We start from the raw sequence: 63,514 nt of genomic DNA on the forward strand, positions 1-63,514 counted from the left end.
TGGACAAAGCTGTGGCCAATCATGGCTCTCGGTGGAGAGAGACCAGACGGGCAGGAACTCTCAGGAATCCTGAGCGCCATGGGTGTAAAACATTTGGAAAGCTGTCCATTGATGAGTGAAGTAGTTGGTTAATGATGGGCCCTGTTGGGCCTTCACAGTGTTCCCGGGACGGTGACTGAGGACCGTATACGCTGTGACTTCAACACAGGCTCTAGTTGCGAGTTTGCAGGGTTCAGAGAGGACACTCGGCTTGCACAAGGTCCCCAGGCAAGAAGCCGAGCAGCCAGCCCAGAAAGATTGCCTCTGTACAGCCCCGCCTCACCCATCTTGACCTAGTTTTAGGAACCCTAGAGAGAAAAAGAGGCCCACCCCAGACTGCTGTTCCTCCAAGCTACCTAGGCATGGGGCGTGGTCTCCTGCAAAGCTCTCTTTGTGAAATTGCTTTCCGTTTGTAAGGAGAAAACAGTACAGTGAGACCGTGAACCCTTCCGGAAAAGCCAGCACTGTGCCCTGCACGGTGCTGAGCCCACCCTGGTCCAGGGTGATTTTCCTAAAGCTGTGTCCTCTCTGGTCATTTCTCTGTCACAATGGAGCAGCATGAGAGATGGGGCATGAGTTTGATCAGAGTGGGTAGTTTTGACCCCTTAGCCATGTCGCTGCGTCGTCACATCGGTCCCCCATGTAGCCTCATTTCTGAGAGCTTAAAATCCAAAGCCGCAGACCCCAGGGAGTCCTGCCTCACTGGCAGTCCGGGCCAAACAGTGTAACTTTTCTCTACCTGTTTCCACAATGATAAAAAGGGTGATCAGTGCCTGTTACTGTGAAGTAGAACCCAGCACTGGGAAGCCCCGAACCCCGGGCAGGTACCGCCCCTGTTCCAGCAAGTGGTGGCTGTGGCTTTATGGAAACCTTACACTTGGCTTTATTCCCTCTGCAGCTTTTGAAATATTTGAAGAAACTCTCCACCTTGCCAATTACAGTAGACATCCTTGCGGTAAGAGCTGCGTATCTTTAAATATTATATAACTATCCCATCCCCTTCCCACTGGAGAGAGTGTAGGGGACCTTCGAGAGCCAAGCCCGCACACACTGCATGATTGTTAGTGTGGAACTTCCAGGGCAGCATGCAGACAGCAGGGTCACGCTTGCCAAGGGCTGCGGGCATTGGGAAGGACAGGGTTACCTGGGGTGGGGAGGGTGGGGAAATGTTCTAGAATTAGATGGCGGCAGTGGCTGCACAGGATTGTGGGTGTCCTGGAATCCACTGAGTTACACATTTTAACGTGGGGAATTTTGCGTTGGATGACTATTCTTCCAAAATTTAAATGAATTAAAGGAAAATTGGCCTTGAGTAATCCTGTATCGAAATCCGAGTTCTGTGCCTTCAGGTTGTTCTTCGGTGAAGTGGGTCAATACCTTGCCTCCCGGTCGCTGTGGACTGGGTCCTGCCCTGCTCACTGACCCTGTCGCTCAAGGCTCTGCCCCTGCCGTGGTCACTGCTGGTGGCACAGTGGAAGCTTGGTGTGCTGTGTGCTCCTGAGAGTCCTTAGAGAGCTGGAGATACAGGCCCCCAGGGGCATGCTGTGGGACAGAAGTACCGGCGGGTGGGCTGCTGAGGGCAGAAGGCCTAAATGCTGCAGGACACTGGGAGTGCGGTTCTGTGACCCTCTGGCCACTCCTCTCACGTGTCAGGAGACCGGGGTCGGGAAGACGGTGAACAGCTTGCGGAAGCACGAGCAGGTCGGAGGCTTCGCCAGGGACCTCGTGGCCCAGTGGAAGAAGCTGGTTCCTGTGGAACGGTGAGCCCCTGTTTGTTCAGCTTTGTGCTTTTCCGTGTTATTCCTCCTCTTTATTGAAAACAGCTCTTTGAGGGGACAGTGTGTGATACAGTGGCTCCAGCATCCTGGAGGGTCTGAGTTCGAGTCCCAGCTTCGCTTCTGATCCAGCTTCCTACTGATCCTCAGTCTGGGAGGCAGCAGGTAACAGCAGATGCACTGGGGTCCCTGTCACCCGAGAGATTGGAACTGAGTTCCACGTGCCTAGTTTCAACTTGACTCGGCCCTCACTGTCGTGGGCACTAGTGGGTGAACCATTAGGTGAAAGAGTGCTGTCTCTCTGCTTTTCAAATAGGGAAAAGAATTAAAAAAAAAAAAAAAAGAACTACTAAAAATTTGGGGCTGGTGTGGTAGCATAGCAAGCTAATGCTCCGCCTGTAGTGCCAACATCCCTTATGGGCACTGGTTCAAATCCTTGCTGCTCTATTTCCAGTCTAGCTCTGTGCTAGCTCCTGGAAAGCAGTGGAGGATGACCCAAATGCTTGGGCCCCTGTACTCATGTGCAAGACCCAAAAGACCTCAACTATGGTCATTTGGGGAATGAGCCAGCAGATGGAAGATCCTCTCTCTGTCTCTCCTATCTGTAAATCTGACTCCAACAGAAATAAATAAATCTTAAGCTTTTTTTTTTTTTTTGCTTCAATTATGAAAGCAATCTGTGATCATGGATTGTGGTATACTTTAAAAATGGAATGAATCACTATTTCTTATAAATGCATTTAAGGATTTATTTGAAAGAGTTGCAGAAAGTAAAGGAGAGACAGATCTAGCTGCTGGCTCACTCCCCAAATGGCTGCAAAGACCAGGGCTGAGTCAGGTTGAAGCCACGAGCCAGAAGCTTCCTCCAGGTCTCCCATATGGGTATGAGGGTCCAAACACTTGGCCCATTCTCTGCTGCTTTCCCAGGCACATCAGCAGGGAGCTGGGTCAGAAGTGGAACGCCTGCAACACGTACAGCACCCCTGTGGGATGCTGGCACCGCAGGTGGTGCTGAATTGACAAGTGGCCCTAGGTTCAAAGGCGTCTTCAAGTGTTGCATTGTGCACAGGATACTGACCCTGCCTTTCCACCCATGACTTTCATGCACCCATGACTTTCCACCTGTTGAAGATATGTTCTCTCCCAGTCTTCCTACTTGATTATGTGTCTTCAGGCAGACCCACTAGTCTTGTGGTGACCCCGCTGTTGCTGTCATCTTCATCAGGGTCTGTGACGTGCGCATGATGAGGCTTACCAGTGCTTCTGCTTTTGTTCTAGAAACAATGAGCCCGAGGACCAGGACTATGAGAAGAGTAGCTCACGGAAGCGCCCCCGGGATGCTGTCCAGGAGGACGAGGATGGGGAACAGGAGGGAGATGAGCAGGAGCCCTGGCGGGCCTCTGGGAGCCAGGCCTACAGCCCCGACCACAGACAGAAGAAGCACCGGAAGCTGGCGGAGCCTGAGAGGCCTCAGCGGGCAGCCCCCAGCCACGAGAGGAGGGACGAGAGGAAGCGCTGCCATCGGGCATCACCCGCCTACTCCTCCGACCATGAGTCCTCCGATTACGGCCACGTCCAGTCCCCACCGCCGTCCGCCAGCCCGCAGCAGGTGTACCTGGACCACTACAGGTCCCCAGATGAGGACCCCGAGCCCATCATCCCACCCCAGAAGTCTGGCAGAGCTCACAGCAACGCCTTTCAGAACAGACTGGGAGTGATCCCAGAGCGGCAGCCAGCTGAGCCCCCAGCGAGAGAGGCTGGCAGCCACCGCAAGGAGCACAAGTCTTCCCACAGGGAGAAGCGTCCCGGGGAGGCCAGAGGAGACTCGGGGAGCAGAGAGAAATCCCACAGCCGGAGGCCGCCCTCGGGGGACAGCACGCGGGAGAAGCCACCCGCGGGTGGACTCCATAAGGAGAAGGAGCGAGACGGGGGCAGCCTCAAAAAGAAGGTTTTGCCCGCCTCGGAGGTGGCTTCGGACAACCACCTTAAAAAGCCAAAGCACAAAGACTCGCACAAAACCAAATCAGACAAAAAGCCGAGTGTAGACGGCGCTGGCGCGGGCAAGGGCCACACCGAGCCCCCGGCCAAGGCCAAAGGGAAGGCGTCTGACGGCCTCAAGACGCAGGAAGGCAAAGGGAAGGCCGGCAGGTCGGAGCGGAGGCCCAAAGCCGAGGAGGCAGACACGGAGGACGGCTTTGAGGAGCCCACCATGTCATTTGAGTCATACCTCAGCTACGACCAGCCCAAGAAGAAAAAGAAAAAGACTGTGAAAACTTCAGCCGCAGCACTTGGAGAGAAGGGACTGAAAAAAAGTGACTCAAAAAGCACTAGTAAAAGCTTCAACTCGGGGCAGAAGCTGCCCAAGGCGAACGGAAGCAAGGTGGAGAAGCTGCAGCCGGCCGCAGCCGACTCAGCCAGGCCCAAAAAGGTAACCCTGCCCCCCAGGCCCAGCCTGCGATCTTGCCTGGCTCCTGAGGGCCCTGCAGCTGCTGTTCGCAGTAACTTCCTCCCTGCGGGGTGGATGGTGCCTGGATCGAGAGCCTTCCGAGGGGTCCCAGTGTGGTGGGCCTGTCTGCGTTTGTTCCCTGACTTGGTGACGTCAGTTGGGACTGCGGCTGGCCAGAGGGCACCTGTGCGGTGCGCTCTGCCAGGGCACCAGGCAGGAAGGGAAGCTGTGCTTGTCACCAAGGGCTGTCCATTCACGGGTCTCGTCTCTGCAGGTCCCCACGGACCCGCTGCCGGCGTTGCCAGAGCTCCCCCTGCCCATGATCCAGAGCAATTACCGTCCACTTCCTTCCCTCGAATTGATCTCTTCCTTCCAGCCAAAGCGAAAAGGTAGGTTTTTATGTCATTCTTAGTTTTTTTTAATTTTTTTTTATATTTTTGAAGATTTATTTATTTTATTGGAAAGTCGGATATAGAGGAGGAGAGATAGAGAGGAAGATCTTCTGTCCATTAGTTCACTCCCCAAGTGGCCACAAAGGCCAGAGCTGTGCCAATCCAAAGCCAGAAGCCAGGAGCCTCTTCCGGGTCTCCCACGTGGATGCAGGGTCCCCAGGCCACAAGCAGGGAGCTGGATGGGAAGCAGGACCGCCAGGACATGAGCTGGCATCCATATGGGATCCAATTATGTGCAAGGCTAGGACTTTAGCCACTAGGCTACTGTGCCAGGCCCTCTTTGTTTGTTTGTTTTTAATTGCATCTCATTTCATCATTCCATAGGCCAGGCCCTCTTATTTTTTAAAGGTTTGTTTGAGAGGCAGAGTGATGCGGGTGGGTGGTGGCAGAATCAATCTGTTGGTTCATTCCGCAAAGGCCTACAGCAGCCAGGGCTGGGCCCAGGCTAACGCCAGGAGCTGGGAACTCCGATGTCTCCCATGTGGGTGGCAGGACCCGGCACTACGGCCATCGCTTGCTGCCTTCCAAGATACACCCTAGCAGGAGGCTGGTTTGAAAGCAGAGCAGCTGGCACGGAGATGGGATGTGGTTCCCGCCCCCAGTGGCAGTTTGAAGCCTGTCGGCATACACACTGTAGCCTTGTAAACATATAAATAATAATGAGAGGGCCTGGCGCTGTGACCTACTAGGTAAAAAGGCATCCCATGTGGGCACTTTTTTCTTTCGGGGGAAAAATAAAGATTTTTATTTGAAAGGCAGAATTATAGAGAAAAGGAGATCTTCCGTCCACTGGTCTATTCTCTAAAAAGTGACCAAGGCCAGAGCTGGGGCAGTGTGAAGCCAGGAGCCGAGAGCCTCTCTGGGTCTCCCCCATGAGTGCAGGGGTCCAAGCATGGAGTCAGTAGCTGCTGCTTTTCCTGGCACTTCACAGGGAGCTGGACTAGAAAGAAGAATAGTAGCTGGAAGCAGAGTGCTGCCCCTAGGGGTGCTGGTGTCACGGGGGGGGGAGGTTTGAACCCTGTGCCCACATGGAGACCCAGAAGGAGTTCCTGACTTTGGCCTGGTCCAAAGTTGTGGCGGTTTGGGTAGTGACCTGGTGATGGAAGGCCTCTCCGCCTTTCGCTCTATAGCAGTGACGTAGTAAGAGGTGTAAGAGTTCAACAGCCTGCCTTTGAGTCTCAACTTTGGTGATTTTTTTTTTTTAATTTTGAATTTTATGGTAATTCTGTGTAGTCTGGCATTCCCCTCCCCCCAGCACTCCTCCCCAACTGATTTTCCCCATATTGTCACAACAGCACATTCCTTCATAAGGAGTTACAATTCCTTGAGTCTGTTATTTAAGTGTGGCCCGACGTTGCTGCTACAGACAATATCAGACCATCATCGCATTGTCTAGATATATCCAAAACTTTCATTGGGAAGTTGTTTTTTTTTTTTTAAGATTTATTTATTTCTATTGAAAAGTCAGATATACAGAGAGGAGAGACAGAGAGAAAGATCTCCCATCCCTTGATTCACTTCCCAAGTGGCCACAATGGCCATAGCTACGCCAATCCTAAGCAAGGAGCCCAGAGCCTCCTCTAGGTCTCCATGAAGGTGCAGGGTCCAAAGGCTTTGGGCCGTCTTCAGCTGCTTTCCCAGGCCACAAGCAGGGAGCTGGATAGGATGTGGGGCTGCTGGGATACGAACTGGTGCCCATATGGGATCCTGGCGCGTTCAAGGTGAAGCTTTAACCACTATGCTATCGTGCCAGGCCCTAAGATATAGTTCAAAGGCTGAGTTAGAAGAGAGTGAGAGAAAGCCAGGAGCTTCAAGTTTCATCCAGGTCTCCCATGTGGGTGACAGGGACCCACGCACTTGGGCCATCTTGTGCTACTCTCCCAGGCACATCAACAAGGAGCTAAAAAGTGGAGCAGCCAGGACTAAATGGGCGTGCTGGCAGTGCAGGCATCGGCCTCCTCTGCTGGGCTGCCGCACCAGCCTCCCCAAGTTCTGTGACCTTGGCTAGCTGGTTGACGTTTTTGAACCATAGATTTATATTCTGTGAATGGGAAAAATACAGCCTTCGCCTCCTACTCTTATTTCGTGGGTTCAGAACTGATTTTGCCAGGAAAGCTTTTAGATCCAGGCTTTTCACTTACGAGTGCCCAGCAAATCCCGGTGGCTGCCTGGGATCTGCTTGCAGCCCTGTGTCTTATGTTATATGTCATTTTCATCTTAGTGACAATAAAAAAAAGTGGTTTTATCAGCAAAAGCCTGAGATAACTCAGCAGTGCCCAACAGCTAAGTGCTGGGGTGTTGGCCACCATCAAGACACGGGAGGTTTACGCCCTGACGCAGAGAGCTGCCGGAGAGCACGCGCCGGGAGCGTATTGCTGATCGATTGGAAAGGAAATGGGCTCCGCATGTGCTGACAGAGTCGCTGGCCTCGAGCAGGGGCAGGGAGGTGGGGGCCGTCACGGGGCTGGAAGGAGTTTTTGCTGTGTCACCTGGGGGCTCCTTGTGACATCCTCTCCAATCCTTCTGGCCCTGTAGCATTCTCGTCCCCCCAGGAAGAGGACGAAGCGGGGTTTACTGGCCGGAGAATGAATTCCAAGATGCAGGTGTATTCCGGTTCCAAATGTGCCTATCTCCCCAAGATGATGACCTTGAACCAGCAGTGCATCCGAGTTCTTAAAAACAACATCGATTGTAAGTGACTGGCTTCCTGCCAACGCTCCGCCCTGCCGGGACCTTCCTGCCTCATGGCGTGGCTGTGAGTCAACATCGACTTCTCCATTGGTCTCTCTGTAGCCATCTATGAAGTGGGAGGTGTCCCTTACTCTGTGCTCGAGCCCGTGCTGGAGAGATGCACCCCTGACCAGCTGTACCGCATAGAAGAGTATAATCACGTGAGTGTTTCCGGTGGCGCTCTGGGCAGACCCAGGTCCGACCCCTGTCCGGGCACGAGCGCTTTGCCTCCGGGCCTTTCCGCAAGCGTGCCTTTAACACCGGCTCCTGGCATCTTACATGGGCCTGCTGGGCTAGAATCAAGGTGGGAACCAACAGAGGGAGTGGGGATCACGCCTGTCACCTCCCTTGGGCTGGGGAGGGTCGTGGCAGCCCTGAACACAGCCCTTGGCACTGACACGCAGGCGTCTGCTGAGATGAAGGAGCACTGTCAGGGAGGACTCTTCAGAAGTCCTCCCATGTGGCGAGCTTTTGTGGCTGCGGCTGCTCTCATCCTGAGCAGCCTGCGACAACCTGCTGCGTGGGCTCCCCTGCCATTCGGGGTCATGCAGGGAAAGCCCCGGATTTGGTTTCGTCCAGCCCCATGCTGGCCTGGTGCCTAGAGGAGACAGGTGCTAACCTGGCTCTTGGGTTGTCACGTCTCCTAACTGCCTAGGAGCTGCTGGCGTGGTACCTCACACTTATGGTCTTTAAATTCAGTGATTGGGTGTTTTCTTAGAGTTGTGGTATTTTAATATAGTAAAGATGAAAGATTTCCTAGGAAAACCGCCTCGCTCCTAGGCGACTAAAGGGGGCAAAAAACTTTTAAAAAAAAATCTATTTTTATTTGAAAGGTAGTGTTATAGAGAGATTTTTCCATCTGCTGGTCCATGAATGGTGCAATGGCCAAGGCTGGGCTAGGATGAATCCAGAAACCAGGAGCTTCTAGGTCTCATGTGGGTGCAGGGACCCAAGCGCTTGGGCCATCCGCCACTGCTTTCCTGGAAGGAAACTGGAAGGGAGGTGGAGGAGCTGGAAGGGAGGTGGAGGAACTGGACGGGAGGTGGAGGAGCTGGAAGGGAGGTGGAGAAGCCAGGACTTGAATGGGCAACAGCTTTACCACTGCTTCATTTCATGGGGTCTTGGGAAAAGCTATTTTAAGAGTGGGCAGGGGGCTGGAGGGTGGTGACATGGTAGCCTGGTGGCTAAAGTCCTCAATCTGCATGCACTGGGATCTCATGAGTGCTGGTTTGTATCCTGGCTGTTCCACTTCTCTTGCAGCTTCTGCTTGTGGCCTGGGAAAGCAGTCGAGGACAGCGCAAAGCCTTGGGACCCTGCACCTGCATGGGAGACCCAGAATAAGCTCCAGGCTCCTGGCTTTGGATTGGCTCAGCTCCGACCATTGCAGCTACTTGGGGAGTGAACCAGTGGATAGATCTTTCTCTCTGTAAATCGTTTTTTTTTTTTTTTTTTAGATTTATTTAATTTTTATTTGAAAGTCAGATATACAGAGAGAAGGAGAGATAAAGAGGTAGCTCTTCCATTTACTCCCCAAGTAGCCACAATGGCAGGAGCTGAGCCAATCCGAAGCCAGGAGCCCAGAGCCTCCTCCAGGTCTCCCTCAAAGATGCAGGGACCCAAAGCATTGATCCGTCCTCAACTGCTTTCCTAGGCCACAAGCAGGGAGCTGAATGGAAAGCGGGGCCACCAGGATTAGCATCAGGACCCATATGGGATCCCAGCGCATGCAAGGCAAGGACTTTAGCCGCTAGGCTACTGTGCCAGACCCTTAATACATAAATCTTTAAAAAAAAAAAAAAAGCTTATAGGGCCTGGGACAATGGCTCAATTGCTAATCCTCTGCCTCCAACAGTGGGATTCCATATGGGCGCCAATTTGTGTACTGGCTTCTCCACTTCCCATCCAGCTCCCTACTCATAGCTTTGGAGAGCAGTGGAAGATGACCCAAAGCCTTGGGAGCCTGCACCTGCATAGGAAACCTGGAAGAAGCTCCTGGCTCCTGGCTTCGGATCAGCTGAGCTCCGGCCATTACAGCCATTTGGGAATTGAACCAGCAGATGGAAGATCTTTCTCTTTGTCTCCTTCTGAGCATAACTCTGCCTTTCCAATACAAATCAATTTTAGAAAGTGTTTATAGTAAATTCTGATTCTGATTTAGGTATTAATTGAAGAAACAGATCAATTATGGAAAGTTCATTGTCATCGAGACTTTAAAGAAGAAAGACCAGAAGAATACGAGTCGTGGCGGGAGATGTACCTGCGACTCCAGGAGGCCCGCGAGCAGCGGTTACGACTGCTGACGAAGAACATTCAGTCTGCCCACGCCAATAAGCCCAAAGGTAAGAACTTGCAGGAGGCAGCCGTGGTGGGCCGCAGGACCTGGGGGCGCCCTTCACGTGGAGGCAAGTCTTGGGCATTTGCAGAGGCGAGCGGTGTGGAGCTGCTGTGCTGCCTCGGGCTTCCGAGGGTTGATGAGCCTTTGGTTCTGGGGGCATGGAAGCCTGCAGGTGTTGTGAGTGTCTGCCCAGGGAGGCAGGTGGATACGCACACTCCACCTTTCTCCACAGGCAGACAAGCAAAGATGGCCTTTGTCAACTCCGTGGCCAAACCACCTCGCGATGTCCGAAGGAGACAGGAGAAGTTTGGAACTGGAGGAGCAGTTGTTGCCGACAAAATTAAGTAAGCTCTCAGTATTTGCCAGGGAGGAGCGGCCTGGGAGGTTGTCCTGAGCCCCAAGCGGAGACCGTGGGGCAGGAAGCACCTGGCCCAAGGCGGTGAGGGTGCAGGGTGGTCCTGGACGCAGCCCCTTAGCCAGCTCAAGGCCTGGCCTCCCTGAGCCCAGACCACAGCGCCGGTGGCAGGGCTCTCAGGGTTAGCCGGGACTCAGGAGCTCTAACTTACAGGAAATGTTCGCTGCACTGTTCCTCTCCCCCATTTAAATAAAATCCCTTCACCCGAGCTACAGGAGCATTTCCAAGTCTGAGCCCCAGCCAGAACTAGGGTGTGAGGCACCCCAGGCAGGACCTCCTCCAGGCAGCAGGTTTCAGGATGGCCATGCCAAGAGCTCATCCCCTGCTCATAATCCACCTGCCGGGCTCTGTTTTCCAGGATTAAGCCAGCCCCGTATCCTTCCGGAAGTAGTCACACCTCCAGTAGCAACAGCTTCCAGGCTAGCCCCGAGGAGCCAGCCTACGACGGCCCAAGCACCAGCAGTGCCCACCTGGCGCCAGCGGTCAGCACTGTTTCCTATGATCCTAGGAAGCCAGCTGTGAAGAGTGAGTAACTTGGGGCTCCTGTATGCCTCAGAACCCCTCATTTGCAGGGGTGGCTGTGTGGCATGCTGGGTATGGGGTGTAGCGTCTAAACCATGCCTGGGAGGCCGGTGCACACGACGGTCCCTTATGGTAGTTCAGTGACAGCCTGTTTCTCTGCCAAGGCCCGTTTGGATATTTATAACATCGTTAATGGGCCATGCAAAACTTATCAACTTAAAAATGAGCCTGCTATAGAAGTATTGAATTTTGAGTCCTACCTGCGGCTGCCTTAGCAAGGCCAAACTGAGCGATCTTTGGCATCCTATGGCCCACGGACCAGATGCTCCCCTGCCCCCAGCACAGATGAGTCCTGGTATGTTGCAGGGGGTTCTGACTTGTGCCTGACTGTTTTTGGCATGACCCCCGGGAGAGTGGGAGTCCAGCCAAATGTCAGCCGTACGCAGGTCACCTGGCTGTTTTCTGCCAGGCTGTGTGGCTCATCTCCGGCCTGGACCGAATGAGGAGAAGGGATGCTAGTTCCTGGTCGGTATCCCTGAGGCTGCCTTACATGACGCTGAGTCTGTAATTTGGAGTATAGCAACGATGGAATCCCAGTTCTGCCCTAATGGGACAGCTGTGGACACGTTGGCCAGTCCCTCTGAGCCCAGGCAGCCGGGTGCAGGGGTGATGGTTATGCCCACTGGTTCCCCAGTGGGTGATGACGGGGTGCCGTTGCTGCTGTAGCAGTGTTGGCAGACTTCCTGAACGCATCCGTTTGCTGGTGCACTTGGGACAGCAGCAGAGCCCGGTGCTACTGCCACAGGTCCAAGGCAACCGCCTCGCTTCTCTTTTTCCAGAAATCGCCCCAATGATGGCCAAGACGATTAAAGCCTTCAAAAACAGATTCTCCCGGCGATAGAGGAGGGCCTGCCCCCGAGCTGGAATTGGTGGGGGCAGGGGGACAAGGACAGTGGGAGTCGGGGCCTGGAACTTGGAAGGAAGCCGGCGTCTTTCGCTTTGTGGAAACTTCGGTCTCACAGTGGCGCCCGTTGGTGGGCATCACCCCAGCCCTGCCCCCACCCACCCGGAGCACACTTCAGGGTTCTAAAGGAGATGTGACACCTCAGTTTCACTGAGCATTTTAAGGTCAATTCTACTTTTGTTGTTAATTAGCATCTTTGTAAACTATAAGACATAGTTTTAATTAATAAATATTGCCCCCAGATTGTATTTATATTACCCCACAGGTTATTTTTGTTTTGGTTTTTTGAGGTTTTTTTTTTTAATTTGTTTGTTTGTTTTGGGTTTTTTTGGTCCTCTTCCACTCACTCAGCCTCCTCCCGTGGGTTCTTTATTAGAGCTGCTGAGAAAGCAGGTTCAGGTCAGCTCTGCTGGGTGGACTTGATGCACAGGCAGGGCAAGGCGCCCCTAGAGCCCATGTGGGGCTTGCTGCGTGTGGGCAAGGAGTGCCCGGACAGAGCCTGCCCTGTGGGCTGTCCCTCCCTGTCCCTCCCTCCCCCAGTGGCTGGTGCTGTAGGGAGGCAGGCGCAGAGGTCGGCATCCGCCCTCCATCCTGTATTTTGGGGTGTGTGTGTTTTGTTTTGTTTTAAGGTTTACTAGAAGGCACAGAACCTTGGGAGATGAATTTGCACAAAATCTCAATATTTTTACAATTTCCAATTTCTGATTGAAAATTTTGGGCTTTTTCTCCTCCCTACCCCCTCTTTTCCTGTCTCATTCATTCTCCCCATCAGCTTGTAAGGCAGGGGAAGGAGCCCAAACATGGCAGGGTTCCCCACAGCTCTGGAGAGCTGTAATCGCCAGCACTTTAATCTCTTCTGCCCTATGAACTGCAACAGGAAGTAAAGGATTTTAGCAGCTGGGACGCTTCGCTTTGCTCTGCCTTTTCAGAGGTAGGACCTTGTGAAGGCGCAGCATGGCAGTTTGCCACACTGGGTAGAGAAACTTGTGGTGTAGAAACTCTACACTATACTTGTTTTTTTGCATTTCTCAGCCAAGATTTGGAAGAGCGGGAAGCGTGTACACCACGATGTCGGGGTTGGGGTGTCCATATCTGGACTCGCACTTCCTGAGTGGACAGGGCAGCCAGAACCCAATGAGGAGGGTAACACTGGCTGCCTCTGTGGCTGCCCGAGAGGACAGATCTGAGTGAATGTGTGAGTCTGCTCGGGCAGAGGCCCAGCAGAGGGACAGGCTGCGAGTCAGAGGTGTGTGTCTTCTTAAGGGAACCCAGAAATCAGACTGAGCTTGTGGCCATGTGACCACCCGATGGACCCTTAGCCACTTGCAGCTGTCGCTAGACGGTTCAGCTCAGCCGACTGAGAGTCTGTGCAACAAACACTCCACGTCCTTAGTCCAGGGTGCCTGTTGCGACAGGACAGACTGCTGCATCAAAGTCACTGCTATTTTGAACTGGATGAAACATTATTTCCCTTGAAATAATGCATCACCTTTGCACCCCTCTTCTCCTAGCCTGTTTCCCCAAATCTAAGATCAGAAAACACCTCGGCCGATGCCAGATGAATGTCTGGGTTCATCAAGAGCTTGGCAGTCGCTGGGCACTGCTCCCTCAGGGCGCCAGCCACCTTGGATTTGTCCCAAGCTCTGTGCCCCAGGCTGTGTTGTTGGGAAGCAGTTTCTCCTATTTCCAGTTGTGTCAAGCCCGACCCTGAGCTGGAGAAAGGAGGGGAGGGCGCGCATGCCCTGGCCCCCCTCCCCACCACGCCCTGGCCAGGAAGGTTTGACGCAAACCCCCTGTACACAGAGCCGGATCTGCCTGTCCCCAGGACACTGTCTGCGTCCATGCCCCATGCCGGGCCCTGCAGCGGGCACAGGGCGGGCACCAGAGGCTGCTGGGTCTAAGTCTCACTCTGAGGACTTGTGCAATGTTTTGTTTCTGTGCCACACTACACAGAGCACAAGGTCCCAGACGAGCTCGCTGCGCCCCCTGGTGTCCCGGGCAGTACCCCACGGCCTTCTCTGGGAAGCGGGAGGGAAAGGAGCAAGGCACCCTCCTGCGCCTCCTTTGTATTTTGGTCCCAAAATGTAAATACAATTTTCTATGTTACTTTTTTTGTGGTAACTACCAAGAGGAATATTTTAATTAGATAAGTTATATAAAAAGCAAAATTCCATGTCTAAATAAAAAAAACAAACAGCAACAACCAGTCCCCAATCACCATGTCTGTCTGTCTGTCTGCTGGCTGTGTGTGGAGGGTGGGGGAGGGGGAGAGGGAGACAGCAGGGCAGCAAGGCTGGGACGTTTTCCCCAGCTGAGGCTGGAGGTGGGGTTGGGGATATGTGGACTGCCAGCCAGCCCAGGACTAGGAAGAGTTTGTGGGGGAGGGAAACCATTTTTTTATTGGAAAGGCAGATATACAGAGAGGAGAGACAGAGAGGAAGATCTTCCGTCCGATGATTCACTCCCCAAGTGAGCGCAACTGGTCGATACTACGCCGATCCGAAGCCAGGAGCCTCTTCTGGGTCTCCCACGCGGGTGCAGGGTCCCAAGGCTTTGGGCCATCCTTGACTGCTTTCCCGGGCCACAGGCAGGGAGCTGGATGGGAAGCAGGGCTGCCAGGATTAGAACTGGTGCCCATATGGGATCCCGGGCATGCAAGGCAAGGACCTTAACCACTGCGCCACCGTGCCGGGCCCAATTTTTTTTTTTTAAAGATTTATTTTTATTACAAAGTCAGATATACAGAGAGAAGGAGAGACAGAGAGGAGCCCGACAATGGCTACAGCTGGACCCAATCAAATCCTGGAGCTGGAAGCTTCTGTGTCTCCCACGTGGGTGCAGGGTCCCAAGGCTTGGAGCCGTCCTCGACTACTTTCCCAGGCCACAGGTAGGGAGCTGGATGGGAAGTGGGGCATCCAGGACATGAACTGGCATCCATAAGGACACTGGCACCACAGGTGTCGGATTATCCTGTTACTCCATGCCACTTCCCCACCCCCCAACTTTTCTCCTTAAAGGTGGAGCAAAGGAAAAGGCTTTGTTTCCTGCTGATGCGGACACTGGGACCTGGAGGCCACAGGCTGGGCAGTACTGTGGGCAGCAGCTCCTTTCTGGGGCCCAGCTGGTCCGGGCCGACTTAGCTCATCTTTTCCGGTTTGGGCTCCTGATTTTTCCAGGCTCTTTCCTTATGCTACGGTCTCTTGAAACCTCGGCAAAAAAAGCGCTACCTAACTCAGATACAGTGGCCGGAACAGAGGGAGGACAGGAGCTATTTACACAGCCCCACCTGACTGTTCCCACGTGGGAAGACATCAAGGCCCTCTGTGGCCACATTTCCTGGGTTTACAGAAAAGGCAGAAATCCAGTCTTGTATGCACATTTCCCTGTTGTAAAACTCCATGCCGGGGCTCCAGAAAATACCAAACAAACCATAGGAAGTATATGACTCAAAAAATGCAGCTTGTTAAAGCTGGCTCCCATAGGGCTGATAAATCTGGCCAGCACTTCCCGCTTAAGGGCTCCGGGCAGCTCCCCGGCCTTCCTGCTGGAGCACACCCAAAGAGGCAGCAGCAGTGACACGTGGCTGAGTCCCTGCCCTGCACAAGACCAACCCGGATCGAGTTCCGGGCTCCTGGCTTCAGCCCGACCTAGCCCAGCTGTTATAGGCACGTAGGAAGTAAACCAGTGGGTCAAAGATTTCTCTCACTTCCTTTCCCTTCTTCCAGGTGCAAGGAAGATAAGGAGAACATTTTTAAAGACTTTATTGCAGGGCCCAGCACTGTAGCCTAGCAGCCAAAGTCCTCACCTTGAATGCGCCCGGGATCCTATATGGGCACAGGTTTTAATCCTGGCAGCTCCACTTCCTATCCAGCTCCCTGCTTGTGGCCTGGGAAAGCAGTCAAGGACAGCCCAAAGCCTTTGGACCCTGCACCCATGTGGGAGACCTAGAAGAAGTTCCTGGCTCCTGGTTTCAGATCAGTGCAGTACCGGCTGTTGCGGCCGCTTGGGGAGTGAATCATCTGATGGAAGATCTTCCTCCCTGTCTCTCCTCCTCTCTGTATATCTACTTTTCCAATAAAAATAAATAAAAATATTTTAAGATTTATTTTTATTATTGGAAAGGCAGATATACAGAGAGGAGAGACAGAGAAGAAGATCTTCCGTCTGATGATTCACTCCCCAAGTGAGTGCAACGGCTGATGCTATGCCAATCCGAAGCCAGGAGCCTCTTCCGGGTCTCCCACACGGGTGCAGGGTCCCAAAGCTTTGGGCCATCCTTGACTGCTTTCCTGGGCCACAGGCAGGGAGCTGGATGGGAAGCGGGGCTGCTGGGATTAGAACCAGCGCCCATATGGGATCCCGGGCGTGCTAGGTGAGGACCTTAACCATTGCGCCACCGCACCGGGCCCAAAAATAAATAAAATCTTAAAAAAAAAAAAGAGAGACTATTGGAAATGCTGCTTAAAATTACAGTGAGGAGAGACACAGAGAGGAAGATCTTCCATCCACTGGTTCACTCCACAAATGTTCACAAACGCCAGAGCTGAGTTGACCTGAAGCTATGAGCCAGGAGGCTCTTCTGGGTCTCCCACATGGGTGCAGGCTCCCAAGGCTTTGAGCCATCCTTGACTGCTTTCCCAAGCCACAGGCATGGAGCAGGATGGGAAGTGGAACAGCCAGGACATGAACTGGTGCTCATATGGGATCCCAAAACTTGCAAGGTAAGTATTTAGCCAATGAGCCATCACGCCATCATGCCAGGTCCAACAGAACATTTTTAAAATGCAGAAAGCCAGCTCGAGGTGTCCGTATGTCCCACGAGCACGAAGTCTGGTGGCCGTGCTGGCACATCACCTGTCTGACGCCGTCCAGGAAACAATCATGCCCAGGTAGGGTTTACGTAGGACTGGCAGGACAACCAGACTGGCAGCAGCTCTCAGCCAGCTGTGATGTGGCTCCTGTCAGACACTCGGGCAATGTTTGGAGGAAATTTTAGTTGCTGCTGTAATGGTGCCGTGGGCATCCCGTGGGCAGAGGCCAGGGATCTTCTAACACCCTGTAGTGCACACAGCTCCCACATCCCCAAAGAACTGGCTAGCTGCAAAAGAAAACAGTGCCACACTTAGGAACCCCTGCACTTGCTTCAAGCGGGAATAACCCCCAACCCATCCTGGTTTGTAACAACCCAGGCCTCATTGCTCGGCCAATGAGTCTGACAAGGCTTTGCCTTAACATGGTCCTCCATGGGCCCTGGCTCAGGAGGTGCTGTCTCCATACCACACACACAATCCACATGTTCAAGGCCAGGGCTGGCCCCTAAACCACATCCAGAAGTGACATCCATCATTCCTGTCACATTTCACAGCAGCATCTAAACTCACGGCGGTGAGGAAGAGCAACTCTGTGCCTGGGTATAAAGAATTGGTAATACTTGCAGAAGGCTATGAAGTTTCCACCGGCAAGCAAGGCAGCTGGGGTCCCGGGCAACTAGGCAGATCGCAAGGCCCGGGAGCAGGGCAGCCAAGGGTACAGCCTTTTGAGTCACACCCCAATTTGAATCTCACCCTTCTTAGCTGTGCACCCTTCAGCAAGTCACTTAACCTCTCTCTGCCTCAGTTTCTCACCTCAAAAAAATAAATATAATATATCTGCCTTGCAAAGCTGTCATAATGATTTGATGAGTAAAAACATGTGACATTAGGCTTGGCAAGGTAGCCTAGTGGCTAAAGTTCTCATCTTGTATGTGCCACGATCCCATATGGGCACAGGTTCTAATCCAGGCTGCCCCACTTCCCATCCAGCTCCCTGCTTGTGGCCTGGGAAAGCAGTCAAGGACGGCCCAAGGCCTTGGGACCCTGTATCTGCATGGGAGACCCAGAAGAAGCTCCTGGCTCCTGGCTTTGGTTCAGCTCAGCTCCAGCCGTTGCAGCTACTTGGGGAGTGAATCATCTGATGGAAGATCTTCCTCCCTGTCTCTCCTCCTCTCTGTATATCTACTTTTCCAATAAAAATAAAAATTTTTTTAAGATTTAAAAACCACTGGATGGAAGATCTTCCTCTCTGTCTCTGCTCCTCTCAGAATGTCTGACTTTCCAATGAAAATAAATAAATCTTTTTTTTTTAATTTATGCATGTGATATGCATAAAACAGTGCTTGGCACACAGAAAGTGCTCAAGTATGTGGCCATTACGAAGCTGATGAATTGAGGACATGCTGAGCACAGAGTGGGCCTTTAGGAGAGGGAGCTGTTAGAACTGAGGCTGTTGGGAACAACACTCATAGGGGTGCCAGTGTGAGTCCTGGCTGCTCCACTTCTGATCCAGCTCTGCCAATGTGCCTGGGAAAGCAGCAGAAGATGGTTCACCTTGCATGCGCCAGGATCCCATATGGGTGCCGGTTCTAATCCCAGCAGCTCCACTTCCCATCCAGCTCCCTGCTTGTGACCTGGGAAAGCAGTCGAGGACGGCCCAAAGCTTTGGGACCCTATACCCACGTGGAAGATCTGGAAAAGCTCCTGGCTCCTGGCTTCGGATTGGCTCAGCTCCAGCCGTTGTGGCCGCTTGGGGAGTGAACCATTGGACGGAAGATCTTCCTCTCTGTCTCTCCTCTCTGTATATCCGCCTTTCCAACAAAAATAAATAAATCTTTTTTTTTTTTAAGTGATGCTAACAGCAATAGTTAATAGTTTCTTCAAGCTTGGGGCAGGAGACGGAGGAACATGGATACACGGATATAACTCCACCGCTGGCCTGTGCAGATATCTACAGAGATGTATTTAGGGAGCAGAGGCACTGGCCACTGGCCTCGCCCGCTAAGCCAGAACACTGCTGCTCCCAATGCAAGAAAGAAAAATCTTGGAAGCTTTCCCTACTTGCCTCAGAGTCGTTCTAGGAGTCGGCGAGAATTCCCACTTCTTCTTAAACATTCCTAGAAAACGAGAGTGCAAGGCAGGGGTCAGTAAGCAGAGGTATGAGTCCCCCAAATCACACTTAAGCTACCTCCCACCTGCCACTCCAGCCAGCGCCTTCCCAATCCTGCCCATGTGCCCCCGTAGCCACTGCAGTTTCCCATTCGACCAGACGGGGGCGCAAAAAACCGACAGGTCTTGTGAGTAGTGACAGTCACTTTAAGAGACGGCCTTTTCCTGCAGACCAGGCGCTGGATGGGACACTTTTTATGTGTGGTCTCCTATCACTGGCATCACAGAACTTCACAAGGCACACAGCTTTTTAAGATTTATTTTTTACTTTTTTAAAAGAGAGAGAGAGAGGAGAACATAATTCCCCACCCCCTGCCTCTGTCCAGACACAGAATCTCCCATTTGCTGGTTCACTCTCCAAGTGACTGAAGGACTGATGCTAAGCCAGGTTGAAGTCAGGAGCCTGGAACTTCTCCCACGTCTTCCACATGGGCGCAGGGGCCCAAGCTTTTCGGCTATCTTCTGCTTCTTTCCAAAGCACCCTAACAAGGAGCTGGATCAGAAGTGGAACAGCCGGGACTTGATCTGGTACCCACATGGGTGCTCGTGTTGCAAGCGGAAGCTTCATCTGTTATGCCACAATGCCATTTTATATTTTTTGCTCTTATTGTCCCTCGTTTTATATAAAACCAATCTGAGGCTGGAGATCATAGTTAATATCTATGAGGCTGAGGCAGATGAGCCAACTTGCAGAGTTCTCACCAAAGCCAAATGGCTGTTAGGGAAAATCGGTTTCTCGTGCTGCTTTTATAAAGTCTTCACAGTGACCTGAGAAGAGCACTCTCTCTTTCTCTCTCAGCGAGGAATATACGCCATCTGTTGATTCCCCAAGCGGCCTCAACGGAAGAACACGGCGCTAGGAGGCCTAGCAGCAGGGTCCCCTGTACCCCTCCTTTCATATCCCTAAGCCGTCTGCCTGGCCAGAGGCCAATCGATGAACAAACCGATCTAAGCTGCATGCTGACGCTGCTGAAGGGCTCAGGGGCGGCAAGCACCCAGCTGGCCTGCAGCTCCACGCACAACAGCAGGGCCACCTGAAACCCTGTGTCAGCACATTCCAGGATGCCAGGGACCAAGAGACGCCCTCAAACACATCTTCCAGAAAACAGAGTCAGGGACAAGAGCACCCCTGTGTTTCCCAAAGCTACAAGCAAGCAGGGCCAAGGTTTCAAAATTAGGAGGAATTCTGGGCCTGGTAAGGTAGCCTAGCAGTTAAAGTCCTTACCTTGCACACACCGGGATCCCACAGGGGCACAAGTTCTAATCCTGGCAGCCCCACTTCCCATCCAGCTCCCTGCTTGTGGCCTGGGAAAACAGTAGAGAATGGCCCAAAGCTTTGGGAACCTACACCTGCATAGGTGATCCAGAAGAGGCTCCAGGCTCCTGGCTTCAGATTGGCTCAGCTCCGGCCGTTGCGGCCGGTTGGGGAGTGAATCAATGGATGGAAGATCTTCCTCTGTGTCTCTCCTCCTCTCTGTATACCTGACTTTCCAATAAAAAATAATTAAATAGGGCCTGGCACAGTAGCCTAGCAGCGAAAGCCCTTGCCTTGCACGCACTGGGATCCCATATGAGCACTGGTTCTAGTCCCAGCTGCTCCACTTCCCATCCAGCTCCCTGCTTGTGGCCTGGGAAAACAGAGGAGGACGGCTCAAGGCCTTGGGACCCTGCACCTGCACCTGCATGGGAGACCCATAAGAGGCTCCAGGCTCCTGGCTTCAGATCAGCTCAGCTCCAGCTGGTTGGGGAGTGAAACAGTGGACAGAAGATTTTCCTGTCTCTCCTCCTGTCTGTATATCTGACTTTCCAATGAAAACAAATAATAAATATTTTTTAAAAATTAGGAGGAGTAATACCCACACATTACCAGTTAGACATTGTTGGTGCCACTCAGCATGTAGGGGGGCAGACACAGCCAGCTGCAAGGTAACACCTTCTGAGCCCCACCTCCTGGCACCTGCACCCCTCTGCGGTTCCCTGACCCACAGGGACCTTGCAGAATGGATAGTTGTGACCCCTGAAGCTAGGTCTATCAGACATTGGTTCTAACCCCACTGGTCTTCTAGACTGCTTGCACTGGGATCCGGAGGACCAACAATCCCTGAGAAGCCTGTCACGTGAGTGTGCCATCTTGAAGATGGATTGTCTGGTTTGGGACGTCTTCAGGCTCAGGAGAGACCCCAGGCCAGAACCAAACAGCAAAGCTGTTTCCAAACCCAGAGCTCAAGGAAACATAAGACAATAAATGCTGTTTTGAGCCACTATGTTTAGAAGTAAGTTATTACACTTGATAACTAATATAAGCCCACAAGGGATGGGGCAGAATCTTTTGTGGTTCCTGTGATCAAGAGATACAGTCTGGGGCTGGTACTGTGGCGTACCAGATGAACCTGCTCCTGTAACGCTGGCATCCATTAGACACCAGCTGGAGCCCTGGCTGCTTCACTTCCGATGTAGTTCCCTGCCAATGACATGGGAAAGTAGTGGAAGATGGCCCAAGTACTTTGGCCCCCGAACCCATGTGGGAGACCCTGAACATCCTGGCTGCCAGCTTCAGTGTGGCCCAGTCTCGGCTGAGGTGCCCACTGGGACGGTAAGCCAGCAGATAGAAGGATCGCTCCCTCTCCAATTCTGCCTTTCAAACAAAACAATTATTTGAAGATTTATTTATTTTGATTGGAAAGGCAGATATACAGAGAGGAGGAAAGAGAGCTTCTGTCCACTATTCACTCCCCAACCGGCCGCAATGGCCAGAGCTGAGCCGATCCGAAGCCAGGAGCCTGGAGTCTTCTGGGTCTCCTACATGAGTACAGGGTCCCAAAGCTTTGAGCTGTCCTCCACTCCTTTCCCAGGCCACAAGCAGGGAGCTGGATGGGAAGCAGAGTTGCTGGGACTTAGAACCTGTGCCCATACAGGATCCGGATACATACAAGGCTAGGACTTTAGCTACTAGGCTACCGTGCTAGGTCTAAAAAATTCTGTTTTTTAAAATGTTGCCCACAGGGGCCAGCATTCTGTTGGAGATAAGCTGCCACCTACAATGCACATGGACACTGGTTCACGTTCTGGCTGCTCCACATCCCATCCTGCTTCCTGGGAATTCTCCTGGGGGTCTGGGGAAATGTCCCATTGCCTGTTCTTCTGACAGCACGTTGGAGACCCCAGCGAATTCCAGGCTCCCGGTTCCATTGTGGCCATTTGACAAACAGATCCGTTTCTGTTGGTCTCTCCCTCTCTGCCTTTCACAAAGGTAACTTAGAAAAAAAAAAATACTAAGACCTCTTGAGGAGGCAGAACCTCTGAGAAAACTGCTGAGAAATCTCACGGGGAGTTGGAGGGGAACTTAAAGATCATCTGCTCGGATTCCTTCACTTCAAGGGCTGAGCTGTGTCGCAGTCTTTCAGTCTGCTCAAGGACACACAGCTGGGCGCAGCTGTACTGCTGAGAACGTAGCGACCCGGGAGGGAAGTGATGCCTCTGCCCAGCTATATTATCTCTGCATTATCCAAAGTCCACCGCGCCCGGAATTCTATTATTTCTGGGTCAAGGAGACCCTAGATTAAGGAAACGACTCAAGGTCACAGCACCGACAGCCGAACCAGGAGGGCCCTTGGCCGTCCCTAAGTCCGCCCTCGCCCGAGTGGGTCCCGGAGCGCCCGAAGAGCACGCGGCTTGCCCCTGCGCCCCGCACCGGGTCGTTCCGCACGCGTTCCTTCCCATGGCACAGCGGCGAGCGCCCCCTCACCGCTGGCTGGACACCGCCCATGGACTTCCCGGGCTGAGTCGGCCGCGGCGTCCGGATCCACGACGCGGGCAACGTCTACACCCACGCGGCCCTGAGCCAGCGTCTCCCAGCCGTCCGGTCCACCTCCGCCAGGCCCCGCCCCCGGGCCTGCGCGCCCGCCCCGCTCCCAGGCTTGCCCCGCCCACGGGACTGCATGTTGCCCCGCCCCGGTCTTGCCCCGCCTCCAGGCGTGCGCGTTGCTCCGCCCCCGGCCCGGCTGTCAGTCCTGTTCCAGGGCAGGCCCGCCCCCGGGCCTGCACGCTGTCCCGCCCCCGGGCTTGCGCGCTTGCGCTGCACAGGCGGGCGCCTTTTACGACGCGCGGCTGACTGGGCGCGCTTGGCGGCCGGAGCAGGGCCGAGGGGGAGCGGCCGGCGCCTGGCCGAGGAGGGAGACGCACGAGCGGCGGAGGCGCCATGTCTCACGGCCACAGCCACGGCGGGGGCGGTTGCCGCTGCGCCGCCGAGCGAGAGGAGCCGCCCGAGCAGCGCGGCCTGGCCTACGGGCTGTACCTGCGCATCGACCTGGAGCGGCTGCAGTGTCTCAACGAGAGCCGCGAGGGCAGCGGCCGCGGCGTCTTCAAGCCGTGGGAGGAGCGGAGCGACCGCTCCAAGGTGGGCCGCGTGCGGCCTCGGGCTCCCCGGGGCGACGGGGAACGACAGCCCAGGGTTCCCGGGCGCACTCGCGGGTCCGTCTCCTGCCAGCCCTTTGGGAGGCGAAGCGGGTTGAGTGTACCCCTCCTCTCCATTTTTATGGGACAGGGAAATCGGTCCTACCTAGCGCTGGTTGCCAGGGCTGCGTGGAGTCGTGCGGAAGCGATCGATCCTCGCCCGCATTGGAACCCTAAGTCCCCACCCAGAGCGGGGTCGTTCAGAGCCGCTGTAGGGTCGCCGGTGCCCGCGAGTCGTTGGAACGGTGTGCATTCCCTCCCCTGGAAAAGGGGCCGACAGCATGAGTCTTCTCCGCTTCACCGAGTCCTGGGCAGTTAAGACCTTTTGGCTCAGGAGGCAGGTGGAGGCGGCGCTCGGCACCCTCGCCCTCCAGCTGCAGAACGGGGTGGGAGATGCCTGAAGTTTGGAGGCGCTCAGCAAATATTTGTTGCTTTCTCCCCCCTCCCTCCCCGCCCCTCCAGTTTGTTGAGAGTGATGCCGACGAAGAGCTTCTGTTTAATATCCCGTAAGTATCTGCTTGGTGGCTGCTTCAGGCCAGTGAGGCTGGACCCCAAGCCGCCTCGCCAGACACAGGGGTTCATGACGTCCAGAGCCCCCATCTGCTTCCAGAAGTGGGCTTAAGTGGGCTCGAGGAGGAAAAGCAGCCCAGGTTTTTTTGGTGCAGACTGGAGTCGGATGGGTCTGCTGAGCGGTAACTGAGCAGTCCAATCGGTCCCCTAGACGCGTAGGAGGCCCGGCTCTCAGAAGCCATGATACAAGTTTGGAGAGATGAGGAGACGGACTCCCAGCCGGGTGAGGGGTCTACTCCAGCAGGGCTTGGGTGGCAGCCAGCTGGCTGACACACTTCTCTGTTTGTATCCTGGCAGATTTACTGGGAATGTCAAGCTCAAAGGCATCATTATAATGGGAGAGGACGACGACTCACACCCCTCTGAGATGAGACTGTAAGTGGCCCTCCAGAACCTTCTGGTCCTTTCTCTCTACTGACATGTCAGCGTCATACCGATTTTCTTGGGTTTACTATTCCCCCTTTGGAAGCGTCTCGGCCTGTTCTCAGGGTGCCCCAGAATCCACTTGTCTTCCTGAATTAACAGCACTTTTAGATGAAGTTCCGCAAGCGCCAGCAGCTTGCTGTCCTTCTTTCCAGGTGCCCACAGTGGCACCGGTCACACAGCATCCTGTCCGCAGCAGCTGCAGAGCTCGGCTGTCTCAAGGATTCCACTCCTGCGGCCAGCTGTTCCCTATAGTGATGAGCTGTGTGAGTTGGCACGTGGGATTTCTCCAGCAGAGTGTGTGGTTTCCACCGAGCAAAGTTCCACATACTTGTTGCCACACCAGGTCTCTGGCCACCAGGGCTAGAGTTCCGGTTTGGACAATCGATCTCATCCTAGACTAGCTTTCCTCAGTGAAGATGAGAGCTGCTTTTTGAGTACTGGAAGAACAAACAGCAGAGCAACTTCACAGACAAAAATGCCATCTGATAAATGGATCAACCTTAATGGACTTCAGTGCTATTAAGTGAATACTGTCCATGAATTGTTTAAAAATATATATTGATTTTTATTGGGAAAGCAGGTTTACAGAGATAAGAGACAGATCTCCCATCCACTGGCTCACTGCCCACATGACCGCAATCACTGGAGCTGAGCCAGTCCGAAGCCAGGAGCCTGGAGCTGCTTCAGGTCTCCTACATGGGTGCAGGGTCCCAAGGCCTTGAGCCATTCTCTACTTCCTTCCCAGGCCAAAGCAGGGAGCTGGATGGGAAGCGGAGCTGCTGGGACAGGAACCAGTGCCCAATGGGATACCAGCGCTTGGAGGTGGGGAATTAGCTAATTGAGCCTTGGCCCTGGGACCGTCCATGAATGTTAAAGCACGGTTTGCAAGCAGATCCACATGCAACAGCCCCATTGTCTCCCGTTTCATTTTCTGTAGTTTCAGATAGGTGTGATCAGCAGCAGTAGGAAAATAAATGCGACATCCTAGAAATAAATAGTTCCCAAGGTTTCGGTTGGACCATCCTAAAGAACACGGTGAATCCTGGCTCTGACTCCTCTGTTGGTCCAGATATCCACACTGTGTGCACCTCCGTCGGTCACTTCGGCTGGACTGTATAACTGTCCCGCTGGCACCGGGGAGTGATACTTGCAGTTTTTATGTGCCAAAGGGAAAGTGAAAAGGAAGAGTCTTGACTTCATAAAGAAGAAAAAAAATGTTATGCTGTAGTTGCTAAAGTTGTTGTTGCTAATCTCTTATTCTGCCTCGGTTTAAAAAGTTATTGCAGGCATTTATGTATCAGAGGACATGGTCTATATGTAATAGGAGACCTGGAAGAGACTCCTGGCTCCTGGCTTTAGATTGGCGCAGCACCAGCCTTTGGGGTCACTTGGGGAGTGAATCATCAGACGGAAGATCTTCCTCTGTGTCTCTTCTCCTCTCTGTATATCTGACGTTGCAATAAAAATAGATAAATTTTTTAAAAGTCTTTATTTTTTAAAATATGGAACGCTTCACGAATTTGCATGTCATCCTTATGCAGGAGTCATGCTAATCTCTGTATCGTTCCAGTTTTAGTATGTATGCTGCTGAAGTGCGCACTATTATTTTTTTAAGATTTATTTATTTTCAACGGGAAGGAGAGATCTACAGAGAACGAGAGAAATACTTTCCATCTGCTGGTTTCACTCCTGAAGTGGCCACAAGGGCTGGAACTGAGCCGACCTGAAGCCAGGAGCCAGGAACTTCCTCCAGGTCTCCCATGCGGGTGCAGGGTCCCAAGAGCTTGGGCCGTCCTCAGCAGCTTTCCCAGGCCACAAGCAGGGAGCTGGATGGGAAGTGGAGTAGCTAGGTCTTGAACTGGTGCCTGTATGGGATCCTGGTGTTTGAAGGGGAAAGCTTAGCAAGTTGAGCCATTGTGCTGACCCACATACCGAATTTTTTATTAGGTGATATATCTGGAATTGCTTTAAAATATTAAGTACAGGGTTTGGCAACGTAGTGCTACAGGTGAAGCTGCCACCTGTCATGCTGACATCCCGTGTGAGTCTCAGTTGTCTGAAGTTGTGCTGGGAAAGCATGGAACATGACCCAAGTCCTTGGGCCCAGGAAGACCCACTTGGAGTTCCAGGTTCCTGGCTTTGGCCTGGCCCCACGTCAGCTCTTGTGCCGTGTGCAGAGGATGGGAAAACCTCCCTCTGCCTTTCAGATAAATAAGCAAACCTTTAAACAAAGAAAATAACAAATGAAGTAAAGGTTACAGGCAAAACTGGCAATATTATTAAAGATGAGTGATAAATACATAGAGATTCATTTTCTCTCTTGCATATGTTCACAGTTTTCCATAATAAAATTTTTAGAGGGCTGGCATTTGGGCACGACAGGCTTATCCTGTGCCTGTGGGTTCCAGCTCGAGTCCCTCCAGGTGCTCCACTTCTGATCCAGCTCCGTGCTAATCAGAAAGCTGCAGTCGCTGGCCCAAGTTCTTTTTTTTTTTTTATTGGAAAGGCGGATATACAGAGAGGAGAGACAGAGAGGAAGATCTTCCGTCCGATGATTCACTCCCCAAGTGAGCGCAACGGCCAATACTATGCCGATCCGAAGCCAGGATCCTCTTCCGGGTCTCCCACACGGGTGCAGGGTCCCAAAGCTTTGGGCCGTCCTCAACTGCTTTCCCAGGCCACAAGCAGGGAGCTGGAAGGGAAGCGGGGCTGCTGGGATTAGAACCGGCGCCCATATGGGATCCCGGGTGTGAAAGCGAGGACCTTAAAAGCACTGCGCCACCGCGCCGGGCCCACTGGCCCAAGTTCTTACCTTCTGCTTCTGGCGTCAGCTTTTTTAGCTTCTGCATTAGAGGATGGCATGCAATCTTAGTTTTTCGGGGCCTGAGCTATTTTACTCCTCACTCCTCCAGGTTGCAGCAGATAATCGAGCTTCAGGGTTGTGTCTGGCCTTCCGCTGAGGTGCCAGTCAGAATGCCAGCCTCCCCTGCTGCCGTGCTGGCATTTCCCTCCGGGATGACCCTGGCAGGCAGCAGTGAGTTTTTGAGTGATTGCTTCCCTGCCACTCGTCCTGGGAGAGCTGAGCTGAGCTCCTGTCTTGAACTGCCTGGGCACCCGTGTGGGCATCTGAGAGGTCGACCAGTGAGTGGGAGCTTACTCCCTCTCATCTGTCTCTGCTCCTCAAATAAATAACTGAATGAAGCCTTCATTTGTTTTTTGTGGGTAACTGATATTCCATTGTTTAGTCATTCCTCGTGCATTCTGTTGATCCTGTGTCCGTGGATAGATGACTTGGGCTCTAGAGAACGCCTTGGCTGGATAAGCCAAGTGGTGAGAGTGCAGGTGTCTCTTCGGTGTGCTGACCTTGTTAAGTCCCAGGCGAGTTAGCAGGGAGCTGGATCAGAAGCTGAGCAGCTAGGACTTGAACTGGCATTTGGTTATGGGATTTGGATGTTCCACATGGCAGTTGCACCACAATATACCACCTTTGTCTGCTTTGAAACATCTCTTTCAAATCATTTGTCCATTTATAAAATGAAATTTTAACTTTTTTGCTGTTGAATTGTTTGACTTTCTGCTGTATTCTAGATATGAATCCCTTGTTGGATGAATAATTTGCAAAAATGTTTTCTCCTTCTGTTGGTTGGGACACCTAACTACAGTGCTCTGCTGCCTTTCATGACGCTGCTAGTAAATGGTCACTGTTATTATCATTCTGGTACTGGTTCCTGAAAACACTTTGAAGCAAATGTTTTCTTTCTTCAAAGACAGCGGCTGTTCTGCAGCAGATAAGCAGGCCCTGTGTAGGTGGGTCAACGAGCACCCTGGAGCTGGCGGTGGCCCAGGACTTTGGAGTTTATGGGCTACACACAGAGTTGTTGCTTTGAAAACATTTTCTTCATTAGTGGTTTTACTATGACGTCCCGAAGCCTGCTGTGAATTGGTAGCTTCTCTTGCTCTTTCACAAGGGAAATCCCCAAGTTGTGTTTTTAAGAACCCTAAGATGGATGTCTTGGGCAATTTTGGAACAGAAGCACAGGGTGACCTGATCTTATCTGTGTTTAATGTGTTTCTGCCAAAGTATGTCTTTTTTCCCCATGAGTAAGTGGTTTTATTGAACACCCTCAGCCTGATGGGATGTGCTGGGTTACCTGTTTTCTTTGTGTATTGGCTGCACGTGACCTGGGTTGAGCCATCATTTGCGTGTTGCTTCTCATGTGATCATAACCCACTCAAAGATGCCACTGGGTTATGTTGCAGTTGGCAGCTCTTGTTGCGTTGAAGACATCTGAATGAAAAAGCCAGTGAAATGCCATTTCCAAACTTTGTCCCCCAAATTTGACATCCTTTGGATAGAACCAAAGCCACCTGCGCAGTCTGTAGGGAGCTTTAGAAAGGACAGTGAGACACCTTTCTTGACTTTCCTTCCCTTTTCTTTCCAAGGTACAAGAACATTCCTCAGATGTCATTTGATGACACAGAAAGGGAGCCAGACCAGACCTTTAGTCTGAACCGGGATGTTACAGGAGAATTGGAGTATGCCACGAAGTGAGTGCTGGGCCCCTTTTCTGTGGCTTCTGGGAATTCTTGCTGTGAGCTCACAGGGTGAACATCAAGGCTTCTGGAGCTTGCCATTTTCCATTAGCATCAGCTGTGTGTTAAAATGGTGGGGGAGGAGGTGCAATTTAGTACAAGGTGCAGATTGGTTCATTTGGAAGAGCTGATAGAGCTGAATGAACTCCATGGGTAGCCTTAGGAATGATGGTTCTAGAACTCTTTGCAGAGAGAGCTTGCATTGAGTCGCATTGCACATGGCCACTGGATCTCTGCATTGGTGTGTGGTTGCTGAGGGGAGTTACCCACTGAACATGCCGGAGCCCCTGCTTGGCTTTGCAGTGTTCCCAGACTCCAACTGCTTGAGGGCAGCAGCCCAGTCATCCCTTCTGTGTCTCCACTGCCTGGGCTGGCTCTGCAGGCCCTTGGGAAGTGTCCACTTGAGCAGAGCAGACAGACCGCAGGAGTGGGTGCTGGCATTTGCCTGGGTTTTACAAGTTGTAGCTGAATTATTGACATGGTGGTGAGATGCTTGTTGAACTGTAACCTTGTATTTCTCCTTTTCATTTTCTAGAATTTCTCGTTTTTCAAACGTCTGTCACCTCTCAATTCATATTTCAAAAAACTTTGGAGCGGATACAACAAAAGTTTTTTATATTGGTCTGAGAGGAGAATGGACTGAGGTAAGACGGGGCCGAGAAACCAGTCCTGCCTGTCTCTGGACGCTGCCTTGGCAGGAGCTTCGAGGGAAGGGAAAGAGCAAGTGAGGCATCCAGCTACTTCTGCTGCTCGGTTTACATTTTTTTCTCAGTTTCTTCAGAGTAAATCTTATCTGATTCATTTGACTTTAGGGATTTTTAAAGATTTGCTTTTTTTTTTTTTTTTCTTTGAAAGGCTGATTTAGAGAGAATGAATGACGAAGTGAAGGATCTTCCGAATGGCTCACTTCCCAAATGGCAACAATGGCCAGAATTGAGCTGATCCAAGCCCAAAGCTTCTTCTGGGTGTCCCATGTGGGTGCAGGGACTCAAGAACTTGAGCCATCCTCCACTGTTTTCCCAGGCCACAAGCAGAGAGCTGGACGGGAATTGGAGTAACTAGAACTAGAATTACTTTCTATATGGGATGTGAGCACTAGCAGGTAGAGGATTAGCATATTGAGCCATCATGCCAGCTCTAACTATAGGCACTTTTGAGAGGGTTGATCTTCTCCTTGCAAGCACTAGGATCCCTTATGGGCACCAGTTCATGTCCCAGCTGCTCCGCTTTCCATCAGTTCCTTGCTTATGGCCTAGGAAAGCAGCAGAGCATGGACCAAAACCTTGGGACACCGTATCCACGTGGGAGACACGGAGGAAGCTCCTGGTTCCTGGCTCCTGGCTTTGGATCAACTCAGCTTGGCTGTTGTGTCTGCTTGGGGAGTGAACCAGCAGACAGAAGATCTTCCTTTCAGTTATCTCGTTTACTCTGTAAATCTGACTTTCCAATGAAAATGAATCTAAAATTTTGGATAAGTTCCTGTTTTCATGGTGTATCCCCCACTACTGGGTCTGGAATGAATCCTTGATCTTCTCTGCAGGCTTTTCAGGGTCAAATGTATCAGAAGAGGGAAGAGGTTAGGTGATGGCTTCTAGAAACAAACAAGAATAAGGACTACACTAGAGTGGTTGGTTCAGGAAGGGGCAGTTCTGTGCTTGGCCCTGACCCAGCCTCGGTTTCCTTACAGCTTCGCCGACATGAGGTGACTATCTGCAATTACGAAGCCTCGGCCAACCCCGCCGATCACAGGGTGCATCAGGTTACCCCGCAGACACACTTCATTTCCTAAGGCTGCCCACAGCTCCCACAGATGTGCTGTGTCCGAGAAGACGAGAGACTGCCTGCTGGGAAGGACAGAGAAGCTCCGAGAGAGTTGGCTGCCACAGGCTCTGCCAGGCTTAGTCTTAGGGGCTTGCTGCCAAGGCCTGGCTGGGGGACACCCCACACCGCCAGGAGAGTTGTGTGGGTGCCGAGGGACCACCGTGGTTCTCCAGAGCCCTGCAGAAATCGGGTCTCAGGCTGGGTGGCGTCTGGCAGTCGTGGATAGTGCTTGTTTTGCCAGTCACGGTGGCCATGGGATCCCAAGTGTCTTGTTTTGTGGCAGAATTTTTCTTTTTGTTTTTTGTTTTTGAACTGCAGGAAACAGAAGCCTCAGGCTTGTGGCTGTTTTAGCCGTCAGGAGGGTCTTCACTGGGAAACACTTGTCTCTGCTTGCTCTTTCTCCTGGTCAGTGTCCAGCTTTCTTGTCAAGTGGCCCTGCATGGAGCTGTCACACAGGCGTCCCGTGGCTGAAGCTGGACGAGTCCCCTGCTGCGTGTGATGGCTTGGGGAGAAGCTCTCCTCACTGCCTGCTAAACGGTCTGGGGGGTGCCTGGGCGTCACTTCTGTGCATGTGGGTAACCTGGTCCAGTAAGACTGAGATTTAGTCAAGTCCCCCCCGGCACCTCCTCCATGTTTATTAGCTTCTGACTTGTGTTCTAAGCCCAGTGCCAGCATTTGGAGATCTCTTGAGTTCTTCTGTTCTTGCCTTTTATTCACTGTGACTAATAAGCTTCCTAATAAATCCCTGCCATACTTGATGTTTGTATTGTCTTTTGAGTTTCTTGGTGGTACTCGTGAGACTTTTAGACCAGGGAGATCAGAAGAAATGCCCCAGAAGTCTAGACAAGTTCTCCCCTGGAGAGGCCCAGCTTCCATGCTATACACTGGGGTTGACACATGCCCACCACAGCATTTTATAAAGAAGGGAGCGGGTTTCCCAAAGGACAGTGGTGTGGGGAGTGACATTCACAATTCAAGCACATCAAGAAACGAAGGAGGGGATGGGCTCGGAGCTATAGCCAAGTGGCTAAAGTTCTCTCATTGAGTGTCCCGGGATCCCATATGGGCACTGGCTCTAATCTCGGCGGCCCCACTTCCCGTCTAGCTCCCTGTCTGTGACCTGGGAAAGCAGTCGAGGATGGTCCAAGGTTTGAGGACCATGCATCCACGTGGGAGACCCAGAAGTGGCTCCTGGTTCATGGCTTTGGATTGGCTCAGCTCTGGCCGTTGTGGCCGCTTGGGGAGTGAACCATGGGATGGAAGATCTTTCTGTCTCTGCTTTCTGTAATACCTGCATTTCCAATAAAAATAAATAAATCTTAAAAAAAAAAAAAAAAGGAAACAAAGGTGGACCTGAAACTTGGGACTTCAATTCCCAAAGTCCTCACAGCAGCTGGAGAGAACTCAAATGTCTACAAGGGGAAATGGAGATGGCCAGCAGTCTGTCCATCGCAGGAAATGGCAATGGTAAAGAGAGATAATGTTGAATTGGACGCTAGAGAGAAGGCTACTAGGGTATCAGCCCACACTGCTTTTCTGACGCCATGGAGGCCCCTGCTGCTCGGCAGGCCATGTGGGACCTGACACCAACCAGATGGTGCACTAAGGGGCCGCTCTTGCCATGCCTCTGATTCTGCAGGGTCTATCCGAAGGTACTAGGAGGGAAATATTCTCATTTGGACTTAGAGATCAACAAAGTCTTGGTGCAGACCAGTCTGTCCCTTCATTAAAGCAGTAAACACGTCTGAATTTGGGACTTGACTGTAGTGTTTGCCATGGTGTCTCCGCTGCCAGGGAGCCTTTAGGTGCGGCATCCGCCAGACCCAGTGGGGGACCTGGGAGCAGGGGCAGCCATGCTGCTTTCTTCTCACCAAAGCCTGGTCCTTGGTTTGCTGTGGTCCCCTGGGCCTGGAGACTTCTTGCCTGGAGTCCTGGTATGTTAGGCTTCAATTCTGTGGCCTGTTGCATCCTTGAAACCACCCAGACCTTGGGGAAAGTGATTTGTTGAGCTTTTAAGTCTGTTTTCTTCCAGTTCAAAGGAAATCTCAGTATAGGTTGAGCTGGCAGGGACGAATGTGTGACTCACTTCCTGTTTGTGGATCCTCTCATTCTGTCAGGGACATGGTCCTCCATCTCCTCTACCTCCCACTGGGCCTTCCCTGACCCCTGATCCTCCTTCAGCATGGCCTTTGCTCATGCCAGGAGCACATTTGATGGCATTGGAGGGCAGGCCCCCTTCCAGCCAGGTGTCCTGCCATGGCCTGTGTTTTCCCAAGGTCTTGTTCAGAGGGATGAAGGCTCATGCTGGAATTTTACGATGTGTAAAGCATGCTCACACGGCCTCATTTGTGCCTCACAGCAAAGCTGTGGACAGGGTGGTTATTAGCACCATTTTATAGGCCGGGAAACAGGTCAGGAGGAGCAGCATCCCAGTGTCATCTCGAGGTGGTTGTTTATTACCTTCGCCCGGCCTTGGTTTCCTCATCTGTAAGCCTGGAGGACTACACAAGCGCTTAGGTCCTTTGAGGTCAGAACGCATGCCATCCATTCCTCCCGTGGTGAGGATGACAACCAGGTGGACACATCTAATGTGCAACACGAAGGCTGGAGTCAACAGTGCTGTTTGGGATGTTTGCTAAATGAGATTCCAGCCACAGTGGGGAGGGCGTGCGATGATGGGTGATCACTTGTCCTGCTGTCAGCAGCCACAGTATCAACATCCTACAGTACACCTCAGTACCACAGTAAAACCAAGCACAGACACCCCACAAAACGGCGGGTGGCACCCAAGGCCAGAAAGAAGCGTGTCCCAAAGGGAGGGCCCCACTTCACGTCGACACGGGCGTGCGGGAGGGCAGTGCCCACCTTGACTCTGGACGCCTCGTCTACTCCTTCTCCAACATGGCAGCCCCTAGCCGGGGCGCTTCCGGATTCCGTACCGCCATCCCGGTTCCTTCCGGCAGTGCGATGGCTGGGTTCTCGGGACTCGAGCGGAAGTTCCGGCGGGGGCGGCCGAGGGGAAGAGTGTGTGTCTGTGTGGAGAAAGGGGATTCGCCCGAGCCTCTCGAAAGCCCCGGGGAGAGAGGTACCCCGGCCCGGCGGGCGGGCGGCGGAGGGAGGGCTGGGCGAGGTCCGCCCGGCAGGGGCGGGCGGGGGCGGCCGCGCGCCGGGGATGGGGGCGGGGAGAGGGACGAAGGCGCCGTCCACTCTTGCGGGGGGACTTCGGGAGTGGATCGGGGCTGGGCAGGGGCCCGTCCGGGAGTGGGCAGAAGGACTTGTGCCGGCTGCCATTGTGGGGCGGGGGCTTCTCTGTGAAAGCCGCGTGGTGGGCAGGGTAGGCATGTCACCGTGGGGGGTGGGTGGCCCGCGGCCGGGGCACACGCGCCCACTGTGGGGGTTGGTTAGGGCGCAGTTTCCTACTGTGGGGAGGGAGACGGCAGCTGGAGGCGAGGTGGTGGGGGGAGGCGCCCCTCCGAGAGGGGAGTTCCGGCAGTGGAGAAGAAAGGGAATCTTCGCCTAGGGCAAGAAGCGCATTCCTCTGGGGAATGCCCTCGCCCTCGGCCCCCCAGTCAGAGGTCAGAGGTCCCACTTTGGGGAGGTGCACTCGGGTCAGCAGGTCCTGGCAAGGGGAGGCGCTTAAGAGGCAAGGAGCGGCAGCCAGTTTGGGGATGCTGTGGGGCGGGTGCGGGGAGGGGCCAGCCAGCCTTGACATTGTGGTGTGTGTTTGGGAGTCCCAGATCTGGACAGTTGGAACCAGTGGCAGCATCAGCAGCAGGTAGCGCCAGGCGGGGGGTAGGGGGGCGGCGTGGAGTTTTGAGGTGGCCGCCTTCAGCTTTCTGGGGCTCTGGGAATGGTACAGCCAGAACTGCCAAAGTAGGCTGGCTGGAGAAGGTGGGGGCTTGGCATCTTTTCTCCCCTCTACGTCATGGGGTTGGAGGGTCCGGAGGGACAGCAGCAACAGGGCTACCGTCTTGTGCTAGCCTCCCTGCAAGCTCGGGCACATTCTGGACTAGTGGGGTGGCTGGCCTGCAGGCCAACCTTTGTGTCTGCCTGGGAAACTCACCTGGATGCTGTCGGGGCTGGTGGACGGTGGCGCCTGCCTCCTGACCTCATCCCCTCCTCGGGCAGGCCCAGCCTGCAGGGAGCCCTGTAGTGTATGTGCGGTAACACCATGTCTGTGCCCCTGCTCACTGACGCCGCCACTGTGTCTGGAGCTGAGCGGGAAACGGCCGCGGTAAGGGCCCCCTTTTCACCCACCAGAGCCTGGGAACTGGTTGGAGGGGTGTGGGAGAAGTGGAGGTGGTGGTGATGTGTGTGGGGTGGCCTGAGGTTAATGACTTGTTAGGCAGCCACCTCAGTCCCCCCAGGTCCTTGGGGGTGGCAGGGGACAGCAGGAGGAGGGAATAAGTCCGGTGACCTGGAGGGGGAGTTGGTCCCTACCTGCCCGGTTCCCATCCTTTTCCAGGTCATTTTCTTACATGGACTTGGAGACACAGGGTGAGTTTGTGGGGAAGGGCTGCTTCCTGGGGAGATGGGCCGTGCCCAGTGGGCAGGGCTGGAGGCGTCCCCCTTCCCACACGGCGCCTTCCCTCTCTCTGCTTCCACAGGCACAGCTGGGCTGACGCCCTCTCTACCATCCGGCTCCCGCATGTCAAGTACATCTGTCCCCATGCGTGAGTGTCGCCCCAGCAAGGGGAATGGGGGAGGGTCTGGGAGAGCATTCGGGCCCCAGGGAAGGGGCGGCGTGTGTCCTGGGGTCCCTGGCTGCCCTCGCCCGCCAGCTGCACCCTGGGACTCGGCACTCAGATGTGCCGTTTGTAGCCCTGGATTCTACGGAGCCCATGTGAATGGGATCCAGCACCAGCCCCCAGCCCTAGGGTCTCCCAGACCTGAGACCACCTAGAAGCATGGCTTCCCTGGGCCCCTTCCCCAAGTACTCACCACCCTGCTGGAGGCCGCACACCCGGGTTGGGCTCTGCTTCTCCCTTGCTCCTGCCCCAGCCTCAGCTGCAGCCCCACGTGGCAGTTGCCAGGCAACACTTCAAACACAGGCCCTGCCTGCTGGGGCGGGGCCCCTGGGACCACTCTGCCTGCTCCTGAGCAGGCTGGGCCTCCTCTGCCCCTGCAGGCCCAGGATTCCTGTGACCCTCAACATGAAGATGGTGATGCCCTCCTGGTGAGTTCAGGAGCTGCATGGGTGGGGGGGCAGGTGGGCACAGCTTTCCCCCTGCTGCCAACACTTCCACTCTCCCAGGTTTGACCTGATGGGGCTGAGCCCAGACGCCCCAGAGGACGAGGCTGGCATCAAGAAGGCAGCGGAAAACAGTAAGTTCTCTGTGTGCCCCACCCCCCACCCCCAGGAAAGGGTGGCCCAGTCATGCCCCTTCCCCCCCAGTCAAGGCCTTGATCGAGCACGAGATGAAGAATGGGATCCCCGCCAATCGGATCGTCCTGGGAGGCTTTTCCCAGGTGAGGGGGCGCAGGCCTGGTGGGGATGGGCGGGTGAGTGGTGCCCTCCTGATACCTGTTTCTCTTCTTCCTCCAGGGTGGGGCCCTGTCCCTCTACACAGCCCTCACCTGTCCCCACCCTCTGGCTGGCATCGTGGCACTGAGCTGCTGGCTGCCCCTGCACCGGGCCTTCCCCCAGGTGAGCTGGCCCACAGTCCCTCTCCAGCTGGCAGTGTCCCTAAGGACTTAAGGACTGTCACGCCGTGTTGGCTGTGCCCTGAGTGCAGTGTCCGACCTGCAGGCAGCCAACGGCAGTGCTAAGGACCTGGCCATCCTTCAGTGCCATGGGGAGCTGGACCCCATGGTGCCCGTACGGTTTGGGGCCTTGACAGCTGAGAAGCTGCGGTCTGTCGTCACTCCTGCCAGGGTCCAGTTCAAAACATACCCAGGTGTCATGCATAGCTCCTGCCCGCAGGTCAGTGGCCCTTCCCCCCCGTCCCTCCTCCTCCTCTCCAGCCTGGAGCCTCACTGTGCCCCCCTCCCCAGGAGATGGCAGCTGTGAAGGAGTTTCTGGAGAAGCTGCTGCCTCCTGTCTGACCGCTGGCCCCCAGCACCTGGGCCAGGGGATACAGCAAGCAAGTGCGGCACCATCTTGGATCTGAGCCGGTCGAGCCCCTGTCCACTCCCTCCCTGACCTGTCCTCTTCCCACAGGCCTCTGGGGCAGGTGGCTGGGGCAGGCCTCACAGCTGGCTGTCTGGGGCAGAGAGTGGGATGCTTGCTTGTCCCATTGCCCTGCAGATGGGCGCCCCCTGGCAGCAGGATCACAGGGGCCCAGCCGCCCACCCACTCACTCAGGACCTCACTCGCAAGCCCCGCCCGGGCCCCCTCCTGTGACCTCAGGGTTTGGCCCGTGGGGCCCTCCCAGGCCCCTACCCCAATTCTGCCCAGATAATCGTGTCTCTCCTGCCTCATGCTTCTCCGTCATGAATGTGTCCTCGGCCCTGGGGCCCCTTGCTGCTGTGGGGGGCCTGCCCCTGGTGGGGCGGGCCTGTGGGTGAGGAGTTGGAGTCCTTTGGGGCCTTCCCTCCCTCAGCCATCCCCCCCACTTGGGGGCTGGGCCCTGCCTCCCTGTTACCCTCTCCCCTGCAGGCCTGGAGCCTGTTGGGCTGGACTAGGGTTCAAGGTCTCCCCCAGCTGTCTCCCCTCCCTCCCTTGTCCCCCCACTCGAGGCCGGGAGGTGGCGGGGGGGAGGAGCCGCGTCTCATGTCTGTCTCTCTGTGGTTTTGGGTGTTTTCTTGTTGTGTCCTGGATTCTGATTAAAATCAAAGAAACCGCTTCCTCCACTTTCAGGACTGGCTGGTTCTGTTGGGAGGAGGTGGAGAGTGACCGCCTGCTCCAGCTGCCCTGTGTCAGGGAACTTTTATTTTAAATACTTGGGAGAGCTCCTTCACTGTAGTATAAATTAGTACCTGGGGTGGGGGTGTGGGTGCAGGGGTAGGGTGGGGGGTTGGTCCTGGAGCCTCCCTCCCTGCTGTCAATGGTCCTGGAAGTTGCTGGACCCTGTGATAGTAAGAGAGACTCCTAACTCCAGGGCCTGGTCCATGGAGCCCATGGCCTCCTTCCCGGTGGGCTGAGCCGGCCCAGCCAGGGCCTGAGGTAGGGGAGGCCTTGACTCGGCTGCCCAGGCCTCTCTGCCAGAGGCTGGAGAGCTGGCAGCTGCTGTGCGTGCTCTTCTCTGGTTTGGGGGCTCAGGCCTGGGCACCAAAGCCTGCAGGATTCTGCTTCTGCCAGCGCCACAAATCTTCACCTGTGACAGTAGGGAGGCATGCGGTCAGGGCTTTGTCCCCATGGTCTGCCCAGCCCCCACCCGCCCCTCACAGCACTCCCAGGGCTGGGCCAGCACTCACACATCCTGTCCAGTCCCAAGGCTGCTGTCCAGCCCAGCTCCTCATGGGCCAGTCTGGGGTTGGCATAGCAGGCAGCCACGTCACCTTCCCGCCGTGCCACCACCTTGTATGGAATCTGCCAGGGAGGAGATGCACAAAGCTCAGGTGAGCTGGCCCTAGGCCTCGCCCGTCCCAGTGCACTGGGAGATCAAGGAGGCTGGGGGCTGGGAGCCTACCTTCTTCCCAGAGGCCTTTTCCATGGCTTGGACCATCTGCAGCACTGAGTAGCCGGTGCCCGTGCCCAGGTTGTAGATCTGCCCAGGAGAGGGAGTGGACAGGATTGGGGGAAGGGCTGGGCTCACTGCTGCAGGAGTGGGGGGCAGTGCCATCAGTTGGAGTTCTACCCATGACCCCGCATTGCTCCTCTGCCTACCCGGCAGCCACACTGTTCCTTCAGCTTCTTCAAGGCTGCGATGTGGCCCTTGGCTAGATCCACCACGTGGATGTAATCCCGGACGCCTGCAGAGGAGGTGCCGGTTGGGTGCTCAAGTCATCCCTGCCCGTCTCCCTCCTGGCCTCCGTGTCCCAGGCTCACCTGTGCCATCCTCCGTGTCGTAGTCATTGCCAAAGACGTTGAGGGCCTCCCGGCGCCCGATCGCCACCTGGAGGCGCAGGACGGAACGGCTCCCCTCTGGTCTCCAGGTCCCACCCTCTGCTGGCCCCCTCCTCTGCCCATTCCTGCCCACTTCACCTGCGAGACGTAGGGCATGAGGTTGTTGGGGACGCCCTGGGGGTCCTCGCCAATGCACCCAGAGGCGTGGGCCCCTGTGGGGTTGAAATAGCGCAGCAGCACCGCGTTCCAGGCCTGTGGGGATATGGGCTGGATGGTGGGGGCCAAGCTGGGCAGGACGGTCCCCCTGACTCCAGAGACTGCCTCAGCCCAGCTGTGTCCCAGTCTGTCCTCTGTGTCCCCCACTACATGGGCTGAGGCTGGGGGCTGCCCCTCACCTTGTCTGCCCGGCACAGGTCCCGGATCATCTCTTCGATGAAGAACTTGGACTTGCCATAGGGGTTGGTACAGCCCCCTGTGGGGTGGGCCTCATCCAGAGGCAGGTACTGGGGGTTCCCGTACACGGTGGCTGAGCTGCTAAACACCAGGTTCTTGACCCCGTAGCGCCTCATGATCTGGCGGAGGCGAGGAGGCGTCAGTGGCCCTTTGTCCATGCCACTGTGCCAGGCCGAGGTTACAGGAAACAGACTGGCGGTCTGAGTGACACAGTGTGGGGCCCATCTGACTCTGCCCCCAGGCCCTACTGCAGTACGTGAATGTGGTGGGGGACCTGTCCCCTACTCCCACCCAGAGCCCCCCTCCCTGCCCTGCGTCCCAGGCCCCACCTCTAGAAGCTGGATGGTCCCGGTCAGATTGACCCTGTAGTAGTCCAGAGGCTTGTGCACCGACTCGCCCACGGCCTTGAGCCCCGCGAAGTGGATGACGGCCACGAAGCTATGCTGCAGGGCAGAGCAGGGTCAGGCTTACCTTCCCCGCCCCCCAACCCTCCAACCCTGGCTGGACCTGCCACGGGCCTCTCTGCCAGGCACCCACCTTCGTGAAGAGACGCTGCAGGGCAGCCTGGTCTAGGATGTCCATCTCCTCAAACTCCACCGGGCGGCCTGTCAGCTCCTGGACCCGCCGCAGGCTCTCGGGCAGGGCGTCCCCTCCTGGTGGGGCAGGGGAGGCCATGAAGCCCTGGTCAGGCTGGTCACACCCCTCCTGGTAGGGCAGGGGAGTCCACCAGCCGGCCTGCCCAGGCTCACCGCGGATGGCATTGTGGAAGTTGTCGATAACCACGGGCGAGTAGCCGGCCTCCAGCAGCTCTAGCACCGTGTGGCTGCCGATGTAGCCTGCGCCACCTGTCACCAGCACCTTCTCCCCCATTGCGCCCACGGGCCTGGCTGGGATGGAGCTTGGAGGGGGCTTCTTTCCGGGGAGACTCTGGCCCCTGAGCTCACCTGAAGAGCAGGAGGGTGGTGGGAAGCCCTGGTTAAGAGGTGGCTGGAGCCAGCCGTGGCTTGAGTGTGGGCACTGTCCCCTGCCAGCGACCACTTGCTCTGCCCTGGCCTTAGCGTCTGCCTCTGTATCTAGTACTTGTGTGTGTAGCGCGAGCGCTCAGCGGGAACTTCTTCAGACTGCCCAGGGCGCAGGTCAGGACGTGGACACACAGGTCCCAGGAACCCAGGTGGGGAGTGTGCGCTTCCCTCCACCACGTCCGGGCAGGGGGCAACAGGTCCCAGAGCTGAGTGAAGGGCTAATGTTACCTCCACCCTCCCCTTCCCGCGAGGTCGGCTGGCAGGAAGCAGGAAACAGACCCGATGACCTCCGGGAGGATCAGCTCTTGCGCTGCAGGCCGGTCCGGTGTGTGTGGGCCCCACCCACCCCACCCCAACTGCGGCTGCTTCAGCTTCTGCCCAGGCCAGGGCCAGCCTGGCTCACCCGTGGGTGGGGCCAGGCCAGCGGCTAAGCCGTGTAGACGTGGACTTGGCTCGAACTTCACCACCAGGTGTGCAGCTCCGCCCGGAACAAACCGCGGGCAGGGCGCGGAGCTGGAGCGAGCGGACACTGGGGCCTTTCATTGCCGGCCGCCGCCGAGCCCCCCCAGCTCCTCCAGCGCCGACCCACCCCAGGGAGCGCCCGCTGCGGGCTGGGCTCTGGGCGGCCACCTCTGCACTATTCCCCCGAGTTCCCCCAACAGCTGGAGGAGGCACCGGGGCCAGGGGGGAAGGCATCAGCCGACGGGGCCAGGCTCCTCTGCCCGCGCAGTTAGCCCTTCCCCCTGGCCGCCCGTCGGAATCTGCTCCAGCCCTGCGTCCAGCACGGAAGGTGGTCACAGTTGGGGATGACCCTGGAAGGCTGATCAGGGGTCCACCGCGCCCCGGACCCGCCTCAGCTTTCCCGATCTGTGTAATGGAGGGGAAGGGGCGCCGCGGCTCGGAGGGAGCCGAACTCAGAGCCCCTGGGTCGGGAATGAATGAACCCGCGCGCCCTCGCCCCGGTAGCGTGGACCCGGAGCCCAGGGGGCGGGCCTGGCCACACCGAGCTCAGCCTGGTGCGCAGCTCGGACGCTCCCGGCGCCGCCTCGCCGCCCACGGAACCGCGGCCACCCCCGAGCGCGCTCGGCCCTTCCTCCCGCTTCCGAACCTGCACAGAGTCCCGCGCCCGGCGCTGGCTCCACAGGCGCCGCCTCCAGCGCCCGGAGCGGCGGCCCCTTTAAGAGCTGGCGGCCAACCCGGGTCCCACCCCCTTTCACGCCCCCAAGAAAACGTGTCCCTTGGGCTACGGCGACTCCGGGCGGACAGAAGGCTTTGCGGCCTCCGGCGCACGCGCGGCAGGCTCCGGCGGAGGCCGGAAGTGGGCGGTGCCAGGCTCTGACCAGGGCGGCCGTGGGCAGAGAGCGGCTCCGGGCAGGGGGCAGCCCCCGGGCAGAGAGCGGCCGTGGGCAGAGGGCGGCCGTGGGCAGAGAGCGGCCGTGGGCAGAGGGCGGCCGTGGGCAGAGGGCAGCGAGCGGCCGTGGGCAGAGGGCAGCGAGGGCAGAGGGCGGCCGTGGGCACAGGGCGGCGTGGGCAGAGCGTGGCTGTGGGCAGAGCGTGGCCGTGGGCAGAGAGCGGCCGTGGGGGCCTCTCTAGAGAGGGGCTTGTCGGTTTCAAGGACTCGCGCGGCGGGGCAGCGTGAGTTTTGCCGCCCAGTTAACGGGGCAGGCCTGGGGTCGGTGCGGACCGGGGCCCAGGGGAGCCAGGCGCTGCTGCCGCCCTCAGGGCAGCTGGTGAAGAACCTCAGGATCAAAATCCCGGCTCTTTGCTACGGAGAAACCGCGTGAGCGTGCAGGCCAAACGGCCCGTGGGACCTTTAGTGAAGGCCCACCTAAGTCTGGTTATCTCACAGGTGGCTCCAAGTAATTCAGTGGGTGCTTCCCTTAGTTGCTGGAGGCATGGCTGGCCTCCATGTCCAGCTGAGATAGGTAGGGAATGTGTGATATTTCCCCTCACCTTGCAGGCTATTGTGGACTGCCACTATACAAACCCTATGAATGTGCTGTTCAGACCAGCGGTGTTGGTCCAGGTTGGTCTTCCAGCTGCCTGCTCTCAATCAAGAACCCAGGCTCGGATGTGCTGAGCTTGAATAAACCATCCTTGTGCACTTGGATCGACTTCAGACTCCTGGTGATTTCTGGGAATCTCGATTTAGGCAAAACACTGGCTCCCCAGGAGAGGCCCGAGAAACTGCCCCTGCGGGCAGCGTCCCTAGCCAGCCCCGGAGCCAGAGATTTCCAGTGTCTGTGCCAGGGACAAGAGGAAATCCTGAGAAGCAGGGGTTGGGGGGTGCACAGTCTCCGTCAGCACCACCACGGCCTGGGGCTGGTCCACTCGCACATGCACACACAGGCTACACTGAGAAATTCTGGAAAATTAAGGCTTTAATTATCCAAAATCATGATCAGACTGGAGATTGAGATGCTGAGGTTGGTAGGTGCCCCCACAGAAGCTCAGCCCTCAGCCCTTTCGGCAAATCCCCTCTGTCAGCACGGGTTATCTTGCTGCCCCTTGCCCTAAGCAGCTGGGTCTCCCTGGGCCCCCCAGCTGGGGCCTGAAGGTCCTTCCTCGCTGGGGGCCCACCCGCCTTCCAAAGTTCACCTCCTGGGCCGCTCCTGCTCCCCGTCCTGGGGCCAGGCAGTGCCCTCTCCAGCCTCCTTCCCACTCCCAGACCTGGCTCCAGGTGGCTGTGAGGTACCCGCTCCTTTTCTGATTCGTTGCCATTTCATCGCGTTATCCATGCACACCCCTGCTTCTGTCCGTTCCTGGGATTCAGAGTTTGCAGGTGGCCTGGGCCACTTTGGAACTGGTTTTCCTGTTGAGGGCTTGGCAGATAAAGTCACCCGCTGCCAGGAGTTTTTGGAGGTTCACACCCTTCAGGAGACAAGTTAGAGGAGATCCGGAGTTGTGAGTGGCCCTCGGCTTCCAGGGCACACCAGGTAAAGGCCGGCAGCCAGCCAGGGTGCCTCCCCCTTCCCTCATCTACATCTGCGATGTACAGTTGGTATGATGGCTTATGGTGCCATCTCCAGGCCTGGCTTAAAGGGGTCAAAATGACACTCCAGGGGCAGCAGGGGGCATGGCGTAACTGGGCAGGGTAGAGTCCTGCCTCTGCCTCCCAACCCAGCTTCCTCCTGATGAGCCCGGGGAAGGCAGCACACGATGGCTCAGGTGCTCGGGCCCCTCACACGGGAGACCCGGATGACCTGGGCTCCGGCATTAGGCTTGCTCAGCCCTGGCCGCTGTGGGTATTTAGGGAGTGAGTCTGAAGCTGGAAGATCTCAGCCTCTCTCTGCTGCTTTGCCTTTTGAGTAAATGCAAGTAGAGAATCAGAAAAATGCCATGTTGAAATAAAGACTGTGAGGTGGCAAGGAGTGGGCATAAAACAGCACCAGCAAGACCTGAGTGAAACGCCTGCCTGCTGGCCCTAGCCCATCTGGCTGCAGCGGCACGGGCTAGCTCCATGGCAAGCATGCGTCCAGCTTCTTGGTCCCCAGCCAGCCCTGTGAGGCGGGCACCGTGACCATTCCCTTCCTTAGATTAGAGGGTTAGATCATTTGGGCCTGCGAATGACAGGGTTAAGTTTTACTTTATTATTTTATAAAGATCCTTTGGGCCCAGCGCTATGGTTCAGTGGCTAAATACTAGCCTTGCACACATGGGGGTCCCATATGAGCATTGGTTTGTGTCTTGGCTTCTCCACTTCCCATCCAGCTCCCTGCTTGTGGCCTGGGAAAGCAGTGGAGGACGGCCCAAAGCTTTGGAACCCTGTACCCACGTGGGAGACCTGGAAGAGGCTCCTGGCTCCTGACTGGTTCAGCTCCGGTCATTGGGTCCACTTGGGGAATGAACCAGTAGATCTTTCTTTGTCTCTCTTTCTCTTGGTAAATATGAAAATATTTTATTTGAAAGGCAGAGTTAGGGAGAGGGAAGAAAGAAAAAGAGGGAAAGATTTTCTATTTGGTTCCCCCTGAATGGTTATAGCCAGGGTTGGAACAGCCTGATGTGAGGCACCTAGAACTCCAGCCGGGTCTCCCAGGTGGGTGCAGGGGCCCATGTGCTTGGACCATCCTCCTCTGCTTGCCTGGGCACATTGTCAGGAAGTTGCATGGGTAGTGGAGCAGCTGGGAATCGAACTAGCACACGGAGAGGGGATCAGGTGACACGGATGGTGGCAGCTGCATCTCCTGCACCACAACACGGGCTCAGCTGTTAAACCCAGCTACAGCTAACCCTGAAGCCACTCAGCTTCCACGCCTCCCCTGACCTCCCACGATGGGGGAAACCCTCAGGCCTATGGGCTAAGTCCACCTTTCAGTTCTTGCTCCAGTCCCTGGCACCTCCTCCTAGGACAGAAGTATCCAACTCACATGGATCCCAGGACGTCATGCTCACGCTGTTGCTTCCTGCACCCCTTGCTGCTGCCTCAAAAACACAAAGCTCCGGGGTCCCTTCCCTTCCCTTCCCTTCTGTCCTTTGGGTAGTTCCCAGGTGCTGCCAGTAGGGGGCAGGTGGACTCACCGTGTGAATGCCCAAGCCTGCCAGCATGTAGACCAGGTCCTCGGTGGCCAAGTTCCCAGATGCCCCCTGTGCATAGGGGCAGCCTCCAAGCCCGGCCACGGAGGCATCCACGACGCTCACCCCCATCTGGGAACAAGGAAGAGGAAAGGCGGCTGTCACCAGGACCAGAGTCTTGAGCCCACTGCCCTGGCCTCAACTGCTCTGGCTGAGTCTCCATGTAGTGTGGGGAGCCCGTGGCCATGCATGCCTGGCTACAGTGGGGAGTCCCCAGCACTGCCTGCCGTCCACCTGCAGGTTCCCTTCGCAGCCGGGCTCTTTTCTTTGACTCTCATCACAGTTAAATCCTACTCACCTTGAGGCCACCTCCTCCCAGAAGTCCTCCCACACCACTGACCTGACTGTCTCCACTGCTGTGATTTCAGACCCCAGTCCCCCAAGCCTGCAGTCACCTGGAGCCCCCCAGAGCCCTGCCCCATTCCCGGGCAGCCACTTCCTTCTCCACTAGATGGCGATCTCATTTCTCCTCTCCATTGGGGCCTCTACCTCCTTCCTCACTTTCAGCTGCTGCACCATTCGAAAATGAAGTGGACACAACCAAAGGAGGTGTCCCCATTAGCTCCCACGGTCACACGCCCCAGTCCCACCTGTATCCGGGTCCCAGGCTGCATCCTTGCAGTCCCAGACACTGCCTGGCTGGCCTTCTCTGGCGAGACCACTCGTCTCTGCTGGAGGACCAGTTTTCCAGTCTCCCCGCCCAACTGTCACTCCCTCTCCTGGGCCACCATCTTCTACAAATCCTTGGGGAACCCTCCAGCCTCCTATTCCTTGGCTCCACTCAAGGCAGAATGCCTGAAAAGGGCTGTCCCTACCTCGGATCTCCTGCCAGCCTCACCCGCAGCCATGAACAGGCCGTGTCCGCTGAGAGCTCGAGAGGGGGTCATGGAGACCCCATGCTGCGAACGCCAAGGTCAGGTCTTTGGTCTGCAGGTGCCCGTCAGTGCCTTCACGCTGTGCCCAGGCCCCACCCTGGTCAGCCTGGGCTGGCCATGGCTTGTCCTGCCACCTGTGTGCCTCTGACCCTGTCGGGCCAGGGCTCTTTGCCTCACTCACCCCTGCTGACTTTCCCATGTTAACTCATACATGCTGAAGACCCCAGCATGCGCGCCCTGCACTGACCCTGCCCTGAGCGGCCTCAGCTCCCCACCGCCACCAACAGCCAGAGGCAGCCCTTTAAAGGGGGAATCCCCTCTGCTCCAGACAGGCAGCTTTCTGCTCACGCCCTGCACGGCCATCTCACTTGTACATCCTTTACCTCTGCTGCCCTCCCCCTGGCCAGTGCTCCTGCCCTGCACACAGCTGGCACACACTACCCCAGGGTCTTTGCACCTGCTCTTCCAGGCTGGCCTGCTTGCCTCTCCCTGCCTGGGAGGGCTCCCTCCCTCACTTCTTTCAGGTCTCTCTCAGGTCTGCTTTATTTTTCCACAGCACACAGCACACGTTTTTCATCTGTTTTCTTGACCATTTGTTTCTCTCTCATTGAGAGAGCGTCAGCTTCATGAAGTCAGAGACTGCCGTGGTTGCAGGTGAATCCTCAGTGCCAGGAACAGCGTCTGGCACCCAGGAGGGCATGGTTGGGTACATGGCCTCCAGGCTGTGCTTATGTTGCCAGAGGGCTGGAACTGGGCTGTTTCACTCCTGTGGTCAGTGCACAGTTAAGCATCTGGCGCACACCTGGACCTCATCCTTACGGGACTGCTGGGAGCCCCTGAGAGATGCTCGCACACAGGACAGTGGGGACACTAGGGACCAAGAGACTGAGCAGGGCTGAGAGGCAGCGTCCAGGAATGGGTGGGGTGAGGATGGTGTCGCAAGTGTGTCACACTCCATGTGCCGCTGTCCCTCACCTGCCTGGAAAGGGGCTGGTGTCACAGCAAGCTGAGCAATGGACCACCTTAACCTACACAGCCACATCTCTAAGCAAATGGTGACAGGAAATAAAAGACTCCCTGCAGGGAGAACCACGACCCTCTGGGCCCTGGGAGAGAACAGAGACAGCGAGAGTGCACAGGTGGCCGGAGTCTGCTTCACTACCCTAACGATGGCACGACAGGCTGACGCCACAAGCAGCTGGCTTGTGGTGAGACACCAACGATGTTTTCTCTCAGACTGGCAGTGTGTGCAGTCCCCACTCGGGATCACCCCTGCAAAATAAAACCTCAAGAGAAGCCTATGATGAGGTGCAGTCCCATCTTTGGGGCCGGCATTGAAGGCATGCCCGTGTGCCACCTCCTGGCCTGGTCCTCCCACACCCATGTGCACTGCAGGTATGTGTGCACACACACATGCCCGTGGGACCCAGCCTCACACTTAAAATGCAAGCCTGCCTCCTGTTTCTGGCCACTTAACCCTTCGTGTCCTTCAAGCTTTGCCTGGGCTACTTCCGTCACATCCTCCCCAACCCATGCAGCTGGCACGGGGTTCCCCTTTGCGTCACCTGTCACAGGGCAGGGTCCCCACAGCCTCCTCACACACAGATGGCGCCATGCACGCTCACGACAGGAACTATGTCTGTATGCACCCCACCTTCCCCCAGCCCAGGACCTGGCACAGTAGCAGCAGGGAATGCTCACTGAGAGAGTAGCAGAGACCAGGCTGCCCTGGCCCCATGCCCTCTGGGGCAATGGGCACGAGCCTTTGTTACCTGCAAGGCCACCAAGGTGTTGGCCAGGGCTTGGCCGTAGGTGTCGTGGCAGTGGACAGCCAGGGCAAACAGCGGCACCTCGTGCGTGACAGCAGACAGCATGTCCTTCATGGCCCCTGGGGTGCCCACGCCGATGGTGTCCCCCAGGGAGATCTCATAGCAGCCCATTGAGTACAGCTTCTTAGCGACCTGGGGAAGCAGGCCGGGGTGAGGGCCCCAGGGCCCGGCAGTCAGGGCTCAGGAGCCGAGTAGGGATCCTGTCTCTGTCCGAGGCATGAGAGTCCCACGGGATCACAGGCTCCCACACCTGAGCGTGGCAATCATGAGTCTCATCCCAGGAACCCTGAGACTGTGGGTGTAGGGCAGAGAACCAGCCACGCCCACGACCCACTCACCAACATCCCTCCCACAGCCTCCTCTCACACCTCACCCACCGGTCACACCCGGGGCTGGACTGGGCAGTTCTGTCCTGGCTGGTAAGATCCATGCAGTGCCAGGGCTGGCACACTGGCTACAGATTTTTAGTACAAACACTTAAGCATTCAGAAGCCACCTGCACCAGGAAGGCACTGGGCAAATGAATGAAATTGTGACCTAGCAGAAGACAGCACGAGAACAATGCATGTGTTGAGGGCAGGTGAGGAAGTCCACTCCGACCCCCTGCCCCACAAGAGCCCCACCCAACACACACCTCAGCCACTTTAGCCGGGGAGACCTTCCCTTCGTAGGGGCATCCCAGCACACAGGACACATACCTGCAGGAACACAGAGCAAGAAGGCCATCAGTGCCCTGGGCTCTTCGGCCAGTAGGGCACAGGCAGGGTGGCTGATGGACACATACATGCTTGGCCAGCCTGGATTCAGAACCCGAAGGCTGGCTGGAGGCCAAGGGCTGAACCCCAGGCTGGCTCAGGGAGGTGCTGAGGGAACAAAGGCAGTGGCGACCTGGTGCCACGAGGGAGCGGTAGAGACCCTGGCAGGGCTCACAGGCTACTTCTTATAGGAGGAGCTGCAGTTTCCAAGCAGAGAAGCTAGAACCAGTGGGCACCTGACCCGCAGAGGGGTGAGGGCATGCAGCCCTAAGCTAGGGGGCTGGCCCCAACCTCAGGAGACAGAGGGCGGGAGGAGACTGCAGGGCCAAGCACGGACCCAGTAGATGGAGGGCCACAGGGTCAGTAGCTGCAGGGTTGGCAGACAACCTGGTGCTCACGCTGTCCTCTGCCACTCCTGACCAGCCACTCATGTGCCACTGAGCTGGGACAAGGCTTCCCAGACAGAAAGGCAATGAAAGAAGAAGGCAGGACGATCATGGACAGTGACTAGGCTCTGAGGGAGGAAAGGGTGCTGTGGTGGGCGCAGCAAGAGGCCAAGTGCAGCTTGGATACTCCAAGTGCAGTATCCCTGGAAGCCCTCCCAGGGGGACTGCAGGAAGGGGAAGACCAGTGAGAGTGTGCCCCGGACAGAGGCGGCAGCACCCAGCCAGGGCAGGGAGCCCCGGGGCAGAGGCAGCAGCACCCAGCCAGGGACAGGGAGCCCTGGGGCAGAGGCGGCAGCACCCAGCCAGGGTGAGGGAGCCCTGGGGCAGAGGTGACAGCACCCAGCCAGGGCAGGGAGCCCCAGGGCAGAGGTGGCAGCACCCAGCCAGGGCAGGGAGCCCCGGGGCAGAGGCGGCAGCACCCAGCCAGGGACAGGGAGCCCTGGGGCAGAGGCAGCAGCACCCAGCCAGGGACAGGGAGCCCTGGGGCAGAGGCAGCAGCACCCAGCCAGAGCAGGGAGCCCCGGGGCAGAGGCGGCAGCACCCAGCCAGGGACAGAGAGCAGAGGCTGGAGGCCATGGAGCAGAGGAGTGGAGGGCACAGCTCCTCACGGCTCTTGGGGTTATCTGGGTCTTGGATGGAGATGGCCAGTGCCCAGCTGGCCCCTCTACAGCTGAAGTGTTAAAACCTGTGACAGTCAAGCACTGCTGATTAAGACACACGGAGGGGACAGTGTGTGGCCAGTGGGTTAGGCCGCCCTGCTGTCGCATCCCTTTGCAGAATGAACCAACGGATGAAGATCTAGCTCTTTCTTTTTTTTTCTCCCACTCATTCTATCTTTCAAATAAACGAATAGTTTTTAAAAAACAGTCATAGTGGGTCCACTGCAGTAGCCTAGTGGCTAAAGTCCTTGCCTTGCATGCACTGGCATCCCATATGGGCACCAGTTGGTATCCGGTGGCCCCACTTCCTCTCCAGCTCCCTGCTCGTGGCCTGGGAAAGCAGTGGAGGACAGCCCTAAGTCTTGGGACCCTACAGCCATGTGGGAGACCCAGACAGGGCTCCTGGCACCTGGCTTTGGATCCAGTTGTTGCGGCTACTTGGGGAGTAACAACCAGTGGACAGATCTTCCCCTCTGTCTCTCCTCCTCTTGGTATACCTGACTTTCCAATAAATAAATAAATAAATAAATAAATAAATAAATCTTTATAAATAAAAGACGTAACAAATGTTTTCTGCATAAATAGTTTTCCTAAAGATTTATGTGAAAAGAATGACAGAAAGAGAGAGGGAGACAGGGAGATCTTCCAGCCACTGGTTCACTCCTTAACTGTCTTCAGGAAGGACTGGGCTGGGCTTGGAGCCAGGAGCTGTCCCCAGGTCTCCCACGTGGGGGCAGGAGCCCAGGCACTAGGGCCAGCCTCTGCTACCTCGCAGGTGCCTTAGCAGGTGCCTTAGCAGGGAGCGGGATTGGAAGTGGAGGAGGCAGGACTTGAAGTGGCCGCAGTTCTACAATGCCCCGACCTCAATCACTTGAGATAGCAAGATCTCTGTGTACCTTCCTGTTTTAAGTCTCCCACTTATTCACCAAACACTGCCGAGTAAGGAAAACTCCTGTGGAAACCGCACAGGCCTCGAGGCCGGGGCGACGTGAGCCCCTGCCTTCCCACGGATCCACTCATGGCTGCTGTGAACTGGGTCGGGTGCCTGAGAGCAGGGTGCAGCAGGAGCGGGCAGAGATGTGGGCTCCGCCCTCGTGGCGAGGATTTAGCCACAGGTCAGTGCACCAGCTCCAGCTGAGGACAAGACGAAGCGACCCCAAGAAGGATGCAGGAGCACTGAGGTAGCATCTATGGGCCAGAGGTGGCAGAGAACACAGCGGCAGGGAGCAGTGGAAAGGAGCTCCGGGGGGCTGGCATGTGGTGGGCACAGGAGGCAGGGGCCACAAGGTAGTGGGCTTCCAAGCCACCTTCAGAGTACAAGTGGGGTTGATGAGGGAGAGGTTTGGAATCAGGGACAAGGTGCTCAGGCGTGTCCTCTTGAAGGACGTCCTCGGCTGGCTGCTCAGGGGTGCAGCCTTCCGGACTGTTCACTCTCCCTGTGCCTTGGTTTTGCCATCTGTAAAATGGGGGGTGGCTCTGGGGCCCCTGCTAAGTAGATGAGGCATATAGGGTTCTCAGTGGGTGGACGGCTGAAGCTGGGGCCTTGGTCCATGCCGGAAGGGCACCGAGGAGCAAGAAAAGCACAAGGCGTGCTGACTCACCCCCGCACGGGGATACTGGCTGCCCGAGCTGCCTGCATGATGGCATCAAACCGCTGGAAACTCTCCTCAATGGAGCAGTTGATGTTCTTTTTGGTGAAGAGCTCAGAGGCGGCTCCGAAGATGCTCACTTCCTTGGCACCGGCAGCCACCTGTCAACACCATGGATGGCAGACACGTGTCTCGCAGTGAATGTTAGGATGAGGGTTACAGAGAGAACTGTGTCCTGACCCCAGCAGGATGCGGCCTTTTCTGGAAACAGGGTCAGTGCAGAAGCGAGGAGATAGCGTGAGGCCAGGCTGGGGCAGGGCGGGCTGCTGGTGCCAGAGGACTGGTGTCCTTAAAAGGAGGGACTTGCAAAGGCACAGGAGGAGGCCAGCAGGAGGAGGAGCAGGGAGGACAATGATGGGCCCATAGGCTAAGCAGCACAGTCACTGTTGCCACCGCCAGAGGCAGGCCGGAGGCCTGGAAGAGATTTCCCAGGCTGTGAAAGAGCCCAGAGCTGGCATGTTTTTTTCTTTAACATTTATTTATTTGTATTCGAAAGCCAAATTTACCAAGAGAAGGAGAGACAAAGATCTCTATGTTGGTTCACTCCCCAAAGGGCTGCCATGGCCACAGCCAAGCTAATCCGAAGCCAGGAGCCAGGAGCTTTTTCTGGGTCCCCCATGCGGGTGCAAGGTTCCAAGGCTTTGGGCTGTTCTTGATTGCTTTCCCAGGCCACAGGCAGGGAGCTGGATGGGAAGCAGGGCTGCTGAGACACGAACTGGTGCTCATATGAGATCCCGGCGTGTGCAAGGCAAGGACTTTAGTGACTAGGCTACCACGCCGAGCCTGTAATTTTATTTGAAAGGCAGAGTTACAGAGAGGAGAGACAGAGATCTTCCATCTGCTGGTTTACTCTCCAAACGGCCTGGAGCCAATCCAAAGCCAGGAGCCAGCAGTCCTTCTGGGTCTCGCATACGAGTGCAGGGCCCAAGGACCTGAGCATCCCTTGCTGCCTTCCCAGGCCGTGAGCAAGGAGCCGGACTGATGTACCAGGGCACGAGCCCGTGTCCACATGGCATGTCGGCTGCAGGAAGAGGCTTAGCCTACCACATCATGGCACCAACCACAGTTATTCTTTAAATTACAATTTTTAAAAATAGTTTCTAACAGATCCAATGTGGTTTATAGATATAATTCTAAGGACATAATATTCCCTCTCCCTACCACTATCACTTTAAGTGGCCCTCAAGGTAGTACTTTCTCATAGGAGCCCCAGAAAATGGATATCTATAGAGAGAATTATAGCTCAGTCATAACAGAGGTGGGGGCTGTGGCACAGTGGGCTAAGCTGCTGAACACTTCTATCCCGCCCAGGACTTCTCCAAGTCCTGGCTATCCCACTTCTGATCCAGCTTCCTGCTAAAGCGGATGATGGTTCAAGACCTTGGGACCCTGCCACCCATGTGGGAAGCTGGGATGGAATTTCAGACTCCTGGCTTTCATCTGGCCCAACCTTAGCTACGGTCGGCATTTGGGGAGTAAACTAGTAGGAGAAATCTCTCTCTCTTTTTTGATCTTTCAAGTAGATGAAAACAGACATTTAAAAGTGTCAGGACACTATATGAGCGCCAGTTTGTGTCCCTGCTGCTCCAGTTTCTTCTTTATTTTAAATTATTATTTTATTTTGATAATCTTTACATTGTTAGTTAGGGCACAGAAGGTCAAGGGCTACAGGAAACTGGGTAAGACCATTGCTTCCACATTCTCTTTCTCTTTTCTTTTTTTTTCTTCTTCTGTATCTGGGGTAAACGGGGAGATAAAGGGAGGCGGCTACCCCACTTCCCATCCAGCTTCCTGCTTGTAGCCTGGGAAAGCAGCAGAGGATGGCCCAAAGCCTTGGGAGCCTGTACCTGCATGGGAGACCTGGAAGAGGCTCCTGGCTCTTGGCTTCAGAATGGCTCAACTCTGACCATGGCAGCTATTTGGGAAGTGAATCAGTGAACAGAAGATGTTTCTCTCTGTCTCTCCTTCTCTTGGTAAATCTGAGTTTCCAACACAAATAAATAGATCTTTAAACAAAAAACAAAAAACAAAAAACAACAACAACAAAAAAAAACGAAAAAAGCAAGCCTGCCCAAGAGCTTGGACCCTCTGGAAAGCAGGCAATCCCGGGGTGCTGACATCCGAGCGGTGCACACTCTGTCTTCCCGAGTCCTCCTAACCAGGTACTCACATTTGTTTCACTTCAGAGTGGAGCCTGCGACTCAGAGAGGTCAAGAACTCGTGGCGATCATGGAGAGGTGAGAGCAGGACCAAGGCTGTCCTGAGCCAAGGAGTGCCCATCACCACTACAGATCCCACGACAGGCCGGGGCCAGTGTCACCCGGCTCATGTCCAGAGTCCCCCAGTCCCCCACCAAGCTGGTTTCTTACCGCTGACTCAAAGCCTTTCAAATTCGGGGTCAGGACTGGGTAACTGCGGCCAGGAAACTTCTGGATGCCCCGTAAGACTTCAGTGTGGTCAGCCATCTGGGAGCCAAGAGACACACATTGCAAGTCACCACCACGAGCAGGCTGGGAACTCTCCTCACACGAGGAGGGAGTGTGTGCTTGGGTCTGGGGGATCACCCTGTAGCCAACCGGCCATGAACCCAGCCCGTTCTGAGTCAGGCAGTGGGCTGCCCTCCGGGAGCCCAGCACTCCTTCCGAAGTGGGGCTTCCTCCCTGCCTGACCACGCCATGAGACGGCGAGCCTGGCTCAGCAAAGTCATCAGAAACATCAAAACTCACTCTCAGCCAGTGGCCGGGACGCCCGGGTTCCCTACTCCCACCTGCTGGAGGACAAGCATGTAACTTGCTCCATCTGGTCCCAGGGAGGGCCTCTCTCTGGGGCTGGGGCTCACCTGGGGCACCCACTTAGGAGACACGAAGCTGGTGGCTTCTATCACGGGCAGCCCTGCTTCAGACAGCATGTCTATCAGCTTGATCTTCACGGCCGTGGGGACCACATTCTGCAGAGACAAGAGGCACAGGATGGCGATCACACGGCTACAGGTGTCAGTGCCCGGCAGCCCACTGTCACGGCGGCTCCCAAAGGCTCCTAGAAACCACAGGTGCCCCCTGCTTGTGGGCGGGCGACAGGGCTGGCTGCGGGGCCTGCAGGCGATGGTCTGGCACCTGACAAGGAGTTAGTATCTCAAGGACATGGTTACTTCCGCACCACACTGACTTTTCTCTGATTAATGTGCAGCTCGTGATCCCATCAACAACTCGAGAGCAATGAGCCTAGACCCCAAAGCACAGAAATGACTACGGGAGAGGAAGCCCAAAGTATCACAGCTTCGCCTTCCACTGTCCTACTGTCTTGCTCAAAAACCTGTGGCTCCCTAGTGCTTCAGGCTTAGGTTAAAGATCCCAGAGACTCCAGGTTCACCCCGGCTCTGTCGCCTGCCCTCTCTAACGTCTGCCTCTCTGCATTCACTGGATCCATTCAACAGATGACTTGGGAAAGTCCTCCCGTTCCTGGTCACACAACTCCAACCTCCTGGGGCTGCCAGCTGGTATTTCCCACAGGCACTCCCTGTGACAGCTACGCTGGTCCTGCCTTAAAGAGACAAGTTCCTCTCACCGAGAAAATAATCAGTATGACATTTCAGAAACATACACTTGGGACAAAAACTCCCCTTAGTCCCAGAGGTGGTCCTATTAACAGCCCAGTAGGTAACTCTCCACAACTGTGCGGTCCAATACGCTAGCCACTAGCCAGCTACCTTTGGTCACAGAAGTTACATTAACAGCCAAAGTCAGTTCCCTCTGACTGAGACAGAGAGAACTCCCATGTGTTGGTTCACTTCCTGAATGCCCACAGTAGCTAGGGGGTTGATGCCGAGAGCCAGGAACTCAACCCAGGTCTCCCAGGTGGGTGGTAGCAGAAGGGCACTGTGGTCAGGAAGGCACCTGGGGTATGGGGCATGGGCAGCTTAGCCACCTACCCAAATGCCCACCCAAGCCATACTTTGAGGGCTCAAGAGCTGCATGTGTTTAGTGGCTGCCATGCAAGAACATTCTAGAATATTTACACCCAGAACACCTTCCCATCTTCTCAGCAAGTTCCATGGAACAAGTTTCTTGTGTCACACATACAAGTTTTAGTTCTGTGCACAAAAGTGTAAGGTTTTGAAAATATCTATTATTTTATAACTTGCTCATGTCACTTGATCAACTCCAGTATTGCTAATGGCTACACAATTCTGCATTTCACAAAAAGCTCATGGTGTCTGATCCAACCTTGTCATGTCTCTGACTGGAGATGTCAGGTTTGGTTCATGTCCATCTTTACCTTTTCATTTTGTAGTCCATCTCGGGGACCAACTTCCACAATTTTCACCTGTTTGGGGAGCGTGCCCACAGACGATGTGCTGACCTTTGATTTAAAAGAGCAAACAGAGTGATTGTCACAACCCCGGCCTCTCCCTGGGGCAAGGCGGGAGCAGGGGCGGTTCACCCTCTCTGACCTGGAGACCAGAAGCCACATTCCTCAGTGGCCAATGCCCATTTGGTGATGACACCACAGAAACAGGAACCAGTGAGTCATGCTCTGGGGACCCAGAGCATACATACACAACTCTGCACCTGCACTCCCTCCATCACCACCACCTGCTGCTTACCTCTTTCCTGCGGCCTGGGCACCAGATGGTGGTGCTCCCGCAGACCTAGCTGAATTCATTAGGTCTCTCTACTGTTGCCCTCTGCCTTGGAGGGTGCCATGCCCCAGACCCACTGGCTGCCTCTCCCACCCAGGGCTTCCCCTTATCCAGCAGGCTCTTCTCACATCTCTTTCGGTCCTAGAGAGGCCCCACCCCCTCAAACCCGTGGGCCATGCAGCCCCTCCTGGCCTTCTCCCAACCCCACTCCAAGACTCAGAGCACTGCCAGTAACCTGCTTCTGGTAGAATTCTGCTCCAGGAGGAACTCGGTCTATCAGTGACCTGCACTTCACCTCCTAGCCTTGGGTACTGAGCTCAGCACAGGTTTATTGAAGTTACAGGGAGGATTGGGGTGGGGTTCTGGGGAAAGGCCAGGCAAACACAGCAATGGGGCTGAGGAGAGAGGACACCCTGAAGAGACAACAGAGCAGAGGAGCTTCCTTGTGTAAAATTGGCCCCAAGCTTCCCTGCATCCCCCCTGCCCAGGAAATGTGACAATCCCATCCCTTCTTTCCCCTGCGCTTCTTACCACGACAAAGCCTGGTTTTGCTCTACACGATTGCACCAGGATGAACACACCGCAGTGGGCTAAGAGGAGGGAGCAGAACCCCTGCAGACCTGCAGGAGGCCCGGCCACCCTCCAGACAGAACGTGAACAGCTCCCTGGAGTGGCCTGGGTTTAGCTTGCAAAGCTTCCTGGGTGCTGGCTAGGGTGTAACCCGCTGAGCGTCGGGAAGGGCCAGGCTATGCGGGAAGAGCATCTCCGGCAGGGATGCCTGCCTCTGCTTCTCTGGTGCCCGCTGCAGTGTGAGTGGCTCCCTTGCTCTGTCTACAGAGTCCAAGACCCTGGGACAGACTAGGTCAGAATAAAGTCAGTTCTACCTTCAGCCCCACAGGAGCTCTTACTCATTAAGCACTCCACATCTGCCAGCGGGGCTTTTGTACAGCGACCCACAGCAGCTTCTACGTAACCTGTGTCACCCGCTGAGGCCCCCAAGAGTCCTAAAAACTTCCAGGAATTCCAGCCAGGCAGCAATCTGAGCCTTAGAGGGGGCTTCCCATCGCATGGCTAGGCCCTGGCATGGGACGTGGCCCTGGCAGGGTGGCTCAATGGCACAGGCCCCTGGCCCTGTGGTCACTGCCATCTCCATGCCACCCTTAGGCTGCCCAGGGATGACCCTCTCTGCCCATAGTATGCCCGACTGTGCGGCACCACCATCAACAGCCATGGCCGATTTAACACCCACGAACACTGGTGCCTGATGGCGGCTCCCATCAATGAGCCTGGCAAAGCGCATTTCCAGCCACACAGCTAGAAAGGAACAAAGCATGGCCTGGGACCCTGTCTGCTTCTGACCTTGAACTTGAGTTAGCAAGCTCACAGAAGACCACGCCTCACGCAATTACCCTGGGTTTTCTCTTTCCAGACCCTTGGTATCCACCATCTGCCTGCAGATTTTCTACCCCTCCCCAACTGGAATGGGCATCCTTGTCTTTAAGGACGTGTAGGAGTTCGCTGAGGGACCACTGCCAGGACTGTGATTCTTCCCACAGTACAGTTACAGCCTAAACCCTGTCAGGTAAAACTTCAACCACAGGCTTCATTGCTTCCTTATGAGGAGCCACAATAACCACTGAAAGCTTTCCCCGCATTTCTTCTATCCTGAGGTAAAGCCACCCATTTCATGGACAAGAAAACCGAGGCTGAGGCTGGCGCCTTGGCTCAACTGGCTAATCCACCTTCAAGCACTAGGATCCCATTCAAGAGCTGGTTCATGTCCCAGTTGCTTCACTCCCATCCAGCTCCCTGCTTGTGACCTGGGAAGGCAGCGGAGGATGTCCCAAGGCCTTAGGACCCTGCACCCAACATGGGAGACCTGGAAAAAGCGCCTGGCTTCAAATTGGCTCAACTCCCCTCCCCCATTGCAGTCACTTGGGGAATGAGGCAGCATGTGGAAGATCTGTTTCTCCTTCTCTCTATAAATCTGACTTTCCAATAAAAATATTCTTTTCTTTTAAAGATTTATTTACTTTTATTGGAAAGGCGGATATACAGAGAGGAAGAGAGACAGAGAGGAAGATCTTCCATCAGATGATTCACTTCCCAAGTGAGCACAACAGCTGGTGCTGCGCCGATCCAAAGCCAGGAGCCAGGAAGCTCCTCTAAGTCTCCCACACAGGTGCAGGGTCCCAAGGCACTGGGCCATCTCCACCACTTTACCAGACCACAAGCAGGGAGTTGGATGGGAAGTGGAGCTGCTGGGATTAGAACCAGAGCCCAAATGGGATCCTGGCGCGTTCAAGGCGAGGACTTTAGCTGCTAGGCCACGCTGCCTGGTCCAAAAATAAATATTCTTACACACACACACACAAAAGCCCTTAGGGTGAGGCAGTCAATCACAACATTGCTCAGCAGAGCTGGTGGCCAACGTGGGGACACCACGGTTGGAACTTTTACTCATGGGGGTGTCCCCCACTCCACTCCCTGTGTGGAGGAGGGGAGAACTTCAGGATCCATCCCAGGGGAGTCCCAGCCTGACCCCAGGCACCCCAAGTTCAGCTCAGTAAGCAGCAATAGCTCCCCAGCGGCCCTAAAGCAACAACAGCTGGAAGTGGACACGAGGGACAGGGTCACTTTAGCAAGCCTAATTGCAAGTGTTGGTAGTTTTCACTGGGGCAGAGGTGACAGGTCTGACGCTCAGAGCGAGAAAAGAGCCCGGGGCGCTGGAAGGGCCCTGCACGGGCAATCAGGACGCCCGGGATGGTGTCCCAGCTCTCCACGACCCCGCTGCACCTCTCGGGGCCACCAGTAGCCCTTCAGGGACCTGGGGGAGCCAGAGAGTCAAGGCTCTCCCGAGGCTGTTCAGCTTCGCATCTCAGACACGGCCGCCACGGGCCAAGCCCCCGACCCTGACTGCAGGGTGCCTGCAGGGTCGCCCCCTCGGTGGACGGGGCACTTACAGCCCGGAGGGTCGCCAAGCCCACCAGTCGCCGCGGCAGAACCTTCCTCACTGTCGCCATCTTGGCCCAGCCTTCCCAGGCCCCGCCTCCGCGCCCCACGTGATGGCCAGCGGCTTGGCCCCTCCCCCCGGGGCGGGGCCTCTACGGTCGCGACGCCCCGCCTCACCTCCAGCCCTGCCTGTTTATATTCCATTAGGCAGTCTGATTTTAGGCAAAGTGAAACGCTAGGAACGACAAAAATTAAGCAAAGTCTCTTGCTTCCTGGGTTTAGATTCTGAAACCTGTGGCGCGGCAGATAGTAACGATTTCACGGTTTTATGCTTTTTACCTTTCATAAAAAGCACTGTCTGCCACTCACTGTTCTTAGTTTTTTTGCATGTATTAATTTTTCTTTTAAACATTTTATTTATTTGAAAGGCAGAATTACAGAAAGAGACCAAGACAGAGACACTGTTCATTCCCCAAATAGCCCACTGCCAAGAGTTGGGCCAGTCTGAAGCAAGAAGCCAGGAGAGCTGTGCAGGTCTCCCCCGCCGGTGCAGGAGCCCAAGCACTTGAGCCATCTTCCCTTATTATCCCAGGCGCTTCAGCAGGGAGCTGGATCAGAAGTGGAGTGGCAGGGACTCAAACTGGCATCCATCTGAGATGCCAGTGTCAGAAGCAGCAGCTTTACCAGATATATTTATATATTTATTTGAAAGTTAGAGTTATAGAGAGAGGGAGAAACACAGAGAGCTTCCGTTTGCTGGTTCAATCCCCAGTCAGGGCTGGGCCTGGCCGAAGCCAGGGGTCAGTAGCTTCCTCTGGGCCTCCCATGTCACTGTCAGGGGCCCAAAGACTGGTGAGCCGTCTTCCATTTCTTTTTTTCAGGCCATCAGCAAGGAGATGGATCAGAAGTGGAGCAGCTGGGGCTTAAAGTGATGCCCATAGGGGATTGGAGGTAGCAGCTTAACTCATTGTACTATAACGTCGGCTCCACATATCTTAACTTTTCATCATGGTCTGTAGGATTCGGAAGTGGGCAGTGAACTCCAGAAAAGCAAGTGTCTTTTAATTTCCTATCCTGAAAGATGAGTAAGATCTAGCCAAGCAAGGAGGATGCAAGGAGGTGTCTAGCCACAGAGAGATGAGCCTACACAAAGGCCCAGGGCATAGAAAGCGACTGTTAAGAGCAGTGTTTTGTAAACTGTATTCAGTGAACAGTTGGTCACTACTTGGTCACAATGGCAATTTAATAGGTTCCAACTCTTCTAAATAAATGGAATAGGAATAATCAGTATGAGCAGTGTAAAAGTAGCAAAGCCAAGTGGTGCTTTGCAAAACTTAATTTTTTTTTTCCAATGTCCACCAAGGTGCAATATAAAGTGAATTTTTTTACTGTGGTCTGAATTAACAATATTTGGGAAGCCGTCCTTTTAGAAAAACAAGAAAAAAAAAAAAAAAAGGAAGTTGGGGCGGGGGCTCAGATCACTAACCAGAGGGGATGGCGGGCATGGATCTCAGGCTCCGAGCGCCTGCTGCCGGCACCTCAGCGTGCCTGAGCGTGCCTGACAGCAGCGTTTTGGAGATGCTGAGAGCAGAGATCTGATGAAATTCCTGTTGTATCAGCAGCTATGGTGGCTGCCGGGTGAGATCCAGCGGTCGTACTGCCGTGTCCAGTGTCCTTGGTAGTCTCCGGACAGGTAGGGACAGCGCCCTGTTTGCCTCCAAGGGACTCAGATTTGACCCAAGGGGAGAACCAGAGGGAAGCATTTTATTGCGCTTTGCCAGCACTGGCAGTTTCCTCTGCAGTCACACTGAGCGCTACGCATGGATCGTCCCATCCGCAGCAGATGCACTGACCTGAGGCCCAGGGTGTCAGCTTGGTGTAGGAAGCCCTGTGACTTTCAGAGCTACCGACCATTGCTAAAAGAGCTTCAAGGAGACCTAAGTAGATGACTCCAGAGTTCATGATCTGAAAAACTTGGTGTTGCTCCAGTGTCTACCACCGCAAGCGAGCACAGCTGGGCTGCAATAGAACACCTGCATCCTGTGTCGTCCTGCTTGCATTCCTGACTCCAGCTTCCGAGTCCATCTTCCTGCTCATGCAGACCCTGGGAGGCAGTGGTGATGGCTCGAGTGGCTGGGTGCCTGTCACCCCATAGGAGATCTGGGTTGAGTTCCCAACTCCAATACCTGGCCTGAACTGGAGCCTCTATGGGCATCTTGGGAGTGATCACATGGGAGCTCTTTGTCTCTCCTGCTCTCTCTGCCTCTAAAAATCAATATTTAAGCAACACAGTTAAAGAGAGGGGTGGGCAGGTGACCCAGTGGATAAACACTGCCTGGCACACCTGCATCCCATCGTGGATGGCCTGGGTTGCGGTCCCAGCCCTCATTCCCATTCCAGCTCCCTGCTGATGTGACGTCTCCAGGAGCTGGATCCCTGGCACCCAAGGGGAGATCTGGATGAAGTTCCTGACTTCCTGCTTCAGCCTGCTGTTGTAGGCACTGGGGACTAACTAGGAAAATGGGAGCTGTTTCTCTGTCTCTATCTCTCCAAGGAAATAAGTAATGGAAAACCGAAAAATCCATTTGAACATTCATGAGGAAAGAAAGAGAACCTGGAACACCTAGGCCCATCTTGAAAATAAAGAACCTTGGAGACTTCACACTGATTTCAAAGGTCCAATGATAAAGCTGGGCCTGGCGCGATGGCTCAGTTGGGTAATCCAGCACTCCCTATGGGTGCTGCTTTGTGTCCCAGCTGCTCCACTTCCCCTGCTTGTGGCCTGGGAAAACAGTAGAGGACAGCTCAAAGCCCTGGGACTCTGCACCCACATGGGAGATCCGGAAGAAGCTCCTGGTTTTTAGTTTCACATTGGCTCAGTTCCAGCTGTTGAGGCCATTTGGGAAGTGAACCAGTGTATGGAAGATTTCTCTTTCTGTGTGTCTCCTCTTTCTGTAGCGCAACCTTTCAAATTAAAAAATAAAGACAAAAACAACAAAACCAAGTCAAAAATGGAGAAATATTTGAAGACGTTTGTTGGGTCTTTTTGATTAAGCCCCTGTGAAGCTGATACTGCCCGGTGTGAGCCAAGGTTAATCACTGCATTTGTGCTTTCCTCCCTCTGGGGAGTTTCCAGAAGAAGCATTCAGGAGGCGTCGGCACGCCACCTTTCACTAAAGACTGACGAGCAGAGTGTGATTCCAGTGAGACGCTGCGGCACGCCAGCAGCTGGCACAGCGTCAAGGCCCCTGTTTGCACGGCCGATCATGTGGAGCAGGTACAGTTATTTGATCGAGAGCATCGTGACTTAGTCATCAGGCAGCCTGGCATCTCCTTGAATATGCATCAGTGGTCCAGGATCTGAGGAGCAGAGCTGGAAATCTCTATGCAAATTGAAGATGGCTCTTGTATCCTCGACATAGTGTACAAGGTTACTGTCGGATGTTCTCCACATTAGCTCTAGTCTAACTGAGCCTACGTGACAGAATTCTGTATCTGATTGATAAATTTGACACATTGTGCTGGCTCATGGCTCTTGTGCTCCTCAGCCTCTAGCTTCCTGGTCCCTGCAGGTAAAATATTTCGTTTATGTGTTTTCATTTCTTTTTTTATTGGAAAGGCAGACTTATAGAAAGAAGGAGATACAGAAAGGTCTTCTGGCCACTGGTTCATCCCCAAACAGCCATAATGGCTGGACCTGAGCCAATCTAAAGCCAGGAGCCTCTTCCAGGTCTCCCATGTAGGTGCAGGGTTCCAAGGCTTTGGGCCATCTTCTACTGCTTTCCCAGTCCATAAACAGGGAGTTGTATGGGAAGTGGAGCAGCTGGGACAGAACTGGTGTCCATGTGGGATCCTGGCAATTCAAGTGGAAAATTAGCCAATTAAGCATCTTGCTGGGCCCATGTGTGCTCTCATTCTTTCAGCTGCTCTCAGTTCTTTTTTTTTTCTTTTAAGATTTGTTTATTTTTGATAAACATATTTTACTGAGAGATGGGAGAGATAGAGAAAATCTTCCCTCCACTTGTTCACTATTCAAATGGCCAAAAAGGCCAGAGCTGAGCTGGTCTGAAACTGAGAGCAGGGGCTTCCTTTTCTGGGTTGTCCACGTGGACGCAGGGCCCAAGGCTCGGGACCCTCCTCCACTGTTTTCCCAGGCCATTTGTAGGGAACTGGATGGGAAGAAGAGCAGCTAGGACGTGAACTAACACCCATTTAGGATGCTGGCTTCACAGCGTGGAAGATTTGCCTGCTGTGCCACATGCTGGCACCTCTTAGTCTTGTTTGTTACAGATTTTTACCTGCTGGCACACGACTGAAATTTCTCCAAAGAAGTATAAACATGCTCAGTAAGCGCTTGATAAGAGGCCCAGCATGTCTAACCAATAGGAAGATGTAATCCAAGTCACGACCAACTAGGGCAGCTATAATAAAAACAAGGGACCAGCATTGTGGCACAGTGGCTAAGGCTGTTGTCTGCAATGCTGACCTTTCATATGGGCACCAATTTAAAACCTGACTGCTTCAATCTGATCCAGCTCCCTACTGATGTGGTCAGATTTACCGAGAGAAGGAGACAGAAAATCCTCTATCTGTTGGTTCATCCCCCAAATGGCTGCAATGGCTGGAGGTGAGCTGATCCAAAGCCAGGAGCCAGAAACTTTTTCTGAGTCTCCCACATGGGTGCAAGGTCCCACGGCTTTGGGCTGTCCTCTACTGCTTTTCCAGGCCACAATCAGGGAGCTGGATGGGAAGTGGAGCAGCTGGGAAATGAATCGGCACCCGTGTGGGATCCCAGCACATGCAAGATGAGGACTTTAGCCACTAGGTTATCACATTGGGCCCAAAAGAAATACATCTTAAAAAAAAAAAAAGCTACGTGTTCCTCTCTGGATAAGTAAATAAAACTTTTTTACATATAAATCCATGAAATAGAGCATTTCCGTTACTCATCTTTGAATAGAAAGGAAATTCTGTAGAAATGTTACAACATGGACAAAACCTAAAAATATTGGGCTAAGCTGGGCAAGAAAGCCGAAGTAGCCGCTGCCGACACTCATCCATGTGGTGGTGAAATGTGAGTTGACTTAACCAGCCCCCTGAAATGCCCAGCAATTTGGCTGGACTTTGTTCCCTCATGTGTCCGTGAGGGTATTTCTAGGCGAGATTTAGTATTGAGTCAGTCCAGTAAGGAATGA

General features: G+C 55.0%; 5 protein-coding genes and 1 non-coding gene across 10 annotated transcripts in view; 3 read left to right on the forward strand and 3 right to left on the reverse strand.

Annotated features, from left to right (window-relative positions):
* Nucleotides 1–13,126, forward strand: part of ELOA (elongin A) — a 16,963-nt gene extending 3,837 nt beyond the window's left edge. Inside the window, exons 2-11 of the mRNA XM_040979534.1 lie at nucleotides 938–994; nucleotides 1,693–1,799; nucleotides 3,093–4,242; nucleotides 4,535–4,649; nucleotides 7,248–7,403; nucleotides 7,506–7,603; nucleotides 9,601–9,781; nucleotides 10,010–10,121; nucleotides 10,551–10,717; nucleotides 11,554–13,126. Coding sequence (XP_040835468.1) covers nucleotides 938–994; nucleotides 1,693–1,799; nucleotides 3,093–4,242; nucleotides 4,535–4,649; nucleotides 7,248–7,403; nucleotides 7,506–7,603; nucleotides 9,601–9,781; nucleotides 10,010–10,121; nucleotides 10,551–10,717; nucleotides 11,554–11,615 — 2,205 coding nt within the window. The 3' untranslated portion in view covers nucleotides 11,616–13,126. The remainder of the gene's footprint in view (nucleotides 1–937; nucleotides 995–1,692; nucleotides 1,800–3,092; nucleotides 4,243–4,534; nucleotides 4,650–7,247; nucleotides 7,404–7,505; nucleotides 7,604–9,600; nucleotides 9,782–10,009; nucleotides 10,122–10,550; nucleotides 10,718–11,553) is intronic.
* A 9,624-nt stretch (nucleotides 13,127–22,750) lies between these two features.
* Nucleotides 22,751–31,278, forward strand: PITHD1 (PITH domain containing 1). Its single transcript, XM_040979540.1, has 6 exons — nucleotides 22,751–23,054; nucleotides 23,573–23,616; nucleotides 23,978–24,055; nucleotides 28,550–28,654; nucleotides 29,235–29,343; nucleotides 30,387–31,278. The coding sequence occupies exons 1-6, from the start codon at nucleotides 22,857–22,859 to the stop codon at nucleotides 30,486–30,488; spliced, it is 636 nt and encodes a 211-aa protein (XP_040835474.1). The 5' UTR covers nucleotides 22,751–22,856; the 3' UTR covers nucleotides 30,489–31,278.
* Nucleotides 25,603–25,706, reverse strand: LOC121156164. Its single transcript, XR_005883806.1, has one exon. It is a non-coding gene; the product is annotated as a U6 spliceosomal RNA (small nuclear RNA).
* On the forward strand, nucleotides 27,214–37,365 carry LYPLA2 (lysophospholipase 2). Of its 4 annotated transcripts, XM_040979539.1 has the most exons (11): nucleotides 27,214–27,224; nucleotides 34,268–34,295; nucleotides 34,649–34,754; nucleotides 34,986–35,017; nucleotides 35,128–35,193; nucleotides 35,649–35,696; nucleotides 35,775–35,845; nucleotides 35,916–35,989; nucleotides 36,066–36,167; nucleotides 36,270–36,443; nucleotides 36,515–37,365. In XM_040979539.1, the coding sequence occupies exons 3-11, from the start codon at nucleotides 34,677–34,679 to the stop codon at nucleotides 36,563–36,565; spliced, it is 696 nt and encodes a 231-aa protein (XP_040835473.1). In that variant the 5' UTR covers nucleotides 27,214–27,224; nucleotides 34,268–34,295; nucleotides 34,649–34,676; the 3' UTR covers nucleotides 36,566–37,365. The 4 variants fall into 4 exon arrangements, with proteins under 4 accessions (XP_040835473.1, XP_040835471.1, XP_040835470.1 ...); XM_040979537.1 differs by lacking the exons at nucleotides 27,214–27,224; nucleotides 34,268–34,295 and adding an exon at nucleotides 33,523–33,601 and having other exon boundaries at nucleotides 34,647–34,754; XM_040979536.1 differs by lacking the exon at nucleotides 27,214–27,224 and having other exon boundaries at nucleotides 34,240–34,295.
* Nucleotides 37,363–41,106, reverse strand: GALE (UDP-galactose-4-epimerase). The gene is made up of 11 exons (XM_040979535.1): nucleotides 41,052–41,106; nucleotides 39,671–39,865; nucleotides 39,459–39,574; nucleotides 39,251–39,364; nucleotides 38,864–39,040; nucleotides 38,607–38,720; nucleotides 38,451–38,517; nucleotides 38,289–38,374; nucleotides 38,092–38,169; nucleotides 37,877–37,991; nucleotides 37,363–37,776 (listed from the first exon to the last, which is right to left on the reverse strand). Exons 2-11 carry the CDS (start codon nucleotides 39,789–39,791, stop codon nucleotides 37,718–37,720), a joined length of 1,047 nt encoding a protein of 348 aa, XP_040835469.1. The 5' UTR covers nucleotides 39,792–39,865; nucleotides 41,052–41,106; the 3' UTR covers nucleotides 37,363–37,717.
* A 1,200-nt stretch (nucleotides 41,107–42,306) lies between these two features.
* Nucleotides 42,307–58,417, reverse strand: HMGCL (3-hydroxy-3-methylglutaryl-CoA lyase). Of its 2 annotated transcripts, XM_040979542.1 has the most exons (9): nucleotides 58,331–58,417; nucleotides 55,004–55,087; nucleotides 53,568–53,675; nucleotides 53,098–53,193; nucleotides 50,681–50,829; nucleotides 47,854–47,917; nucleotides 47,163–47,351; nucleotides 44,462–44,587; nucleotides 42,307–42,814 (listed from the first exon to the last, which is right to left on the reverse strand). In XM_040979542.1, the coding sequence occupies exons 1-9, from the start codon at nucleotides 58,388–58,390 to the stop codon at nucleotides 42,713–42,715; spliced, it is 978 nt and encodes a 325-aa protein (XP_040835476.1). In that variant the 5' UTR covers nucleotides 58,391–58,417; the 3' UTR covers nucleotides 42,307–42,712. The 2 variants fall into 2 exon arrangements, with proteins under 2 accessions (XP_040835476.1, XP_040835477.1); XM_040979543.1 differs by lacking the exons at nucleotides 47,854–47,917; nucleotides 50,681–50,829.
* Between the last annotated feature and the right edge of the window lie 5,097 nt (nucleotides 58,418–63,514).

Source organism: Ochotona curzoniae, unplaced genomic scaffold (genome assembly GCF_017591425.1).
Source record: "Ochotona curzoniae isolate NIBS_2020 unplaced genomic scaffold, NIBS_Ocur_1.0 contig_3255, whole genome shotgun sequence".
Lineage (NCBI taxonomy): Eukaryota > Metazoa > Chordata > Mammalia > Lagomorpha > Ochotonidae > Ochotona > Ochotona curzoniae.

What these genes read in the sequence shown, in the direction of transcription:
- LYPLA2 (XM_040979539.1), top strand. Translation starts at nt 34,677, where the DNA reads ATGTGCGGTAACACCATGTCTGTGCCCCTGCTCACTGACGCCGCCACT. An exon ending in TCCTGGGAGGCTTTTCCCAG is followed by an intron (nt 35,990 to 36,065) that starts GTGAGGGGGCGC and finishes TTCTTCCTCCAG; the next exon opens with GGTGGGGCCCTGTCCCTCTA. An exon ending in TGCACCGGGCCTTCCCCCAG is followed by an intron (nt 36,168 to 36,269) that starts GTGAGCTGGCCC and finishes TCCGACCTGCAG; the next exon opens with GCAGCCAACGGCAGTGCTAA.
- PITHD1 (XM_040979540.1), top strand. Translation starts at nt 22,857, where the DNA reads ATGTCTCACGGCCACAGCCACGGCGGGGGCGGTTGCCGCTGCGCCGCC. An exon ending in AGCGGAGCGACCGCTCCAAG is followed by an intron (nt 23,055 to 23,572) that starts GTGGGCCGCGTG and finishes CCGCCCCTCCAG; the next exon opens with TTTGTTGAGAGTGATGCCGA. An exon ending in GAATTGGAGTATGCCACGAA is followed by an intron (nt 28,655 to 29,234) that starts GTGAGTGCTGGG and finishes TTCATTTTCTAG; the next exon opens with AATTTCTCGTTTTTCAAACG.
- GALE (XM_040979535.1), bottom strand. Translation starts at nt 39,791, where the DNA reads ATGGGGGAGAAGGTGCTGGTGACAGGTGGCGCAGGCTACATCGGCAGC. An exon ending in GGACCATCCAGCTTCTAGAG is followed by an intron (nt 39,041 to 39,250) that starts GTGGGGCCTGGG and finishes CGCCTCCGCCAG; the next exon opens with ATCATGAGGCGCTACGGGGT. An exon ending in AAAAGGCCTCTGGGAAGAAG is followed by an intron (nt 37,992 to 38,091) that starts GTAGGCTCCCAG and finishes CCTCCCTGGCAG; the next exon opens with ATTCCATACAAGGTGGTGGC.
- HMGCL (XM_040979542.1), bottom strand. Translation starts at nt 58,390, where the DNA reads ATGGCGACAGTGAGGAAGGTTCTGCCGCGGCGACTGGTGGGCTTGGCG. An exon ending in GCCAGTATCCCCGTGCGGGG is followed by an intron (nt 47,918 to 50,680) that starts GTGAGTCAGCAC and finishes GTGTTCCTGCAG; the next exon opens with GTATGTGTCCTGTGTGCTGG. An exon ending in CCCCGGCTAAAGTGGCTGAG is followed by an intron (nt 47,352 to 47,853) that starts GTGTGTGTTGGG and finishes CTGCTTCCCCAG; the next exon opens with GTCGCTAAGAAGCTGTACTC.